This window comes from Xenopus laevis, chromosome 9_10L, assembly GCF_017654675.1.
Source record: "Xenopus laevis strain J_2021 chromosome 9_10L, Xenopus_laevis_v10.1, whole genome shotgun sequence".
NCBI lineage: Eukaryota > Metazoa > Chordata > Amphibia > Anura > Pipidae > Xenopus > Xenopus laevis.
Window position 1 is genome coordinate 120,894,377 of NC_054387.1, and position 71,865 is coordinate 120,966,241.

Consider the following 71,865-nt stretch of genomic DNA (forward strand, 5'->3'; position numbering starts at 1 on the left):
TAAAGCTTTATGAATCATATCCTTAGCCAGCCACTGACTAGGTTGAGCTGAGCCATTAGTGCAGCTATAAAGTGAGCCTGGGAACTCAGACTCCTCTATTGTATACACTGAAGAAAAGAACTGATTTAGCACATTTGCCTTTTCTGTATCTGATACAACCATCCTGGTACCATTATTTAATTTGTAAAAGTAATTGCTACTGAAAGACAAATATGTCTGTCCCTTTCTAGTCTCTGCACTGGTGGTTTTGACTTCTAAAACAATGTAGAAAGAGGCAGCTCATTAACAGATTCGGAGAAGAACTGACTTCTGAGACATTGTTTCAAGAGAACGGGCAGGTTTGAAATTTCCCAGTGCTGATAGGGTTGCCATCTTTTCTGGAAAGAAATACCAACTTCCTATCAATTTATTTTTATTCCCTATTAATAACATGGGGATCCAGCATCATTTTAACTGCTAAGGCCGGTAAAGTACTGACCAGGTGACAACCATATCTGCCAATGTGGCATGTCAGTCAGCGTAAGATACATCTGCCGATAAAGAAAAGAAGAATGTCCTCAGCTCCTTTCCCCTTCCTGCAGTTACAATCATTCAGGCAGACCATTCCTGGAACTGCGAGGGTTGCCAATAGTGATCTGCGGGCTGGCCCGATACCCGCTGGTTTGGGCCGACCTCAGCAAACCCTTTGCGGGTCCTAGGTTCAGTTTGAGCTCTTCTTCCTGCTCTCCCTGCCCGCGACCTTACACTGCCATCTTCCTGCTTCCGGCACTCTTTTTTATACCTACTCGCTCGCTGCGCCCCCTTTGTGACATCATCGGCGAGGCAGGGTGGCACGGGTCTATATACAGAGGGGGGGACGAGGGAGTTTTTCTCGACGCGCACATCACTAGTTACCAACTCTTCTGGGAACATACAGGCCTGGACAGTGAAGAAGCAGGAGCAGTGACATAAGGGATGGGGCAGGGCCACAAGAGGGGTGTGATGGTTACATAAATGGGCAGGTTGGGTGAGGATGTGGTTCAAGTAGGCGGGTGTCAAGTTCTCTGATTTTCCAACAACCCATTTTATTTAATAAAACACTGGAAATATAGATATGGAATCTAAATGGCTGCAGCTCCTTTATTAATCAACATGTTAATTACCAGCATATTTTTCCTTTTTTAAAGCAACAGTGAACAGATAAACATATTGGGAAAGCCTATACATTTTCCGAGACAGGGACCCCTTGCCCAAAGAGCTACCAGCTCCTCCTCACTTACCGCAATGGTGCTATCAACACCTCTCAAGCATTTCATCCCATTGTGACATTAAAATCTAAACTGGTCCACCTCAGTTTAGGGGAATGTGGTTTTTTTTAGGATAATAGACCCTCAAAGCCAGGGGCATAGCTATGTGTTACTGGGCTCCACAGCAAATTCGATTTAGGGTCCCAAAACGTATTCTACCAAGATATATTGATATTGTTCATAAATAAGGGCCTTACTGCAGGATCTGCTTTAGGGTTGCCACTTGTCCGTTTTTCATCCTGACAGCCTGTTTTTCGGGAGGGCTGTCCAAGTGAAAACTGTCTGTCTGGATTTCCAAATGAGGAAATCCAGACAGGGCTCTAGAATGAATGGCAATCACCACATTATAACCCCGGCCCTAACATCACAGGCACACCCCCAGACCGACAAATGCCCCACTCTCTGTCACATGCCCCCCAACATCCCCTGGCATCATCGGACCTGCCCCCCCCACCCGGTCTGCCACTTGGAACAAGATGGCAACCAAAGTCTGCTTCCTCTGTAGTTACGACCCTGCTCAAAGTCAAGCGAGGGAGGGTGGGACACTGTTTACTCTAAAATGATCTGGAAAACTACTGAAACTTATTCATTACAGTTAACAGACCAGGGGATGGGTTTGTGACCAATCTGTGCCTTAGCCCACCTCACTACTGGCAGCTACACTGACCCCAGCTATTTCCTTTTCTCTTCTAATTTCCTAGCACAGTCAAATGCCCCCTATACTATTACTGTATTTCACGTGGCTCTGGGGGGGGGCGTGGCCTGTATCTAGCAGGATAGAGAGGTAGCTGGGAGAAGGGACTGGTCCTAGATTAGGTCCAAGGATTTTCTGATTTACTGGAAAATTTATTTTTTACTGGTCTTGGTTGGTATTTTACTGGCTATCCAGGTGGCAGCCTTTCTTCCTAAAATTTTCCCTATTAATAACATTGGTATAAAGCATAATTTACAACTAGGGTTGACACCTTTTTTGAGAAAAAATACCAACCTCTTCCCACTAGGGTTGCCATCTGGCTGTTATTTTACTGGCCTAGCCGGTAAAAATGATGGTTGATCCCAATGTTATTAAAAGGGAAAAAATAAATATATAGGTAGGCCGGTATTTTTTTTCAGAAAAGGTGGCAACCCTACTTACCACCAGCCTGGTAAAATACCTACAAGGTGGCAACCACAGTAGCTGCTTAGAAAGCAGCGTAGCGACCAGCACAGATTATCATGGGATGATGAACCCAAGCTACCTATTTAAGATATGCAAAGAAACAGTTGTAACTATTTAAGATATGCAAAGAAACCATTGTAACTATTTAAGATAAGCAAAGAAACAATTGTAACTATTTAAGATAAGCAAAGAAACAATTGTAACTACTTAAGATATGCAAAGAAACAGTTGTAACTATTTAAGATATGCAAAGAAACCATTGTAACTATTTAAGATAAGCAAAGAAACCATTGTAACTATTTAAGATATGCAAAGAAACAATTGTAACTATTTAAGATAAGCAAAGAAACAATTGTAACTATTTAAGATATGCAAAGAAACAGTTGTAACTATTTAAGATATGCAAAGAAACCATTGTAACTATTTAAGATAAGCAAAGAAACAATTGTAACTATTTAAGATAAGCAAAGAAACAATTGTAACTACTTAAGATATGCAAAGAAACAGTTGTAACTATTTAAGATATGCAAAGAAACCATTGTAACTATTTAAGATAAGCAAAGAAACCATTGTAACTATTTAAGATATGCAAACAAACCGTTGTAACTATTTAAGATAAGCAAAGAAACCATTGTAACTATTTAAGATATGCAAACAAACCGTTGTAACTATTTAAGATATGCAAAGAAACCATTGTAACTATTTAAGATAAGCAAAGAAACCATTGTAACTATTTAAGATATGCAAACAAACCGTTGTAACTATTTAAGATATGCAAAGAAACAGTTGTAACTATTTAAGATAGCCAAAGAAACAGTTGTAACTATTTAAGATACGCAATGAAACAATTGTAACTTTTTAAGATAAGCAAAGAAACAATTGTAACAATTTAAGATATGCAAAGAGACAGTTCTATCCATTTAATATATCCACCGAAACAGTTGTAACAATTTAAGATAAGCAGGTCTCTTGGGGAAACTGTGAATTGCAGCTTAAAGGGCAATTCACTTTCATTAGCAAAATTGTAATAACACATAAAACATTGCACTAAATCTCCCAGAAATGTGTTGCGACCTTCATAATCTGCCACATTTTGTAAAATGAACATGGTAATTAGGGGGTGTGGTCATAAAACGGGCGTGGTCAAAAAGGCAGCCCAACGTTGTGTGCCTCTTTCCACTTTTTGACAGTTGAGAGAGGTATCTGCCCCCAAATAGCCAGCTACTATTCATGGGTGTAGCAACATGGCGACGCTACAGGTGGTTTTCTTTCGTCATTACACAGCGCCGGAACTTGAGCATCCGCAGCAGCAGGAAGCACATGGGTTGTCGCTGTCCGCGTGAGTTGTAATCGAATGGGACCGAAAGTTACGCGAAAGGAATAGACGAACATGGCGGCTCCCTTAATAAAGTTCAAGACCAAGTAAGCACAGTACTTATATACTCCTGTTGTGGCCACAGTACAGCGATATAAATGCAACACGTCCAGCCAGTAAAGCTGTCGGTGCGATTCTCAGAAAGGAACTGTATTGGAACAGAGTTGTCCTCCCCATCCCCCATGTCATTAGGCTCCGCAGGAATTAGAATAAAAAAAAAAATCAGGCTTGTATCATTATTATCATATCATTATTATCTCTCTAATGACACTTCGTTGCCTGTCATCTCTGCGGCAGATTAAAGGGGAACTTGACCTATCTATGAACGTGTATCACTATCATGTTAAGTTCTAATTCAAAAATATTTTCTATCATTAGTGGGGAGTCTATGTAACTGATTCCTGTGGCCATGTGGGTATAGTAATGTACCATTTTAATGCGATATTTAATAAACTTTCAATGTTTAACTGTAATTGGGGCCTTGGGACATTTATCTTAGATGTATATTTATAGTACAATGTTCTAATTCTAAACAAAATTTCAGTTGGTCTTTGTTTATTTTGTATTTATTTTGTTATGAAATCTTTCTGTTCTGCCTGTGCTGTTAGGTCTATGATCAGAACTAGGGCAGGTAATGGGTATGTGTCCAGGGGGCAGTTGGAGGAAAGGGCTGTTCCAAGCAAAGCTATTGCTGGACAGACCAGGGGAAGTGAGAGAGAAAGTAAGTGGTCCAGCAAGACCTCATATCGCTCGCTTCTGATCGCTGATCAATAGATACGAGTCGTGCTATTATCTAATCCGACTTTATTTAATATCAAAGGTACAACGGTGCGTTTCGTGCCTGCAAACCTAGGCACTACTTCAGCTAGCAGGCACGAAACGCATTCGCTTTTACACACTGATGTACCTTTGATATTAAATAAAGCCGGATTAGATAATAGCAAGATAATAGATGCTGGGTGAGCTCCGCCATCTCCACTCCGCATTCTGTTGGATTCAAGGAAAGTGAGTGGTAGCTGGGGGGCAGGGGGAGTATCAATGGAGGTGGGGGGTTCTGAGCAGGGCCACTCCTACCATGTGGCAAGGTGAGAACCTTGCCTCAGGCAGCAGTGAGTGGCCGGTTACAAGGGGCAGCAAAAAGCCACCTCCTGTAGCTTTTAAGAGCGAATTTACGTTTTTTAAACCGGAAATTTGTCTCTGCTAGTGCAGAAAGCTCTGTAGCACTGATTGCGCTAGCGATGCAGCCCTGTTTGACCCTCTCCAACAATAAACTTTTAAGAGTGGAGTAGTAGAGGGAGGCGGCATCGGGTTTTTATTCCATAGGTGGCAGCAGCCCGCGGATAGCCCCTGGAGCTGAGGGGGTTGTGGGTGCAAACGGGCAGGAGGGGGGTTTGTGGCTTGCCAGGGTTGCCATCTGGCCGATAAAAATGATGGTTGATCCCAATGTTATTATTTGGGAAAAAAGATAAATGTATAGGAAGGCCGGTATTTTTTCCATAAAAGGTGGCAACCCTATTGCCTGTCCAAGTAGTATTACCTTGCTTGGTGCACCTCAATCATTGCTTCACTAATCCTGTCACCCAAAAAACAGGTTGATGGGGCAACTTAACTTTTATTACACTTCTCATTTCCAGTCCTCTGCTATGTATGTTCTTCCGCACACCACTTACTTGAATAACCAGGGTGCATTCACTTCCTAGGCTGCACCCAAGCCCAATCCTTATCCAGCGACTTTGTATGGAAGAAGCACACCTGAACGCCGGCAATAGCCTTCTCTTTGAAAAGCCAATTGCTGGCGAACAGGTGTGCTTCTTCCATACAAAGTTGTAGGGTAAGTATCCCCCAGCAACCAGACAAGTTCGAAATCACTGCAAAACAAAAGCATCAATTATGTCAAAAACATTAGGAAAAATATAAAAATGAAAGTCACCTGTAAATTGTCTTTGAATTCTGCTGCCTGCACAGGGCTAAAAGTTACTGCCCCTTTTAATTGGGTCCCTTGCCAACGTTCTTACTGGTAACGTGTTATATATAACGATAGTGGATAATACTCATGATTCCAATAAACAAGCAGAGTGGTGCTGAGGGGGCAGGTAGACTTGGAGAGCATCACATATTCTGATCTATGTGTCGTTTTCCTGACATTTTGCAGCTATGCCGTGACAAGGAAAATCGAAGCTTTCTACAAAGGAGGAAAAGTTCAGGTAATTCTAAAAATATTAAGAAGTTTAATTGGTTTAGCTGAGCCTGTAGCATCTGGCAGATTGAAGCAGCTCATTGTCTTGGTATTGGCTTCTCTATAAAGAAGTGATTGTCACTATAAAGTGGCAGGAGACTCTTCCTAACCCCAGTTTTGGGAATACAGCAGAACCCCCCTTTTTACATTTTTCAGGGGACCAGAAAAAATTTTTGTAAAATCCAGGAAAATGTAACATCAGGGAAATGTATTATGCATAATAAATAGGTGGATCCACAAAACAACAATGTAAAATGAGGGAAAACTTAAAATCAGAGGATGTAAAATGGGGTTTCTACTGTATAGCTTTACAGGGCAGGCACCTCCTTCCTCTTGTCTCATTGACACTTAGCTCATTTTTATGACATTTTCCCTTTCCTATATTTCTTTTCCTTCTGGAAGACAAATGCCTGGTTGCTAGGGGCAGTGAGGACAGCAACTATATATTACGCTTGATTCTGCCGACGCTTGGCAGCCTGATGGTTAAAATTGCCTGGCTTTGTTATATTTCTGCAGATAAGCAGCGATGGGACGTATATTCTTTGTACATGCGGGAATAAGCTCAATATACTGGATATCGCCACCGGGGCTGTCGCTTACACCATCGAGCAGGTAAATGATCTTTACTAATGCACCAATGGCTGGTTTGATAAAGGGGAAGTTAAGCTACAGGTGTGTATTTATGTATCAGCTGTTTAATGCATCTCTCTTTTTCTCTAGGATGACCAGGAAGATATAACCTCATTTGCGCTCAGCCCCGATGATGAGGTATAAAGATATCATTTGCTTATTATGTCCCCCAATTGTATCTGCACATGTTTAATAAGGACATACATGTAAACATTTGTCTATAGCTTTAGATATACAAACAGAATTAGCATGATAGGGGAAGATATTTTTTCTCTGGAGAATGTGCTTTGTGCAAGTGAAGGGTATAATGATTCTTCGCTTCATCAGAGGAAGCTTTGGCCCTTTAACAGAAGAAAGAAATCCAAATAAATGTAAATATCAAGTTCATTATTTTGTAGATTTTGGTGACGGCCAGTCGGGCATTGTTGCTAAAGCAGTGGGACTGGAGGCAGGGACAATGCTCTCGCACCTGGAAAGCCATTCACACCGCTCCGGTCTCCACAATGACCTTCGACCCCACTTCCACATTATTGGCCACAGGTAAGATATCGACACTCAGTCTGTGGGTATGCTATGACTGTTTAAAGGGCAAGTCAACCCCAAAATAAAAATTTGTATAATAAAAGAAAAAAATATTCTAAGCAACTTTACAATATACATTCATTACAAATTTTATGTGCTTTTAATATCAAACAAAGACAGGTCTGTTAATCAACTGCCTTGTCTTACATTGTATCAACAGTCTTAGACAGCAGGGCAGATAATAGAAAGGGACAGACAAACACTGCTTTCAATAGCAATGAATATGCAACTAACTTAAAAACTATAGACAATTTGTAATGAATGTACAAGGTTGCTTAGAATAATGTTTTCTTTTATTAAGCCCTTTAATTTTTTTCTTGTTTATATTTTTTTTTTATATAGATTTGCCTTCTTTACAGCTTCGAAATGGGGGATCACTGACCCCATCTAAACTTTTCAGTCCCACTTCTATTCATATTACAGTCTCTTATTCAAATCAATGCATGGTCGCTAGGGGAATTTGGAATTGAAATTGCAAACAGGGGAGCTGCTGAATGAAAAAGCAAAATAACTCAAAAACCACAAATAGTAATAAATGAAAACAAATTACAAATTGTTTCAGAATATCATTCTCTGCTTTGTACTAAAAGTTAACTTTTAAAGGTGAACTTCAAAATTTAATTAGGGAGCAAATTTTGTGGAGCCATGCTAAGCTGTTTTTGGAAGTCGATTACCGGACGAGTAACTGGCAGCTCCCATATCCTTTTCATGTGTATACATAAACCTATGCAGAATAAATGTCCTCATTATTGCCCTTTAAACCTGTATAAAATACAAGGGTAGAGCTGTTTCATCGGGGTTCCCATGTTGACTCTCTTTTTTGCACTCACAGGAGGCTGCGACAGCACCATAAAGATCTGGGATGTCATCAAGCAGTACTGTACCCACAACCTGAAGGGTTCCTCGGGGGTCGTCCAGTAAGAAAAATTCACTTTACTGCTGATTTTGGAATAAAATAGTCCCTTTTTTGTTTGCTCGGAAGAGTGCATTTCCTGCTACTCCTGTAACTATCATGGCCCTTTCCTGCGAATGTTCTTTAGTCAGACCCTGAATTTATGTCCCCTGATGTTACGTTTTCCCAGATTTTACATTCTTTTTTTTTCCCCCTGCAGCTTGGTGCAGTTTCATCCCGATATGTCACGACTGCAGCTTTTCTCATCCTCCATGGACTACAAGATTCGCCTTTGGGACCTGAAAAGCAGCAAGTGCCTCTGCATACTGGAGACCCACTTCAGCGCCGTGACCTCTCTTTGCTTTTCCACTGATGGAAACACAATGATCAGGTGAGAGGCATTTATGCTAGAAATGTGTTTAGTGAGGACCACTCTAAGTATGACACAAGTACAACGTATTCGATCATCAGATCTGATTCAGCCATTGCTTTTGAGGGAATATGGAAAATATTGCATGCAACAAGGTGTGTTTTGAGGGCAACTCTCTCTATTTTAACCTGGGCTTGTGTTCTGTTTATTTGTAGCTCTGGACGGGATAAAATTTGCACCGTGTGGGATCTGAAGACCAACAGCCCAAAGAGGACCGTGCCTGTGTATGAGGTGAGCTATGCATTTTAATGATTAGTTTTAGGACCTGACCAAATGCCCTAGAGAACGTTTGGACAGATGCTGAATTTGCGATCTTGCGTGAGATTCAGTCCCTTCATTATTTGCTGACTAATACATATATATATATCAACTTCTTGCCCATGTAGAGTGTAGAGGCTGTGGTCCTTCTCCCAGATTCTCCTGATGTGATTGGTCGAGAAAATGCCTCCCAGTCTCTGCTGTTCCTCACCGCTGGCAGTAAAGGTGAGCCAATCTCTAAATATCCTGACATTCACGGGGATGGCCATATAGCACTGATGTACAGTATGTATAACTTTACTTGTAAAGCGCTGTTAATGAGCCGCAGCTCTATACAATACATAAAAGTACAATAAATATAAACGTATACCCAGGGAAGACAAATCTCATAATGAATATATACAGAGCTCATATCAGAACAAAGAGTTTATGTGGTAAGAGACACTGTGGGATGGAGGTCCCTGCCCTGTAGAGCTTACAGTCTAAGTGGATGGGAGGGTAACATACAGGTACAAATTGGAGATGAAAAAGTGCACAAGGTAAGACATAGTCAGTAGGGACAGGACTAGGCTAATGTTCTAGTGCTCCAAAAGGTAGACTCTTAGTTTTTTCTTGAAGAGATTAAGAGAGGATTCCTTATAGAGGAATTCAGGGATGGAATTCCAGAGAGAAGGAGCAGCAAGACAGAAGGGTTTGAGACGAGAGGTGGCAGTGGATGTGGATGGTGTGAAGAGAAGGTGACTCTGAGAAGAGCGGAGAAGACAATCAGGAACATATAGTGAGACAAGAGAAGAAATGATGTGAGGAGCAGAGGCGTGAAGGGCTTTGAATGTTAGCAGAAGGATCCTGGTAGCAGAGTTTAAGATTGATTGGAGGGGAGAGAGATGGGAGTCAGGAAGACCAGTTAGGAGGAGATTGCAATAGTCTTAACGGGAAGTTTGACTACAGTATAATATTGGCAGGTACAAATTGCATGGTTCTCTCAGTATGGTAGATAACAAGTAGTTTCAGTAGTAGTAAGTTTGGGTTGCCTACTTTAGTGTGTTAGGGGTAAAGAAGAGTTTGTAGGTAGATAGGTAAGTATATCTACCCCTCTTAAAGCACATAGTCTGTCCTTCTTCTGTCTAAGCACCAGCAATATATTAATCCCCCTATGCTAGATAGCAGCAAGATGTTTCTGGTCTGCGCCATTGTCATTGGATTATCTTTTTGCCTCTGTAATTACATTTGGGACGCCCTATTTGAAGAGCAGTTTTTATCGCACTTTAACATCATTTCATGGAAATCATTTTGTTTTTAATTTGTAGGCAAGTTACTGCTTTCGTTATAAAGAACCTAACCACGCAGCTTATATTGTGAGCGAGCTTCAAGGGTTTCCATTGTTTTCTACCGTTGGAGGGGAGAGAGATGGGAGTCAGGAAGACCAGTTAGGAGGAGATTGCAATAGTCTAAACAGGATAAGATAAGGGCATAGATCAGTGTTTTGGCTGTGCATATCTTGACTGTATTGAGGAGGAAGAAGCGACAAGTTTTGTCAGTATTATTAATATGATTAGAGAAGGAGAGGGACTGGTCAAAGATTACCCCAAGCATACATGTTTTGATGTGATTCCCTTCACCCGGGCAAATCTTATATTCCTCAGTCTGTTATCTGTGCAGGCATACTGCGAGTGTGGGACGCTGCTACTGCCGTCTGTGTCTATGGCCAGACTCTGCCTCACATCACCGAGGGCAACTCCACAGAGGAGGAGGCTAATGAGCACAGCCTGACCCACTGCCTGCTCATCCCTGATCTGAGCCAGGTGGCCACAGTCACTGCCGAACACAACATCCTCATGTACGATCTTCAGAACCTCCAGCTGAAGAAGCAGGTAGGTCTCCAGCACTCGTCTCCCCCTTAGGGCTTCTAGGTGCTTATAGCATTCAGTGTTATAGGGTCATTGTAACATAGTAAGTAAGGTTGAAAAAAGACACGTCCATCAAGTTCAACCTTTTAGGTTTTTTTTATCTGCCTAACTTCTAGTTGTGCGATGGCAGTGTGCCTTAAAGGAGAACTAAAGCCTAAAAATGAATATGACTAAAAATGCCATGTTTTATATAGTGAACTTGTTGCACGAGGCTAAAGTTTCAGTTTTCAATAGCAGCAATGATCCAGCACTTGTCACAGGGGGTCACCATCTTGGAAAGTGTCTGTGACACTCACATGCTCAGTGGGCTCTGATTGGCTGTTGAGAAGCTAAGCTTAGGGCTCGTCACTAATTATCCAGCAGAAAATGAGCTTCCCCTGTAATATAAGCTGATGCTACAGGTTTGCTGATTATTAAATTCTGATGCTAATTGCACTGGTTTCTGTGCTGCCATGTAGTAATTATGTGTATTAATTACTAATCAGCCTTATATTGTGACATTTCTATTCTATGTGTACTGTATATTGTGAGCGGGTCCCTAAGCTCAGTAAGTGACAGCAGCACAGAGCATGTGCAGTGAATCAGCAGAAAAGAAGATGGGGAGCTACTGGGGCATCTTTGGAGACACAGATCTTTACTGCTAAAGGGCTGTGGTTGCCTTGGGCTGGTACAGAAACCCAAAACATAATGTAAAACATTTCTAGCTACTTCTTTAGTTAGGCTTTAGTTCTCCTTTAACATAGTCTTTTTTAAAGGGGACATCAACTTTGACTCTAAGCCGTCTTGCAGATGGGCGCAATCTAAGCACATGCAGAAGCCGTTCCTGTTTATTAGTGTATTTGTAACAACATACAGAGAATGTGTCATGGATGTAGTGCTAATTCTTACCCGTTTCTCTTCCAGTTCGCCGGATATAACGATGAGGTTCTAGATGTGAAGTTCCTGGGTCCTTCCGACTCTCATATTGTGGTGGCCACCAACAGCCCCCAACTGAAAGTGTTTGATTTGGAAACCTCAAATTGCCAGATACTCTACGGGCATACAGGTAAGTTCATGGCTCGTATCGGCTTTTGGGAAGTGGGGCGCTCCAGAATGTGCTTACACCTTCTAGCTGAGAGCACAGGGCTGGGCTTCTCCACCAGGTGGCAGTGTTTTACTATGTGCCTGCAGCATATTCAGTACAGTAATGTCGTGTAATGTAAAATCATATTCCCAACCCTTTGTTTCAGAGACTGTCCTTGCCTTGGATGTTTTTAAGAAAGGCCTTCTCTTCGCCAGTTGTGCTAAGGTATGACATGACCTAAACATTCCATCCCTTCCTGAACCTGAAAATGTTTTAATATACAGTTTGTTACTTTACTACTTTCATAATTAGTTGCCCTTTTTATTTTGCCTTTTTTTTTTTTTTTGCTCATTTATGTCCCCACCCCCTATATAGATTCTGAATTTTAGTAGTTTATTTCCTGTAGTAATCTATTCTTGTGGTCTCATTGCAGGACAGGACCATAAGAGTTTGGCGAATGAAAAAAGCCTCAGGGAAGGTCTCATGCGTTGCACAGGGCAGCGGTCATACCAACGGAGTGGGAACAATCTCATGTTCAAGGTAACAGTAGGCCCAGATTAATGCAGCATGGCACTGTGGGTAATTTTTAGCTTGTGCTAGTCACTTCCAAGTACATATTGCCTCTGGAGATGGCGATGTCTATATACAGTCATTTATAATGGCATTACCCAGCAATCTCTTTCTACCATTACAGAATGAAGGAGACTTTTCTAGTAAGTGGCAGCCAAGACTACACCATTAAACTCTGGAAGCTCCCAGAATCCCTAGTTAACAAACAGGGCAAAGGCAGTGCAGGAGATCTGGAGAGATTGCAGGCCTGCGCCACTGAGAAGGCACATGATAAGGTAAGTCACAGGCAAACTCCAACTCTTGTATATAGTACGTACAGAGAAATGCCAACATGGCTATCACCCTGTACTAAGCACAATTCAGCAGGAACAGCCCCCTTAGTTTGCTCATAGTCTGTACAGAGAGATACCATAAAGCTATAGGTATCCCCCTGTACTAAGCACAATTCAGCAGGAACAGCCCCCTTAGTTAGCTCATAGTCTGTACAGAGAGATACCATAAAACTATAGGTATCCCCCCCTGTACTAAGCACAATTCAGCTGGAACAATCCCTAAGTTTACTCATAGTCTGTACAGAGAGATCCCATAAAACTATGGCAGCATAGGTATTCCCCTGTATTTAGCAGGAACAACCCCCTTAGTTTGCTCATAGTCAGTACAGAGAGATACCATAAAACTATGGCAGCATAGGTATTCCCTGTACTAAGCACAATCCGCAGGAACAGTCCCCTAAATTTTCTCATAGTCTGTACAGCGAGATCCCATAAAACTATGGCAGCATAGGAATTCCTCTGTACTAAGCACAATTCTGCAGGAACAGCCCCCTAAGTTTGCTCATAGCCTGTACAGAGAGATCCCATAAACCTACAGCAGCATAGGTATTCCCCTGTACTAAGCACAATTCTGCAGGAACAGTCCCCTAAGTTTGCTCATAGTCTGTACAGAGAGATACCATAAAACTATGGCGCCATAGGTATTCCCCTGTACTAAGCACAATTCAGCAGGAACAGCCCCCTAAGTTTGCTCATAGTCTGTACAGAGAAATCCCATAAAACTATGATGGCATATATATGACCCTGTATTAAGCACAATTCACTGTAAGTGTGCTCATAGCCTGTACCCATGTATTGCAGCCTTCATTTAATGACCATGACATGCCAAACCACACTAGATAGCACACAATTTTAAAAGAAAAGAATCTGATTTAATTATTTTTTTTCTTTTCACTTGTCAGGATATAAACAGCGTCACTGTCTCACCCAATGACAAGCTGATCGCTTCCGGATCTCAGGACAAGACAGCCAAACTGTGGTCGGCCACGGACCTCTCTCTCCTGGGAGTCTTTCGGGGCCACAAGAGGGGCATTTGGTGCGTGCAGTTCTCAAGCGTCGACCAAGTCCTGGCCACCACATCTGCTGATGGGACACTGAAATTGTGGGGATTGCAGGACTTCAGTTGCCTGAAGGTAATGGTCGCCAGTCTCTCGATTCATCACACTGTGGTACGGCCATGTTGTTAGCAGGGTTTAAATGTAGGGGCGTAGGTCATGGAGTTTATTTCTTTTCTTGTAGACGTTTGAGGGTCACGATGCTTCAGTTCTGAAGGTGTCGTTTGTTAGTCGTGGGGCTCAGCTTCTCACAAGGTAAGTCTAGCGCTCCCTTTTGTGCCCATTAGGCCGTACTGGCTTAATTCTGTACCAGTTACCATCACTTTCTCTGTGCTCTTCTCTGCAGTGGCTCCGACGGCCTGCTGAAACTCTGGACCATAAAATCCAATGAGTGTGTGAAGACACTGGACACCCACGAAGACAAAGTCTGGGGTCTTCACTGCAACAGGGAGGATGATGCTCTGGTCACTGGATCTGCTGACTCTACCATTATCCTATGGAAGGTTAGTGAATGGGACCATACGTTGCTGTGAGACAATGAGAATACTATGGGGACATGGACGCATGTTTCTCACCTTGATTTCCGAATGAGGACGCTTATTTAAGATGATTTTCCTAAATCTTTTTGGCCATAAATGCAGCCTGGGATTTGTAGATTCTCCCCTGGGGCCTGGATACTAAATCCTTCTGTTTAAGATATTTATTTGACTTTCACATAAACAAGAAAAAGAAGAATTCCTACCATACTTACCGTAATTCTCTTTTCCTGGCCACTCTCCATATTAGCATTAAATACGGGGGATTCCCCGTCCCTGCCCCCTGACCAGATAGTCCCTCCCTCCTAAACCTTTAAAAGGTACCCCTGGAGCACACTCACCTTGTCTAATAAAAAGCATCTGTACTCACAAAAAGGGGTGGGAAATGCTAATATGGAGAGTGGCCAGGAAAAGAGAATTACGGTAAGTATGGTAGGAATTCTTCTTTTTCCTGGCCACTCCATATTAGCATTACATACGGATGTATATAGCCATGTCCCTTATGCTAAGGGGTGGGAAAAAAATGAGAAGTAAAATCTCCACTAATAAGCAAAGGGTTTTATTGAGTCGTAAAGGCCAAGTGAGCTCCAGTAGCAAAGGAATGATTGCTCGAGGAGGACATATCCAGCCTGTAATGTTTCACAAAGGTTCGTGCCGAAGCCCAGGAGGCCACCTCACAGATGTGTGGGGTAGGAACATCTGCCAATGCTGCCCAGGATGTTGACACAGCCCTAGTAGAGTGGGCCCTTAAGCCCTCCGGAGCTAGCTTGCCCTGTATTTCATAGGCCTTGGAAATACACAAGGAAATCCATCTACTGATAGTAGAAGAGGCAGCGGCCTGCCCCTTTCTACTCCCAGCTGGAATAACAAAAAGAGTATTTGACTTTCTGAAGGCAGCTGAAACTTCCAGATAACGTCTTAGGCAGATGACCGGGTCTATCTTCCTTAATTCCTCTGAGTTTTCCAAATTCTCCGGAAAAATGGGAAGAGTCACCTCTTTTCTCAGATGAAATGTGGAGACTACCTTCGGCAAGAAGGATCTTGCAGGTTTTAAGGAAACCCTGTCATGAAAAAAGGAGATATGTCCTTGGGCACAAGAGAGGGCTTGCAACTCTCCTATTCTACAAGCTGAGGCGATGGCCAGCAAGAATAGAGTCTTAAGAGTGAGTAGCCATGTTGATATTGATTCCAAGGGATCAAACGGTGTTGTTGATAGAGATTTTAGGACTAAAGGAAGACTCCATGCCGGAGGAGATTTGGTGACAGGAGGTCGTATCCTTAAGACTGCCTTGAAAAATCTTTGTACTGTCGGGTCTGTAGACCAAGTGGTCCAGATAGAGCTGACAGAGCTGAGGCATGTACCCTAAGGGTCCTATATTGTAGGCCCTTGTCCAGACCTGACTGTAGGAATCCTAAGACTTGAGGAAGGGAGATGTTATCCGAGACATATTCACTGTGTGAGCGCCAGAGCATAAATCTTTCCCATATCCTGTAGTATGTGCGAGATGTTGAAGACTTCCTTGCTTTGAGTAAGGTGTCTACCACCTCCTTGGGGAGGCCTAGTGTAGCCAATCTCTTGCGCTCAACCTCCAAGCCTGTAGGGATAGGGCTGCTGGGTTCGGATGCAGAATAGGGCCTTGGCTGAGCAAATCCTTCCTCATTGGTAGTGGCCAAGGAGGAGTTGTTGTCAACTTTAAGAGCAGGGGATACCAAGGCCTGCGTGGCCAGTTTGGTGCGATCAGAATCAGATCTCCTCTCTCCTGAATGAGCTTTTGAAGAACTCTCAGTATTAGAGGGAATGGAGGAAATGCATACGCCAGTTTGAAGGACCATGTCTGAAGTAGAGCATCTGATCCTGCTGCTGTCTGGCAGTATCTCCTCGAGAAGAACCTCGGGACTTTTGCATTGAGGTGAGAGGCTAGGAGGTCGCACTCTGGTAGACCCCAATTTCTCACTATGCTCTGAAAAACCTCCATGTTCAATGCCCATTCGTGGCTTGAGATGCTGTTTCGGCTCAGGAAGTCTGCCTCCTGATTCTTTACCCCTGGGAGGTGTTCCGCCGTCAGAGCAGACAAGTTGCTCTCTGCCCACTGGATTATAGGCTGAACCTCCTGAAAAAGAGATCTGCTCCTTGTTCCTCCCTGCTTCTTGATATAGGCCACCGCACTTGTGTTGTCCGTGAGGATCTTCACTGATGATCCCTTTAGGACTCTGGCGAAAGAGAATAGAGCTAGTTTTGCCGCTCGTATCTCTAAGATATTCGAGGGGACGTTGGTTTGGAGAGACGGCCAAAGCCCCTGTGCCCATTCTGGTCCCAGCCGGGCTCCCCAACCCCGGGATGATGCGTCCGTGGTCAGAATCTTCCATTGAGGTTGTGACAGTCGAAACCCTCTCGCTAGGTTTCTCTCTGAAGTCCACCAGTGTAGGGAATTCTTGAATGATTGGGAGAGGTAAATCCATTGCTCCCAGTCCTTCTGTTCCCTGTTCCATTGCTCTAGAAATAAGGCCTGGGCTGGACGCATGTGCCACCTTGCCCATCTTGTTACTGGTATGGTAGAAGTCATGGATCCCAACAAAGACATTAGATCCCGGGCCGACAGCCTGTCCTTCGAAAGAGTCTCTGAGGCTAAGTTGACCAGACTCGAGATCTTTTGGGGAGGAAGTGAGACTAAATCCTCCAAAGTGTTGAACCAGGCTCCTAGATAGACCAGGGACTGGGATGGGACTAGTTGGCTCTTCTCCCAATTTATAATCCATCCGTGGGATCTCAGATAGGAAAGGACTCGATCTCTGTCCTTGATCAGAGTTTTCTCCTCTTTGGCTGATATTAGGATATCGTCCAGGTAGTGCCAGATCGATATTCCCTCCAATCTTAGTTGGGCAATGAGGGTGACCAGAATCTTGGAGAAAACTCTCGGGGCCGTGGACAGGCCGAACGGAAGGCATCTGAACTGGAAATGTCTTCCCCCAATGGCGAAGCGAAGGAAGCACTGATGGGAATTTGCAATGGGAATATGTAGGTAGGCATCTCTCAGATCGATGGAGAGGAGCCAGTCTCCTGGAAGGACCGCTGAAATGATGGAAAAGATGGATTCCATCTTGAACTTCTGGATCCTCAAGTGTCTGTTTACCACCTTGAGGTCTAGAATAGGCCTCCATCCTCCCGAGATCTTCCTTACTAGGAACAGTGTTGAATAATATCCCTTGTTCCTTTGTTCCTGTGGGACTGGTAATATGGCATCCTCCTTTAAAAGCCACTGCAGATAGTGGTCTATGGCTTTTCTTTTTTCCCCATCTTTTGGAAATGTTGAAGTTACAAACTGATTCCCCGTAGGAACCCTGAGGAATTCGAGACGGTATCCTCTCGACAGGATATCCAACACCCATTGGTCTGTGATGGAAGATCGCCATTGTTCTTGAAAAAGCTGTAGTCTGGCCCCTACTCCAATGGTATCCGACGGATAGTCAGGAGGATTTCTTGCTAGGTTGTGCCTGTCTGGATCTATCGTTTCCCTGAAAAGAGGTCTGTCCTCTTTTCCACTGAAAAGGTCTGAACCCCTCTGCAGAAGACCTGTTTTGCTGGTGTCCGCCCCTGAATCTTCCTGAGCCGCGAAAAAAGGGAGATTTGAAGTGCACGGGTTTTTTATTTTTCTTTTCCTGAGGCAAGAATTGGCTTTTTCCCCCCGAGGCCTTGGTTATGACATCATCTAGCCTGGGGCCAAAGAGTCGTCCCCCTTCAAAGGGTAAGGTGCAAAGACTCATCTTTGAAGAAACGTCAGCTGACCAGGTTCTGAGCCAGAGGGCTCTTCGTGCTGCAACCGCAAGGGACATAGATCGGGCTGCAAGTCTAGTCAGGTCTATTGCCACTTCAGAGATGTATCCGGTCGCCAACTTGAGTTCTGCAAGGCTAGAAGAAATTTCTTGTTTGTCGGCGCCCTCCGAAAGGGCTTTGTCAATGCCTTCTATCCAAAAGGACATGGCTTTGGCCACCGAAATGAGGGCCACTGCTGGCTTACATGTCGCTCCAGCCACCTGAAAGCTCTTCCTGAGGTCTGATTCTGCCTTTCGATCCATAGGATCTCTCAATGCTGAACTGTCATCTATTGGTAGGGTAGTCTTCTTTGCCAAATGGATAACAGCCGGGTCTACGGCAGGGGCAGCGATCCAATCCTTGACATCTGATTCCTTAAAAGGATAAAGTTTTGAAAATCTCGTACCCTGAGATAGAAATGACACTTTTTGGCTGACTTTTTCCACTCCGTTTTTATGAGGTCCGAGACCTCTTGGAAGAGAGGAAAAGTCTGACGGCTCTTAGAGGGGTTTGGGAGCACCTTGAGAGAGACTGTACCCTCTGGATCCTCTTCTGCTCCCAGGGTCAATTTAACTGCCTTAATGAGAGGAGAGACCAAGGATAAGTCAAAGGAGCCGCTGGACCCGTCAGAGTCCTCATCTGAATCGATGTAAGAATTTGAAAATCTCTCTTGTTGCGATTCCTCCTCAGAGGAGGCTTCCGCTGTGTCCCAGACTGTACCCCTGGACGGAGAGTTCTCCTGGCTATCTTCCCAATCCTCCGTAACTCTAGTTGAAGGAGGAAAGGCTGAACTGCAGAAATCCTTCCAGCAGGTGCTGCAGAATTTTTTGCCCGGAAGAGGAGGGTTGAAACATCCCATGCATTCTGGATGGTGAGAGGAGACAGCAGTGGCTTTGCGTTTCTTAGAAGTCCCTTCTTCAGGCAAGCTGAGGAAGAGAGAGAGAGAGGACAGCCTAATTAGAAAAGGAGAGAGAGAGACAAGTAAGATAGAAACAACCCAAAGGAGGGACCTACCTAGCTTGGGGGGCAGAGGCATTGGAGGCTGAGGAGTCCATGAAGCCAGAAGGACAAGGCCTAGCAGGAAAAAAGAGCATGAAAAAATGCACTTGCCTAAGGGCTAAGGATGCCACCCTAATTGAATCTTACCTGTAAGGCTGAGGGAAGAAGGAAGCACGAACCTTCCCTTGGAAGGCAGAGGGTGGAAGTGAGCAGCACGAGCGCTGCCTTGTCGGGGCCTTTTATACTGCCGGTGTGGCAGCAGCCCTCTACAATCCGCCCCTCAAAAACATGGCCGCCTGGAGAGAGTGCGCCAAGCACAACATGGCCGCCGCCTGCGCGAGGATGCGCACAGGGAGAGCGCGCTAGGCGCTAATGAGGAGGCGATTCAACAGTAGAGACCGCATTGGCCTCTGAAACCCCCTGTGTGCCGGAGCGGTCGCCTCCTCCCCATATTAAGGAAAAAGTCGGCAATATGCCAACCTCAAGATGGCCGCTGGACAGGAAGTTGGCTGGTCGGAAGGAGCGCAATGCGCCTGCAAGCATAGCCAGCCTCTTGGAAATATCCCGCGTCGTAAGCAGCAACCATCCCTGGGCCGGGGATTGATCTCTATAATAGTACTAAGAGAAAAGGAAAAGGAACTCCTCGTGACACAGGCAACTTTGAAGAGTTACCTCCATGTCACACCTCTCTCAGCAGGAAAGGCAGGGTCGTGTTGTGGTAAGGATGTCCCTCCTGCTCAGGCCTTACACACAGACGTTCACAACGAATGGGGGGAAGGCATAGCACTCTGCCCAAATTCACCTGTGAAGCTCGAGGGCTTAGGGAATGATACCCAACCAGGAGAAAACCCTCAGGTCAGAAGAAGAGTGAGGACAGAAAGAAAAAAGACAAGGTCAGTGTGCTCCAGGGGTACCTTTTAAAGGTTTAGGAGGGAGGGACTATCTGGTCAGGGGGCGGGGACGGGGAATCCCCCGTATGTAATGCTAATATGGAGTGGCCAGGAAAAATCAGTATGACAGCATATATCATGCTCAGAGAATGTACTGAATCCTATGGACAAGAACAGTTTCACTGTTCACTATAGAAGCAAATAAATAGTACTGGTCATTTGTATTATGCTGAGCCACTAAGCAAGAACCCATTCATTCACAGGATGTCACAGAGACGGAGCTGGCTGAAGAGCAGGCAAAGGAAGAGGAGGGCATCCTAAAGTAAGTTTTATGGCTAGGGCAAGAGGGGGCAGAAATCAGCCTACCCAAAATCCCGCTAGCCGAATCTTCTTGTCTGCTCGCGTCTGGAAGCCTTGTGTCGGCTCTGGCGCAAACCGACTCTGCGTATTTCCGCGAAGAAACGCAAGACTTTGCATTTCGAGCCTCAAACTCAGGGGGCTGTTCCTGCTGAATTGTGCTTAGTACAGGGGAATACCTATGCTGCCATAGTTTTATGGGATCTCTCTGTACAGACTATGAGCAAACTTAGGGGGTTGTTCCTGCAGAATTGTGCTTAGTACAGGGGAATACCTATACTGCCTTAGTTTTATGGTATCTCTCTGTCCAGACTATGAGCAAACTTAGGGGACTGTTCCTGCAGAATTGTGCTTAGTACAGGGAATACCTATGCTGCCATAGTTTTATGGTATCTCTCTGTCCAGACTATGAGCAAACTTAGGGGACTGTTCCTGCAGAATTGTGCTTAGTACAGGGAATACCTATGCTGCCATAGTTTTATGGTATCTCTCTGTCCAGACTATGAGCAAACTTAGGGGGCTGTTCCTGCAAAATTGTGCTTAGTACAGGGGAATACCTATGCTGCCATAGTTTTATGGGATCTCTCTGTACAGACTATGAGCAAATGTAAGGGGCTGTTCCTGCAGAATCGTGCTTAGTACAGGGGAATACCTATGCTGCCGTAGTTTTATGGTAGCATAAAAGAGAGATGTAGCCATTATCAGTGAGTCTGATTGAACCTTTCCATCTCATCTAACAACTGGTCTGTGTGTTTCACATGAAAGGCAACAAGAGCTGTCAAATTTGCTGCATGAGAAGCGATTCCTGAAAGCGCTGGGACTGGCCATCTCATTAGATCAACCTTACACTGTGCTCACCGTCATCAAAGGTAAGTGTCCAACGGGTAGTGGTTAATCTGTTTCTGCTGATGTTTGCTTAGTTCCGCCAATAACAACTGGACAAAACCATCCTGCAAGTATGGGAATCCCCCTCTGCGCTTGTCCATGCACAATACACTAAGGCAACACATGTACAGTATATACAGGGCAGTATGGCAGTACATGTGTATGTTTCCATGCTGTGAGACACCAGTAGCAGAAGCCTTTTCAGCTTTCATTTGTTTTTCCAGCGATCCTCCAGGAACCACAAGGCATCGATGACTTGGAAAAACACATTGTGAGGTTGCGCCCGGATCAGAAAGGTAAGAGAGAGGTTCTAGAGTTTGTTGCATATTTTGCCACGTGCCTGGGACCCACCTCATTTCTGTGAATCTGTGTCTGTGCCCTGCCCTGAAACCGGGGTGCTAGTGAGGATTGCTCAGAGCTGGAGCACAGCCAGGGATTGCATCAGGCATCTCTATGGAGCAACACATGCAGTCTGTATGCTGGGGCAGGAACACTAATCTCCAATTAAAGCCATGTTGTGCAATGAATGCATAAAAAAAAAAATGTATCTCCCACATACCCAACACACCCCAACTTTGACAGCGGTTCCCATGTTTAAACTGGTGCTGCCCCTGTGCCTTGCAGTAGATTGGGTGATGTTGCAAGACTGTGATACGATAGAGGAACTGTAGTGATCCATCAGCCAATCACATCATTACGGCACCTGACTGCCAGCCCAGCATGCACTGGGACACTCAAAGTCATAAAACATAGACCTGTAGTCCTTGTTATCCAATCAGATGTTTGCTTTGAATTAGTGCGTAATTAAAAGTAACTGGGCTCCACAGCAAAATCATTTCATTGCCCCTCCCCCCGGGGTCGGCTGGAAAGATGTGATTAATTGTTCCCTTACCAGCAAAGTCTCTGTGTCTTGTAACCGTCTCCTCCTTGGCCTGCAGAGTCCATACTGCGCTACTGCTGTGTCTGGAACACAAACTCACGCAACTGCCACGAGTCACAGTCCGTGCTGAACATCCTTCTTACCCACGAGCCCCCAGAGAGCCTCCTGCAGTTCACTGGGATCCGAGGGTCCCTGGAAGCCCTCATACCTTACACAGGTGAGTACAACATAGTCAGTGGCAGCCTTAGGGCAGACTGAATAGAGAGGGGGCACAAATCACAAATTGGACCACTAGTGGGCTGCATAGGAGGAGGGTGGGTGTTGTAGTTCCACAACCACTGGACAGGCACATCTTGCATACCCCTGCAACTAGCTAGCTGCAATTATTTACCCTTTTATGATGTTTCTATAATTGGCTGTTGGTAGCTGGACCAGACTGTCAATCTGCAAGTTCTGGCAAATGTCAGAAGGGCTGCTGTAAGATGCCATAGACAGTCACTATTTATTGGTCCTGTGGGGGGGGGGGCTGTTTGGATCTCTGAGTACTTGAAATGCCATGGCCCACTTTGACTCTCAGTCCTAACCTGGTGAAGGCTCTGTTTTTCTTATCTAAAAACGATTACCGAGACGTCCTACACTACTCCCAGCATCCTCAACCAACCATGTGTTATTTTGAAGGGCCATAACACACTAAACAAGTTTTATGGTATCTCTCTGTACAGACTATGAGCAAACTTAGGGGGCTGTTCCTGCAGAATTGTGCTTAGTACAGGGAATACCTATGCTGCCATAGTTTTATGCAATTTCTCTGTACAGACTATGAGCAAACTTAGGGGGCTGTTCCTGCAGAATTGTACTTAGTACAGGGGAATACCTATGCTGCCATAGTTTTATGGAATCTCTCTGTATAGACTATGAGCAAACTTAGGGGCTGTTCCTGCAGAATTGTGCTTAGTACAGCATAGGCTGCCATAGTTTTATGGGATCTCTCTGTACAGACTATGAGCAAACTTATTGGGCTGTGCCTGCAGAATTGTGCTTAGTACAGGGGAATACCTATGCTGCCATAGTTTTATGGAATCTCTCTGTACAGACTATGAGCAAACTTAGGGGACTGTTCCTGCAGAATTGTGCTTAGTACAGAGGAATACCTATGCTGCCATAGTTTTATGGGATCTCTCTGTACAGACTATGAGCAAACTTATTGGGCTGTGCCTGCAGAATTGTGCTTAGTACAGGGAATACCTATGCTGCCATAGTTTTATGGGATCTCTCTGTACAGACTATGAGCAAACTTAGGGGACTGTTCCTGCAGAATTGTGCTTAGTACAGCATAGGCTGCCATAGTTTTATGGGATCTCTCTGTACAGACTATGAGCAAACTTATTGGGCTGTGCCTGCAGAATTGTGCTTAGTACAGGGGAATACCTATGCTGCCATAGTTTTATGGAATCTCTCTGTACAGACTATGAGCAAACTTAGGGGACTGTGCCTGCAGAATTGTGCTTAGTACAGGGGAATACCTATGCTGCCATAGTTTTATGGAATCTCTCTGTACAGACTATGAGCAAACTTAGGGGACTGTTCCTGCAGAATTGTGCTTAGTACAGAGGAATACCTATGCTGCCATAGTTTTATGGGATCTCTCTGTACAGACTATGAGCAAACTTATTGGGCTGTGCCTGCAGAATTGTGCTTAGTACAGGGAATACCTATGCTGCCATAGTTTTATGGGATCTCTCTGTACAGACTATGAGCAAACTTAGGGGACTGTTCCTGCAGAATTGTGCTTAGTACAGCATAGGCTGCCATAGTTTTATGGGATCTCTCTGTACAGACTATGAGCAAACTTATTGGGCTGTGCCTGCAGAATTGTGCTTAGTACAGGGGAATACCTATGCTGCCATAGTTTTATGGAATCTCTCTGTACAGACTATGAGCAAACTTAGGGGACTGTTCCTGCAGAATTGTGCTTAGTACAGAGGAATACCTATGCTGCCATAGTTTTATGGGATCTCTCTGTACAGACTATGAGCAAACTTATTGGGCTGTGCCTGCAGAATTGTGCTTAGTACAGGGAATACCTATGCTGCCATAGTTTTATGGGATCTCTCTGTACAGACTATGAGCAAACTGAGGGGGCTGTTCCTGCAAAATTGTGTTCACAAAGACTTTATTATGATGGAGCATTAATATTCTCGTTCTCTTGATGCAGAGAGGCACATGCAGCGGATGGGCAGGCTGCTCCAGGCGTCCATGTTTGTTGACTTTATGTGGCAGCAAATGCGACTGACGGATTTGCCAGCAGAAGACAAGGCACCTGAGTCTATTGCTACAAAGTCTGCTCCTGTTGCTGGGAAGCACAAAATCTCCTCCGTTCAGGGCTGAGCCCCCTTGGATCCCCCAACACACTGTATAAAATATAACCGTCGCCCCCTACATTACCAACATCAGAAGGAACACTCAGCCGCTGGGTCACATGCCAGAGGACTAGGATCCTGGGCAGCCTGTTGAGACGTTCTGGGTTGGTTCCCGTATGTACAGCCTGCAGCTAACCTGTTGGAGATCACAGTGTGAGGACTGTCAGTAGAAAGATGTATATGGTTATTCCTGCAGTTGCCATGGAGACAACCAAGCCCTGCATTATGGAACGAGCCTCTGGCTACTCGTATAAAGTGAGGACTCCATAAACTGCGATTGCCTTTCTCCAGACTGTACCACCCTGCCTTGCCTTCAGCTTACCTGTGCAATATGAGTGGTACATCTATTATTTTTTTTTAGGGATTTAATAAAATGTTCCCTAATTTAATTTGGTCTTTTATTGTTACTTCCACACGGGCCGCTCTTGTGTTCCAACTGCCTAAGCCGATACAGCACTGCAGATTAATTTGGGATACCAGTGTATAATCACCCTATGACTCTACAAATACAACCCAATACAAGTGTAGAGTCTGTTTATATGGCAGCTCCAGTGCCCCCCAACTTACTCTTTTGCAGCCATCCATTGGCTGGGGGTTCCTGAAACTTAAGGTGGCCATAGACATAGACGATCTCGCCAAACGAGTGGATCCCTCCCCCCGATATGCCCACATTGAAGTGCTCTATATTGGTTGATCCTAGGGCCCAACGATCAGATCATAATGGATCCGATACAGGTGGTCGGATCGCGGCCACGATCCGACAGGATTTTTTAACCTGCCCGATCTAGATCTGGCGACTTTTGGCCAGATATTGATTGGGTAGCCCGTCAGATTGGCCCCACATACGGGCCAATAAGCTGCCAACTCGGTCTGTTGGCAGCTTTTATCGGCCCATGTATGGGGGCCTTTAGGGCTGTTAGCAGCAAGAAGCAGCAGATTAGCCAATCGCCTGTTGTTTGCTAACAACATGGCCACTCCCGCTCCCAGTAAGAAACCAATATCAATCATTAACGAATACTTTCTCTGCAGCATAATATAATGTATTTAAAATAAAGGCCCTGTGCTATGAGTCATAAAAGGCAAACATGTCTTATTTCTAAATTATGTTCTTAAACCTGTTTATTTCCTTAATATCGTTACCAATGGACCTGGGACACTTGAAGGGGTGTGGAACCAGTGATAAGAACCTAAGGGGGTGTTTGAAAATATGCCCGTCGTGCTTTCATTGATAGTTACGCTCACATGCAGCAGTTCTGTCATGCTTTACTGTCGACGTCCTAACTATCTTCATAACAGAACATTTAGACCACAGTGGTCAGAGTGTATTTGAAACTTATTGTTTGTGTCCCCAGCAGCTCCCCATCTTGGATCTTGTTAGGCATCTTCCCCAGGTCTTCCCTGCTGGCATGATACAGATGCCCTAACCTAAACTTTAGTTCCCCTTTAAAGAAGTGCAAAAAGTATCTTTAAGGCATTTACTTTCTATTCCTAGAGATAATGCATCAACAAATATCTGCTATTTTGTCGTGTGTGTGTGTAAGTGATATAAATAAATAAATAACAAATCCGTGGATAGCACCTGCTTTCCATTTAGCTACCCCTGTGCACGGAGATCCAATGTAAACAAAAAATAGAACAAAAACAGCACCAAGGGTCTTAATGTGATGAAAAATCGATATGTTGTTACATAGAATGTAAAACCGACGTTTCTGTCCCCATTGGGACCTTTATCAAGGTGAATAATACATACAAAAGTCTTATTTAAATCGCCTCCGCCCACATGGTAAGGAGGTACTTGTGACATCATGTGCATAAATTATTTTAACCCATTGTATGGCTATACAGCAATAAAATACATTAAAATGTCCCACTTGTGTTAAAAATATGTAAAATGGTGTTTAGGCATCACCGTGTATAAAGTGCTTCTATATGTGCTTATAACAGGCTCATCGTTTTAAAAACAAGCATCGCCTTATTCCTCGTGGTATATCAAGTTACAAAAACCCCTAGTCCAACTAACTTTTTAAATTATTCACATATTGCGCAAAAAATCAACAGATATTGACACATACATCATAGCATATTTCAGATTACTGATGCATTTTTCTATTGCCAATTGTGAGCTGCAAAAGGACTATATCTCTCCTGTCCTATAAAAGCCGTATATAATGAGCAAGCATTGCAATTGAGGGGCGTTGTCATCTATTGGTTAGAAAGCAGTTCAGTTGAAGTGAGGTGTTAAGACCTCTTGGGGCCACACATCCCAATTCATATGTCCAAAACGCCTCTTTGTGAAGTAACATTTGGTCCATATCTCCACCTCTACATGGGGTTATAACACAGTCAATCGGCATGCACTTAAGTGAAGAGATAGGATGCCTCGCATTCAACCAATGTTGTGCAATCGGTTGTTTTGATACATCTTGTTTGACTTTCTTCCGATCATAATTTGCATCCAGTGCCGCCCGTTTTGTTGAGCGGTGCATTCTTATCCTTTCCCTCAATTCCCGGGTAGTCTTGCCACAATATAGCAGCCCACATGGGCACTTAATTATATACACCACGTACTGCAAGCGGCACGTTAGTCTGTGTTTAATACAATATGATCTCCCATTGTGTGGATGGTGAAACTTGTCCCCCAGTATCAATGTATTGCACATAACACAAATATTGCATTTAAATACTCCACTTTTCAACATAACCCTCCAGTTGATTGGACAGATTTACTTGCCGGATCCGCTGGTGTGAGAAACTCCTTCGCATTTCTGTTCCGTTTGTATCTAAATTTAATTTTTTTCTTTACCAGTTTAGACATTTCTGGATCCGTGCTCAGCAGAGGCCAATACTGTAAAAGAGACGTTTTTATTAAAGGAGTACAAGGCCCATATGTATTAATGTAAAACAAGTCATCCTGGTTTTTTGGTTGAAAATCACGATTTTCTCTTAGCAATGTTGTCCTATACAAATTTAGGGCCCGTTCTTTGGCCTCATTGATAATGTGTGTAGGATATCCCCTTTCATTAAATGTTGTTGACATTATCTCAAGACTATTCTTTCGTTTCTCAGGTTCGTAATTCTAACCACACGCAACATTTGGGATCTTGGTAACAAGTTTGAGATGTTTTGGGTGACTGCTCCTATAATGGAGTAGTGTATTTCTATCTGTTGCCTTCTGAAATATCTTAAGGTGGCCATACACGGGCCGATAAAAGCTGCCGACATACCGTGTCGACAGCTTATTGGGCCGTGTATGGGGCCCCCCGAAGGGCTTCACCGATCGAGATCTGGCCGAAAGTCGGGCAGATCTCGATCGGATGGGACAAAAAATCCCGTTGGATCGCGGCCGCATCTATTCGTTGATGCGGTCCCGTGATCCGACCGCCTGTTAAGGCATCGCTAGGATCCGATTGTTGGGCCCTAGTGCCCACGATCGGATCAGCCCAATATTGCCCACCTCAAGGTGGGCATATCGGAGGGAGATCCGCTCGTTTGGCGACATTGCCAAATGAGCGGATCTCTCAGTGTATGGCCACCTTTAGTTTGTAGTGTGTTGTTTACTTTATCTTTATATACCGTGACATCCAGGTAATTGATAGCCTCTGAGTCATTGTTAGTTTGACTGGCTAAGGCAATGTATTCAACTCTTCTGTAAATTTAGTCAGATCTTCCAACGTGCCAAACCAAACAAAGAACAGATCGTCAATGTAGCGCCTATAGTACCCCCCAAATTGCCGAAACAGAGGGTGATTCAGTATGTGTTCCTATTTGTACATAAACGTATTAGGATAAGTGGGCACTACATTTGATCCCATTGCTGTTCCTGATACCTGTATATAAAATTGATCCTCAAATTTAAAATAGTTTTTATACAGGATAAATTCAAGGAGAGATATTATAAATTCTATAGGGGGACCACTGTATTGACGGGAGTTCTCTCACTGCCTCCAATCATTGGGTATGGGGAATGCATGTGTACAAACTTTGTACATCCATAGTTACGAAATAAAAATCCCAATTATTAAATTGCATGCTGTTAACCACTTGTAAAAAAATCATTAGTGTCTCTCAGATATGTGCTCAAGCCCCGCAACATGGGTTGTAATACTGCATCCACATATTTAGCTATATGTTCTCCCAGCGATTCCCTTGCTGAAATTATTGGCCTCCCGGGTGGGTGTGTAAGATTTTTGTGTATGTACCTTCGGCAAAGTATACAAAACTGGCCTTACCGGCTGTGCCACATACAGTCTCTGAGTTCCTCCGTGATCCAGCGATGAGTCACTGCTTGCTCGAAATTTTTTTTGATCTGCAATTGAAATTTTTGAGTTGGATCAAACAACAATTGTCGATAACATGTAGTGTCCGAAAGTTCTTGTAAAATTTCATGTCTATAGTATTGATAATCTAACACAGGGATCCCCAACCTTTTCAACCCTGTGAGCAACATTGAGAAGTAAAAGGAGTTGGGGAGCAACACTAGCATGAAAAATATTCTTGGGCTGCCATATAAGTGTTGTGATTTGTCATTTGGTAGCCCCTCTGTGGATTGTCAACCTACATAGAGGCTCTATTTGGCAGTGCACCTGGTTTTTATACAACCAAAACTTGCCTCCAAGCCTGAAATTCATAAATAAGCACCTGCTTTGAGGCCACTGGGAGCAACATCCAAGGGGTTGGAGAGCAACATGTTGCTCACGAGCTACTGGTTGGGGATCACTGATCTAACACAACTACTGCTCCACCCTTATCCGCAGATTTATAATAATATCCCAGTTATAACTTAAGGTTTTCTCTATATATTACAGGGATCCCCAACCTTTTGAACCCGTGAGCAACATTCAGAAGTAAAAGGAGTTGGGGAGCAACACTAACATGAAAAATATTCTTGGGGTGCCAAATAAGGGCTCTGATTGGCCATTTAGTAGCCGCTATGTGGATTGTCAACCTACATTGAGGCTTTGTTTGACAGTACATCTGGTTTTTATACAAGTAAAACTTGCCTCCAAGTCTTGAATTCAAAAATAAGCCCCTGCTTTGAGGACACTGGGAGCAACATCCAAGGGGTTGGAGAGTAACATGTTGCTCACGAGCTACTGGTTGGGGACCACTAATATATTACTTTATAATGTATTGTGGATTTGCTCACTAACCACTTGGGTGAAAGCTTTAAGGCAAATATTACTAGAAACCGGATCAAAGTCACTTTTCAGTTTGAATTTATTGTGTACAGGGTCCTGTTTAATTTCCTCCTTTGTGTTGTTATTTATTGCAAAGTGTTCTTTAAGTCCGGCAAGTAAATCTGTCCAATCAACTGGAGGGGGTATGTTGAAAAGTGGAGTATTTAAATGCAATATTTGTGTTATGTGCAATACATTGATACTGGGGGATGTTTCACCATCCACACAATGGGAGATCATATTGTATTAAGCACAGACTAACGCGCCACTTGCAGTACGTGGTGTATATAATTAAGTGCCCATGTGGGCTGCTATATTGTGGCAAGACTACCCGGGAATTGAGGGAAAGGATAAGAATGCATCGCTCAACAATACGGGCTGCACTGGATGCAAATTATGATCGGAAGAAACTCAAACAAGATGTATCAAAACAACCGATTGCACAACATTGGTTGAATGTGAGGCATCCTATCTCTTCACTTAAGTGCATGCCGATTGACTGTGTTATAACCCCACGTAGAGGTGGAGATATGGACCAAATGTTACTTCACAAAGAGGCGTTTTGGACATATGAATTGGGATGTGTGGCCCCAAGAGGTCTTAACACCTCACTTCAACTGAACTGCTTTCTAACCAATAGATGACAACGCCCCTCGATTGCAATGCTTGCTCATTATATACGGCTTTTATACGACAGGAGAGAGATAGTCATTTTGCAGCTCACAATTGGCAATAGAAAAATGCATCAGTAATCTGAAATATGCTATGATATGTGTCAATATCTGTTGATTATTTGCGCAATATGTGAATAATTTAAAAAGTTAGTTGGACTAGGGGTTTTTGTAACTTGATATTCCACGAGGAATAAGGCGATGCTTGTTTTTAAAACGATGAGCCTGTTATAAGCACATATAGAAGCACTTTATACACGGTGATGCCTAAACACCATTTTGCATATTTTTAACACAAGCAGGTCATTTTAATGTATTTTATTGCTGTATAGCCATACAATGGGTTAAAATAATTTATGCACATGATGTCACAAGTACCTCCTTACCATGTGGGCGGAGGCGATTTAAATAAGACTTTTGTATGTATTATTCACCTTGATAAAGGTCCCAATGGGGACCGAAACGTCGGTTTTACATACTATGTAACAATATCAATCAATTTTTCATCACAATTTTTGTTGTATTTTTTATATATATGTCCTATTTAATGTTTTCCCTTTCATTTACCATACTATATCCCAATAATCGAGAGCCACAGATATCCATAATAACGTCTTTATTAAAACATTTGCATATATCCAACAAAACAAATATATATTATGCATTTAAAAACATCACAGTAAGGCAAATATAAAAAAGGCAATTTGGCATTACTTAAAGGGACAGTATAATGACCTCTGCCAGTTCCTTTGAAAAGCATGGAAAACATTACATTTTTTTTTTTTTTTTTTATAGTTTGGTCACACAAGGTACTGCTTCATCGGAGCAATCAGAGCAATCATCGCTGCCTCCAACATAAAATTTAACAGAAATATGCCTGCAGGTTTTCCTGAATATTTACAGACATATATATATTAAACATGAAGATTTTTTTGTACCTAAGGTTTATTTTTAGATAAATTCATTTTCTTTTTGTCAATACAATATTTAACCTGTTTCTGAATCACTCAAGTGTTCCAAGCCTAAGAACTTCTGCCCAGGAGACCAGTTCTATAAATAAAGGCCGATGTGTGGGTCAGAATAAATAACATAAATAAAAAGTACACTGTATGGACAAGTATATGGACACCGCTTCTAATGATTGGAATTGGCTATTTAACCCATTGTTAAAGCCACTGCATCATTGACAATTTTGTGCTTCCTAATTTGTTGCAACAGTTTGGGGAGGATCTTTCCTATTTCAGCACAACAAAGTCCCCATGCCCAAAGTGAGGTCCATACAGAATGGAGGTGCTGAGATAGGAGTGAAAGAACTTGACTGGTCTGCACAGACCTCAACCCAACTGAACCCCTGTGAGATGAATTGGAACCCTGACTATTAGCCGGGCCTGATCCCCTATATTAGTGTCCAATCTCTATGATTGAAGACAAATCCCACCAGCAATGGTTCGACATGTAGTGGGAAGAACAGAAGCTTATAGAGGTTACAGCAACGCAAGAAGGAGCAACTTCATTTTAATACCCATGTCTGGGATTTTTGGACTGGCTGGTGTCCACATACTTTTGATCATATCTTATAAAAATCTACTTGGATGGAACAGAGTTATCTGTGAGTCCACTAGTTTTCTGTAGGGCTTTTTTTGTCACAGTGGTGCATCTTTGGAGTATCTCGTGAGGCTTTGGACGCTGGGGCATTAATGGAGGATGTGATGTATAACTGGTAGCGGGTGGCTCTGATGTGGTTATAGCATAGTAAGAAGGTGGGCTGTTTTGTTGTTGTTGGGCTTGCAGGTCCTTGAAATCAAGCTCTATGGAGTTCTGCTTTGGTTTGTCCTTCCTGTCTGTGCTGAGTGTTTGGGAGCTTCCCCCTCCGAGACCCTTTGATGCTTGGGAGCTTCCCCCTCCGAGACCCTTTGATGCATTTCCTAATCCATTGGCAAGAGATGGGGATGCTGTCTGCATGCTTGATGGAAGCCCATAGAGAGACCGAGATTTTCTTCTATCCAGTATTAGTGGGGTTCTTGTTGCCGGGCCTCCATTGCTGCCTGATGTGCCTGATGACTCTTGTGGATTTCTGTCCTGTGTAACCCTATTCAAGGAAAGATTGCTGGCTGCCTTGAACAAGTTTGGAGTGGACGTAAATCTTCCTTGGCTGGTCATGATTTCTAGCTGCTGGTAACTGCGATACGGCTTGAGATACATGGATGGGACGTACCCAGCTTTTCCATTATATCTGGTAATAAAACATGCAAGCAGTGGTTAACAAAACAATAAAATAGATTTATTTGTTCAACACTGTTATTTTAGACTAGAGAAATTACCTTCTCTGCCTACATATACAGTATATTGAAATTTGGCTGCAGCCAGGATTTAACCTTCAGTCTACTGTCTGTATTTAATGGAGCTGGCCTATAGGTCAAGTGAATAGCCTTTGTGAGAGCCAATGCTAGTAATTGTATGGCTTTTCCTTGTGACCCTGGATCATGGCTTGACTGAGATCGCATTTGCCAGAATCTATAGATAGACAATCTGGGCCAGCCTTGGATACGTCCTGAAGTACTTGGTGCTCCTATAATGGCTTTGAGTCCCATGGGGCTAAAGTGCTCTATAAATAATTCTTCTTCCCTTCTATTGCCATTCTTCTGCATTGTGGCTTTCTGGGCAGTAACTTCAGAACATTTACTATAGTGTTAATGCGCTGGCCCAGGGTAGAGCAAGAAATCTCTAGGAATTTGTGAAATTCCATATTAAATATGTTCTCACCTGACCAACCACCAGCCATTGTTTGACTTCTCTATGACCTCCACAAGGACACCGACAGTTATAGAAACCTCATCAGAGTTCATACTTCCATAAGCTCTAGCTGCATAATAAAGGATTCCTGGAAGAATATAAAAAACAGGACATGTAACAAATGCAACCCCAGGAACAACACAACAGTCCCATGTCTGTGGTCTTTCCAAAAATTCAAGACTTACCTTCATCTTCTGAAGCTGCTCCTGAGTCTGTGTCCTCATTGTTATCAAGGTCTTTGAGATATGGTGCTGGAAACCAAGCCAAGTGTTTCTCTTCATTCTCCACCAGCCACCAGCCTAGGCATAATAGTGGAGATATCAAACAAAGGAACTATAGTGGCTTCCCCTTTCTTACATATCAAAGTGATATTAATGCTATGCTAAGGGGCTTGTGATCTTGCCACATGGTCATGAATGAACCATGGCCTCCTTACCTGAGTTCTCCTTGATTAAGACCCCTAAAAGCTCATGGCGCTTCACTTTGAAAGGACGATTCTTTGTGTCTTTGGTCTCGTAGTCTTCCATGCATATGTACTGCTGGGATACAATGGGATGTATGGCTGGGGCTTTAGGCAACTGCTTCTGTTGTTCTTTCTGATCTTTGGCATCGGAGGTCATAATCACTACGCTGGAGCAGGTAGAGAGAGAAAGAGAAAGAATAGCTTAGCATCAACAACCTACACAGGATAGGTAGATGCTTGCACTTAAACTCAGGCCTCTGTGAATTACCGTTTCCTTACCTTGTACCCCAAGTCTTGCTGACCTACTTAAAGCCTTCATTATATGTTGGAGGCCAGTAACATCTACTGACACTAATAGGGTAATGTTATAACAGTTTGTACCAGGTCTAGTAACCCTTAGCAACTAAAGTAACATTTACTGGTCACCAGTTTGTGGAATGGACCAATAGAAGGATCTCAACAGAAAGATAATAACACAATAATAGAAATAATACAGATTTAGCCTTTGCTCTATTAATAATATATTTTTATACCGACCAAGCCAATAGACTAATAGCCAGATGGCAACCATAGACTTCATAGGACCAGATTTAATTTGCAGATCTTGCTATTCACAAAGAGGGAAGTACTACGTTCTCAGGAAGGAGCAAAGCAAGTTGTTATAATGAGCAATCATGCAGTACTGTATTGTGCATTGTTAGATGACAGGCAAATTGATCTTAATTATTTCCTGTTCTGATCACAGACTTAAATACTGATGGGTGTATATTTGCCAACTGACCTGTTTTCTGGGAAATCTGGATTTAGATCTTTAGTCGTAGGAGTGAAAAACTTCATGACCAAGTTGCCTTGAGAGATTTTCCCGTCCGTTCTCAGAAGTTCCTGGGAATATTTCTCCAGGAGCCGAAGTCTATCAATGAAACGATTCGTGCTCCTGTTTTTTCTGAAGATCGGGACATCTTGAGAGGAAAAAACATTTATGTGACAAGGGTTTTCATATCTTGGTCCTGTCAAACTTTACAGTGTCAGTCCTAAGCTCCTGTTATTTTACATTAGTGGTTCCAAGTTGTGGAGGCGCCAAGTTCTTAAGTCATTGAGGAGGACTTGGTGAACTGGGGCTTATGCAACAGATTTGAGTTTATATGTTGGAGGATGGGGGGTTGGGGTCATACGCTGAGGTCCATCAAATCCGAATATTCCATGTTATCACGTTTCATGTGTCCTTGAAGTTCCTGCTGTAATGACCACACACTTATCTATCAGTGTGGTTGAAATATAGGCAATGGCACTTAAACATGGTAGTTTTTATATATGCCCAATTCTGCCATTAATTGAAATGGAAACATCCGTTTGAACTATGGACTCAACACAGACACCCTTTTCCCGCAGCAATGGATATTGATAGTGCCAAATAGTAGCATTTTTTTTAAATAGGTCCATGTTGAAAATAAGGATCTGCTGGTGGAAGTTCTCCTAAACTGGGGTCTCCTAGGGTCGTTGCCTACTTGGAGATGCTGTGGTACTCTGACCAACCCTGAAACCACCAGAGAAGAATTGTCTCCACCTTCAAACCACATTCTAACTCCTGTGTTAACAATTATTTTGCAGGGTGAGATGAAACAGAATCCTTGAGGCACAATCAGTTAGATCCTTACCTTTTAGTTTTGGAAGAGCACTATCGGACTTCCGGAATAATCCAGATTCAAGGGGGAACTTCTTTTTGAGTTCTCTCTATAAGAAGAAAAGATGCCAAAAAATAATAATACGTTTCTAGGGTCCAGGGGATGACCATTCAGTGAAATGGTGGGGCAATGTTAAACATTTTGCTTGTTGACAACTAGCTGGCTGCTGACCTGAGTGCCATTTATGTTTGTAAATGAAAGTAGGGATTTCTTAAACTTACATTCAGCTTCTTGAAATCTTCATGTGATCGGTAAATTAAGATCTCATTGTGGTCCGACCACAAGATGGAGAACATATTATGCTAGAAGGATACAAATAGTTAGAGTTACCAACAACATTTGATCATAATTGTGCAGAGCAAACATAGATGCAGAAATTATGTTACTTCCAGAAAACCTGAATTCAATATCCTTAACAGTGGGCCTCCTAGGGCTCAACAGAGAATCTGATGTTGAGGGCAAACCCTCAATTCTTAGGGCTGATAGGAATTGTCTTAGCCTAGACTGGGACCCACTAGGACCTTGGAGCACTGGCCAGTCCAACCATGAGAACCCTACACTATCCCCAATATGTTTAAGCTGTGTACCCTTAAATAGGTCTAAATATCCTTAAATCCTAAATTGCAGCTATGTGAAATAAAGGGGAATGGAGTACTGGACTTTCCCTACTCATTTACAGAAAACCCTACCGGTAGCACTGCAGTTCAGAAGTGATTCCGAAACTGGAGACCCATTTTAATGAACAGTACCAAGGTTATGTAAAGCAAACCTTGGCCATGGAACACAGTGCCATATTAAAAACTTAATGAAACAATAAGAAGAAACTATCAATCAGATATTATTTGCAGCATTTATCTGAAGAGCTTGCATTCTTTAGAAGGCCGGTGACTGTTTTTGTAGAGAAGAGGGCAGCAGAAAGACATGAGAGTTGCCACCTCAGCTTTTGGTCCTCTGATTTAAGCTCCCACCACCCAGGTCAAACATGATTTCTACTCCCACTGGTTTAGAATAGAGTGCAAGCTCTTTCACCACCACAAGTCGTATCAGTCCATTAAGAATATATCCAAGGCTACCTTGAGACGTCCATGCTGTAGAACCCCAAGAGCCGTGGCTTCCATGGGATGCCGGGCTGTTCCACTCATATGTGCTTCTAGCATGTTGAAGGGCGGTTGTCTTTTCTCTATGTGAGTGAGAGCTGCTTTTTTATGGAGCACCAGGCACATGTGACATCAGAGCTGGAACACCCAGTCTTGCAAGACTCCTACCAAAGAAAGAGAAAGAGAGAGAGATGGGAATTTGGCTCAGGGTTTTCCCGCCTTATCATTAAAATATTTATTTCCTCCTTTAGTCCTGACACTCCCCTAAAATATGTGCTATTGTTTCCTTTAGATGTGAGTCTGTGACCTTTGTACTGAACAATTGTATCATTAGGGTGCAATAGCAAAAAAATACGTTTTCCTGCTCTGTTTCCTACCTGCGAGGATATGGTGCATACTTCCCATTGCAAACAGGTGAACGTGCATTCCAGTGACTAAAGCTGGTGTACGTGTTGGAAATAGAGCAGCCCTGTGACAGGTGAGACAATAAATGAAGCCCCAAATACAAGGGCTGTTGTAGGTTTGCACAGAGAGGGTTTTGTCATTGTAACCAAAAAGGCAGGGGTTACTGGACTTTTTTGGAAGACCAATTTTTGTTCAGGGCCCCTTATCTTACAAAAAGGTTACAAATAAAAAAACAAACACTGGGGTAACAATCACCCTGCTATAGTTCCAGGGGTACCCAGGGCACAAAAAAGCACTCACCCCAAATCTCACACTAACTGGCCTTCAGACTGGGTCCCCTTAGCTCATAACAAGGTTACAGATATATAGAAACATTGGGGTAACAGTGACCCTGTTATAGTTCCAGGGGTACCCAGGGCACAAATAAGCACTCACCCCAAATCTCCCCCTAACTGACCTTCAGGCTGGGCCCCCTTAGCTCATAACAAGGTTACAGATATATAGAAACATTGGACCCCTTCTTTTTCTTTGAATAAACATTGTAAATCTGATCCTGTTTTGATCTCAAACTTAATTTTACGGTTCATGGCGGCTACAAAGAAGGCCATATTTCTGTTCTGGATTTCAGAGTCTACCCCCTCCTTAAAAGAAATTTTAGTATATCTAAACCAGTTATGCTGGCAAGAGGCCATAAAAATTAAATTTGAAGAACCACACATTAATACTACGTTTTCTAATGATTGGTCCCTTTATTTCGATCAAATAGACTCTAAATACAAATCTAATATTCAAGAGCTATTATTGATTTAACTATCCTAATGTCTGGGCAACATAATTAACTCAGTGTCAAAAAAAAAAAAAAAAAATTTGTGTTTCTTTAATTCCACCATGGTATAGGTTTGTTTTAGTTATGTGTTGCTTTTGTTAGTTTAAACAGTAGATCTGGTAACTAAACATTATTATATACGTCATATGTACTCTTATTTGAGGCAAGTATAATCCTCATGTTTTCACAATTGTATTATTTTTGTAGTGGAAACAGCACGTTAAATGCATCCAAATAGTTTAATCATACTCAATTTACGCTGTGTTAAAGTAATTCTGTATATTTTTGAAAACCCAATAAAAATGTTGAAAAAGTAGAAACATTGGGGTAACAGTGACCCTGCTATAGTTCCAGTGGTAGTCAGGGTACAAATAAACACTCACCCCAAATCTCACCCTAACTGGCCTTCAGGCTGGGCCCCCGACAGCTCACAACAAAGTTACAGATATATAGAAACATTGGGATAACAGTCACCCTGCTATAGTTCCAGGGGTTCTCAGGCCACAAATAAGCACTCACCCCAAATCTCACCCTAGCTGGCCTTCAGCCTAGGCGCACTTAGCTCATAACAAGTTTACATATATATAGAAACATTGGGGTAACAGTCACCCTGCTATAGTTCCAGGGGTACCCAGGGTACAAATAAGCACTCACCCAAAATCTCCCCCTAACTGGTCTTCAGGTTAGGCCCACTTAGCTCATAACAAGGTTACAGATATATAGAAACATTGGGGTAACAATTATCCTGCTATAGTTCCAGGGGTACCCAGGACACAAATAAGCACTCACCCCAAATCTCACCCTAATTGGCCTTCAGGCTGGGCCCCCTTAGCGCATAACAAGGTTACAGATCTATAGAAACATTAATCTAGGAGTCATTCCAGGGGCGATCCGCCAATGAGGCGAGCTGAGGCGCTCGCCTCAGGCGGCATCGCCAGCTAGGTTTCCAGGGGCGGCAAAAAGCCGCTCCTGGTGCCTTTAAGAGCCGAATTTCCGGTTTTTGAACCGGAAATTCGGCTTTACTAGGGCGAGAGAGCGCAATTGCGCTCTCCGCACTAGCGTTGCTGCCTCCCCCCCGGAAATCGAATCGGGCTGGGGGGGCGGCATTACTGGAGCCGCCTCAGGCGGCAATGCATACAGAAACGGCGCTGAGTAATTCAACCATAGTTCCAACAATATATAGAACAGGAAAAAAAAAGTGCTGAGCTCCAGCTCCCGCTCTTAATCATACTAAGGTTCAAACATGCATTCTCCCCAAATGTCACCCTAACTAACTCCACCCCCTCCCCAGTATAGATTGCACTGTGTCCCTGAGCCACAGATATATGGACAAGACTCTTGCTTGTGTAGGAGCAGCAGTTGTATTGGAGATTCATATCATGTCTATATGTCTACAGCAGCTTTATGATATTGGCAGATTTTAGTCTTGGAGTTTTATTGTCTTTTCATTTGGAGTCTGATAAGATCAAAAATTAAAAACACATCAACAAATATACCTGTCTCCTGAAGTTTATACTATTGGGGGTATAAAATACACTGTATGTCTGTCTAAGATTCTCCAGGAATCCGCACAGAAGCCTTGGAAACACAAATCCAGATGTGGGTGCTAAATTATACGGGGTAATCATATGGGGGACAGCCTGCATACATGAGTGGTAGTGTGAGAGAAGAGTGGATGATTGAGACAGGGCAGATATGGTGAAAACAGGAGAGAAATGAGTAACATTTATAAGAAAAAATAAGGGGAGTATTACCCAGTGTTTGATAGTTCATTGGATCCGGTTGTAGCGCCTCCATGCTTGGGTAATTGATGAGTCTAGCTCCATAGTGCACAATTGAGAGCAGCAGCATCAGACTTGCCAGTCTGTAAAAAGCTGCAGAATAGGACAGAAGTATATAATTAAAGGATAATCATAATGATAAAATGAAACACATACCTAATTATGTAAATCCTAGCTTATATAGACAATGGCCATACTATATGGCAAATTATGGAAGTGCACTAATATTCCATTTCCCTCCATGATAGAGGTGTTGGGGGAGGGGGCAGTGAGCTTTCCCTACTGTACAAAACTGGGGAGTTGGCACTTAATTGATGCTGCTGCGTGTTAATATGGTTTGTACTGATATTATACTGTTATGTGTTTTTGGGCATTACATGAGAAGTTAGCACTGTATTTATAATGTTGTATATTCTGGGGGCAGTACATGTGAAGCTGGTACAGTATTTATACTGTTGTGTGTTCTGAGGGCATTGCATTGCAGCTGGCATCATATTACATGTGACGTTGTCACAGTATTTATGCTGTTGGGTGTTCTGGGGGCATTACATGTGAAGCTGGTATCTCATTCTGGGGCATTACAGGTGAAGTTGGCACCGTATTTATAATAATGGGTGTTCAAGGGGCATTACACGTGACACTGGCACTATTTTTATACTGTTGGGTGTTCTGGATGGCATTCAATGTAAAGTTAGCACTGTATTTATACTGCTATGTGTTCTGGGGGCATTACATCTGAGGTTGGCACTGAATTTATACTGTTGGGTGTTCTAGGTGGCATAAAATGTAAAGATACAACTGTATTTATATTGCTATGTGTTCTGGGGGCATTACACGTAAAGCTGGCTCAATATTTATACTGTTGGGTGTTCTGGGTAGCATTAAATATAAAGTTAGCACTGTATTTATACTGCTATGTGTTCTGGGGGCATTACACGTAAAACTGGCACAATATTTATAGTGTTGAGTGTTCTGGATGGCATTCAATGTAAAGTTAGCACTGTATTTATACTGCTATGTGTTCTGTGGGCATTACACGTAAAACTGGCACAATATTTATAGTGTTGGGTGTTCTGGATGGCATTCAATGTAAAGTTAGCACTGTATTTATACTGCTATGTGTTCTGGAGGCATTAACTCTGAAGTTGGCACTGAATGTATACTGCTATGTGTTCTAGACATTAAACACGAAACCCAAAAGTCAGAGCAGCAACACTGTAACATTTACAAATATCCAATTTATAAGGTCGCATTAAAAAACACTAACACTATGTAGCACCATAAGGACCTGGTACATTTTGGTAAGATATGAGATACCATACTATATAGTCATGCAGTTTTTTAGATACTGAGCTGATGGTATATTCATCCTCTGGGGAGAGTAGATCTAAGGTTTATAGCAATCCCATGTCAGGCAACACAATCCTTCATGTTAGGAGTTGCCACAGTGGACATACCATTACAAATATATCGTATGGGCAGACACAGGTGAAATGTGGTGAGGAGGAAATCTTACTAGTATGTCAGTCAAGCCCCTATGAGAGCATGGAAGAGAAACCTTGAGATGTAGGTGCGCTGCACCCATTTACACAGGCCCCTGAGGGAACCCTAGAGGTTCCTCTGCATCGATAGGCTCAACTCACAACAGGAAGGTATTGTCTTCACAGCAAGTTCTGCTTTAAATCGAATATTAAAGGCAAGGTTTTTAGAAACAGGACGTACAGGAATTGCAAATACTTAATGCATGATTTTATGTCTAAGGATGGAATTGTCTGAAACGCGTCAGGCCTTTATGATGCTACCTGGCATTGATGCTGCTAATCCACAATAAATAAGATGTTTGTAAATGTTCCAAGGTTTTAGCTGCTTTGACTGTTGGGTTTATGTGTAAGGAGGGTCCAGGATCGGACTGGGCCGGCTATATGTTCTGCTTGATAATGTTGTGTTGCTTTGTAAACAAGAGCCACAGAGAGACATATGAACCCTGGAAATGTAAATCATTTGTATTATTGTTTTATGTTGGGTAATACATAGGCCTCGGGACTATATTGCAGCCCTGGGGAAATCTCCATGAAGTAATTGTCTTAACACAAGGAAAAAAAATATTCAGTGATGACCTTGAGTGGGTGTGGCCAATGTATGCAGGCAGTTTTGTGCGCCTTAGTATGTGGTTATGATTCGCCAGTTTTACATAATACCAACTGAATAAACTCATGTCAATTAAAGGGTCTTTTTTTTCCTAAAATTAATTTTTAGCATGTATAGAATCTTCTATTTCTTAGCAACCATAGCAACAATTTTACCATTTTTTTTGTGTTGCTGTTATTTCCCTTCCTCTTCTGCTTTTTTTATAGCTTGGGGGTCACTGACCCCGGCAACCAAAAAAAAACGACTGCTCTGTAAAGCTACAATTTAATTGTTATTAGGGATTCAGTTCGGGATTCAGCCAGAATTCGGATTCGGCCAAACCCTTCTGCCCAGCAGAACCGAATCCTAATTTGCATATTCAAATCAGGGGTGGGGAGGGACATCGCGTGACTTTTTGTCACAAAACAAGGAAGTAAAAATGTTTTACCCTTCCCACCCCTCATTTGCAGATGCAAATTATTATTCAGACCGAATCTTTCACTGTATTATTTTTTAATAATTTAATACTTTTTTAAGTATCTTCCTATTCACGCTCTCTCCTTTTCATCTTCTAGTCCCTCGTTCAAACCATTGCCTCGTTGCTAGGGTAAGCTGGACCCTAGCAACCAGAGAGCTGCTGCAATTCCAAACTAGAGAGCTGCTGAACGACACACTAAACCATTAAAAAATCCCCATAAAAGAGAGACCATCTTCGGATTGTTTCAGAATATTACGATCTGCATCGTATTAGAAGTAAATTTTAAATAAATGGACACAATGTATTCTATACACTGGGGTGCACACGTCCTAGTGAGCTGTGAGTGTAGCAATTGGGCAGATTGGACGTGCCCCAAGGTTGGGTTGATCTGTAAACACTGCAATTTGCAGACACCAAACATTCATTAACAGCATTGCACAATGGACAGGTATTTATATCCTGCTTTCAGTATCCTCACCTGGGGTTCAGTGCCAAATAAAATGGATATTCCCATGTTACTGACGTGACACACCAAACCAGGCACACCAAAGGGCACAAATATATACTTATTTATATACAAGTATGGGACCTGTTATCCAGAATGCTCTTTCTGTAATTTGGATCTTCATACCTTAAGTCTTCTAGAAAATCCTGTAAACATTAAACCCAATCGGCTGGTTTTGCTTCCAATAAAGGTTAATTATATCTTAGTTTGGAACAAGTACAAGCTACTGTTTTATTATTACAGAGAAAAAGGGAATCCTTTTTAAAAATGTGGATTGCTTAGATAAAATGAGAGTCTACGGGAGACGGCCTTTCCGTAATTCAGAGCTTTCTGGATAACAGGTTTCCGGATAACGAATCCCATAGCTGTATATAGTTTGGGCTAAGCCATAATCAGAGTTACCTGTACTTCTGAAATGTCCATTTCCTATGACGGTGTGGCTGGGTGTAGTAAGGCAAGAATGTGTTAGGGGAAGAAACTAAGGATAAGTGTTTATACAAAGGCAAGTAATATTTCCCCTTTTTTGCCTTGGAAGGCCATACAAGGAAGTTCTAATGACGGATCAATCAGCAGGAATTACTGGATGAATCCTCATGCTCGTATATGTGTGACATCAACACATTCCAAGAACCTGTCCGGCTAGTGACATCATTCTGTAAGGGAATGACAGTTTTGGATGATGGAAATGATTGCCTTCCCTGTAGGCATGTGCAGCATTTTACTTTACTTAAAGGGGTTGTTTGTCTTTAAATTAACTTTTAGTATGATGTAGAGAGCGATATTCTGAGACAATTTGCAATTGGTTTTCATATGTAATTATTTGTGGTTTTTGAGTTATTTAGCTTTTTATTCAGCAACTCTCCATTTTGCAATATTAGCAATCCAGTTGCTATGGTCCAAATTTCTCTAGCAACCATGCACTGATTTAAATAAGAGACTGGAATATGCAGTGGCGTAACTAGATATTACTGGACTCCATAGCAGATTCATTTGAGGGCCCCCAACATATCAAGAGGTTGCCTTGTATTACCAGTATATAGGGCCTCATGGGGCCCCCTACACCTCCTGGGCCCCCCTGCAGCTGCAGGGTCTGCTTCCTCTGTAGTTACTCCCCTGGGAATATGAATAGGAGAGGCCTGGATAGAAAGAGAAGTGATAGAAAGTAGTAATAACAATACATTTGTAGCCTTACAGAGCATTTGTTTTTAAGATGGGGTCGGTGACCCCCATTTAAAAGCTGGAAAGAGTCAGAAGAAAAAGGCACAGCATTAAAAAAATAAGAAATAATGAAGACCAAATGAAAAGTTGCTTAGAATTGGCCATTCTATAACATACTAAAAGTCAACTGAAAGGCAAACCAGCCCTTTAACTCTCCGGGTCAGCCTTTAGTGGTGCCTGATCTCAGATACATAATACAGGGCCAATTATTTATATACATGTTCTTATAACATATGTCACCTTAAACCCATTGTTCAGCTGCTACTGCTGAAGCTTTCCTGTCCAGGATTTGGAGCAGATTTTGCTAGATCTGGCAGGGGATTGTGCACCCTTCTGTGTTGCCTTGCACTAGTACAACAAATCCACCACGCTGGAACACAAGGGCCCCATAGCTGGTGCTCACAGTTGTATTGATTGGGGGTCCAAGTAGGAAGGATTGCCCTGGTTGTGCAGCTCGGAGGACAGAGAGAGCAAGGGAAAGGGCAAATAACACAACACAAATATAGGCTAGGTGAAGAATGTAGGCCAAGAGGGTGATTATATCATTGTTATCCAACGTGCAGCCATAAAAAGGTGCCTATCTGGGTATCTCTACACTTCATGTAAAAACAAATGAGTGGTGTCCCAGATAAAACAAGCTGTTTTGCCGACTCCTGTGGTTACGCTCGCTGCACATTAGGCACTTAGTTATTATAACAAGGGATGAGATAATGAATTTGCCATCAACTGCTTTCTCTTTCATTTGTGCCGTCGCTCTCTCTGTCTCTTTGGGCCTTCGCCAGCCTTGAGCAAAGTCCTGCTGTTTTGCATATGATGATAATAAAGATAAAGGGAACTGCACCCACTGACAGCATCCCGGAAGGAGACAATGACTCAGGAATGTACATAGAGATCCAGTTGTTATCAATCCATGCAAGGTTAGTCTCCATCTACCTACACCCTACCTTCTTTCTTTTAGAAGGTTCCATGGCTGGATACATTCCCAGTCTGCCCATATCACCACACAATTCCCAGTATGTCCAGGTATCATCTATCTATCTATGTATTATCTATCTATCTATCTATCTATCTATCTATCTATCTATCTATCTATCTATCTATCTATCTATCTATCTATCTTGTATCTATTAATCTGTCATTTATGTAATTATATGTCCATCTCTCTCTATTATTATCTATCTGTCAGCTATCTATCTATCTATCTATCTATCTATCTATCTATCTATCTATCTATCTATCTATCTATCTATCTATCATCTCTCTCTCTCTCTCTCTCTCTCTCTCTCTCTCTCTCTCTCTCTCTCTCTATCTCTCATCATCTATCTATCATCTGTCATCTATATGTCTCTCTCTCTCTCTCTCTCCATTATCTATGTATCTAGCTAGCTATACAAACACATGTAGAGCCATTCAACATTTTCAGTAGATAATGAGAAAGTGCACTTTTTATTGGATATACAATATTTATTTAAGGACAAGCATGAGATGTGGACCTAGCATTAAATAAACCATATTATCCTGGGTGTGTTATTTCTTGGAAGTAATGAGAGTAATTAAATGGGTTTCTTATGACACTGGCGTATTGACAAGTGCTTATATAAGTTCATAAAAGCAGGAATTTCTTTCATTTTAAAATGGCAATCAGGCATGAGCGAGCCTTTCACTGATAACAGCCTACTAGTTATTTTTAGCATTCAGCAGTCGGCATGTTTAGTATCTGTTAATCAATGTTTGCTTTTTAATGCACAAGAGCCATGGATGCCCTGATACTCAGAGTTCCCTGTATAACTCAGCCTGCAGCCTTGTGCCTTTATATGGTCACAGAACCCCTCAGTGACTTCTAATATCCTTATCATTTACAGTAGGGGGTACATTATCCCTTAGTGACTTCTAATATCCTTATCATTTACAATAAGGGGTACATTATCCCTTATAATACATGAGTGATACTCAGAGTTCCCTGTATAACTCAGCCTGCAGCCTTGTGCCTTTATATGGTCACAGAACCCCTCAGTGACTTCTAATATCCTTATCATTTACAGTAGGGGGTACATTATCCCTTAGTGACTTCTAATATCCTTATCATTTACAATAAGGGGTACATTATCCCTTATAATACATGAGTGATACTCAGAGTTCCCTGTATAACTCAGCCTGCAGCCTTGTGCCTTTATATGGTCACAGAACCCCTCAGTGACTTCTAATATCATTATCATTTACAGTAGGGGGTACATTATCCCTTAGTGACTTCTAATATCCTTATCATTTACAATAAGGGGTACATTATCCCTTATAATACATGAGTGATACTCAGAGTTCCCTGTATAACTCAGCCTGCAGCCTTGTGCCTTTATATTGTCACAGAACCCCTCAGTGAATTCTAATATCCTTATCATTTACAGTAGGGGGTACATTATCCCTTATAATACATGAGTGATACTCAGAGTTCCCTGTATAACTCAGCCTGCAGTCTTGTGTCTTTATATGGTCACAGAACCCCTCAGTGACTTCTAATATCCTTGTATTTTACAATAGGGGGTACAGTACTCCTCTATATAATGACAATATGAAATGACAATGGCACAGGAGTTAGCGTTGATACCTTTGCAGTGCTGGGCTGACCTTTGTGGGGTTGCAAACTTTAATTATAATTATAATAGCCGAAACCATTCTGTTTTCATAATTGCTTCTTATTACTTGTAGCAGCATCCAGTATTCACTCAGGTATCAGTGATCCAAACTGTGTCAAAGATTTAAGATGTAGATTAGTTACAGTGTTATGCGTCCCAGTGGGGGACGTCAGGGAGCAGCACCCCGGGTCTCAGAGAAGGAGCGGGTCTGGGTTGGCGGGGTCCACCTGTTTCTGGGGAAATTCAGAGTGTTTTGCCAGTTTGATGGCAGCAAAAATATTCTCAGTTGCCCATGCACTTCGTGCTAATAATCTGGGCCCAAACTGCGCTGTCGCCTGTCGGCCATAGTGGAGGTCAGGAGAGAGACGGTCCCTGCAATGCATGTGTTTCCAATGAACATCATTGAGTTGTCTGAACCCAAGAAATTGATGTCCGTTCATTAATAATAATCGGATCTAAACAAATAGTCATTAAAGTCATCTATTAACCCAGATCAGAGTTTGTCAGGGCACCAAGTTCATTCCTTAATGGTTACTGGAAATTGGTGCCTTTGCTGAGTCTGCACATTACTCATACCTCCCAACATTTTGGAAGTAAAAAGAGGGACAACATTTTTTTTTCCGCACGTAGCACAGCAATTTTTTTGACCACACCCCTTTCTATGGCCACACCCCTAATGACCATGTTTGTTTTACAAAATTTGGCAGGTTATGAAAGTTTGAAAATATTGCTCCTTATCTAAACTGTGTTTTTGTGTCTCAAAATTGTTACAAAGTATCTTATTTGCACCTGTTACCTGATCTGGGCTTTCTGCTAAAAGCCAATTAAGTGAGAAACTTTGTTTCTTTTTCTGGCTGTTCAGTGCAGAGAAAAGAGGGACTTTCCAGTACAAATGAGGGACTGCGGGTTGAGCTGTCAAAAGAGGGACTGTCCCTCCGAAAAAGGGACAGTTGGGAGGTATGCATTACTCCTGACTTGCACACGGCATAACAATCACTGCTGTTCTTATTGGGGGCAAATAAAGGGGGTGCAGATAATAAGAAGGGTGCAGGCTGTTTGTGCAGAGGCAAGCAATAGGGCAGCCCCCATTGTTTGTGTGTGTTAAATTTTTACCTGCCCAACATATTTATATACAGAATATGTAGAGGAATGTTCTGGCAGAAAAATATAGTTATACTTATTATATATATCTGCTGGGTATATTTAGCATTACAGCAAATGCAATGTCCCAGTTTTTACACAAACATGTAAAGGACAATGCCCAGTTTACAGATATTTACTATGGGAAGGCACAAGTACTGGAGCATTAAGGGGCTGCAAAATTCCATTCTTTACAGCAATGTCAAACTGGACATTAAAGGGCACCTATCAGAGGTGTGGACTAATAGAGACTGCACTCCAGTTGGGGGAAGCAATATAGTGTTAGAGAAAAAAGACTCACAAGTCCATACCGTGGCCACTCTTTCGTTGTGTCCAATCCCAATGGTGTGCTGGTTCCCTCTTACTGGTCTCCAATCCAGTGGACATCATATGTAGGGGGTTTAGCGGGCGAGAAAGTCATTCCACACACATAGGGTAAAAAAATCACTGTCCAGCTTTATTGAAAAAATTAAAACAACAAACAGGCATCCTTTGCAGATGTACTCCTACCCTATGACATGTTAGATCACCTGACGCGTTTCATGCCCCCTTCAGGCACTTCATCAGAGGTGAGGTCACAGGATATCCTGTGTCTTATATACCTGTGTTCATTAAAAAAATCTCAGATATAAAACAAAGCAAACAAAAGAATATATGTTTTGTTTGTTACAAGTCATATAAGTCACAGCCAATATTATCATTATGTAATATAAATCATTACATCTGCACATTTTTGGGTTGTTATACACACATTATGGCTGAAAAAAGCATGTTACTTCCCAGTCATTTCCCAGTCAATAATGACTGGGAAGTAACATGCTTTTTTCAGCCATAATGTGTGTATAACAACCCAAAAATGTGCAGATGTAATGATTTATGAGTGAATAACATCGCTGTTAAGGAAGTGCAAAACCAATATGTCTTTTATATTACATTATGATAATATTGGCTGTGACTTATATGACTTGTAACAAACAAAACATAGTGTTGCCCAAATAATGCCCATAGTGAGTGCAGCTGGAGGAAGCAGTGTGGGTGACGTGTATTGGTTTATTGAGCAAACCGGGAATATTATTCACAAACTTACAGTTCCAATATGGCTGCACAAATCTTTGCCCTGGTGCAAACAACATAGTGCTTACAACAATAAGCCCAAACATTCATTTCATTTCTGACACACTGAATATGTCTTGCACCTGCGGGACACCCATGGGACATGAACATGAACCACCCCTTTCATTTAAGGTCACTCATTGTGGGCAGAATTCAGGCACTATCCTCTGCACTCCATAATGGAAGAGTGGGTGAGAAATGATTCCTCTAGTATCTCTGGCACATCCAGTATAGAGCAGAGCTTGGTACAGCAGAGCATGGGAACATGAGTCGCCCCAGGGCAAAGGCAAAAAGCACATGCTTCTCAACAGTTTCTTGCTGAAAAACAGTAAGCAAAACGCTTTTGTCAAGAATCCGGGCATGTACTCATCAATTCAAATTGAATGCGCTGCTAATGAGTCCTGATGCACGGCACTTATCCAGGCAAAACATTCAGTGTTGCTTTTGGCAGAAGCGTTGAGCAAAGCCCTGGAAGCTCGTGTTCTGACTCAGATTTTATCCCTCAAATCAATGTTCAGTTCTGAGACTCCCCAATGTTAATTGTCAGTTTATTGTAGCATTTCTCTCCCCTGTACCTGCTTTAAATGCCTATTGTACTGACTTGATTTTTAGGGTTTGTCAATAGCTCCCTAAGAAACCAAATGCCCAACAGGTGGCACTGCTCCATACCTCCCAACATTTTGGAAGTAAAAAGAGGGACAAAAAATGTTTTTCCGCACGTAGCGCAGCAATTTTTTGGCCACACCCCCTAATTACCATGTTTGTTTTACAAAATTTGGCAGGTTATGAAAGTTTGAAAATATTTCTCCTTATCTAAACTGTGTTTTTGTGTCTCAAAATTGTTACAAAATGGAAAATTCTATCATACTTACCGTAATTTTCCTTTCCTGGACTGAAGCATGGCAGTAGGCACTAATGGGTTAACTCCCTCGCACAGCGGAAGTACAGGAACCAATAAACCTAATTCCCAACCCCCTTACCCCATCTCTTTCCCTGTCCGAGCTCAGGTACTGAAGGGGTGGGTCGTGCCTACTGCCATGCTTCAGTCCAGGAAAGGAAAATTACGGTAAGTATGATAGAATTTTCCATTTTCCTGTCCTTCCGCATGGCAGTAGGCACTAATGGGAATTAACTAAGCAGTACAGACTTTGGGCGGGAAAATCATTTATTAAATTGAACTGAAGAGAGGACTTTAAGCCCGAAACCAGCTTTGTTTACGGAACAAACATCAAGCTTATAACAACGAACAAAAGTAGATATAGAGGACCATGCAGCTGCACTGCAAATTTCTTCCGGCGTAGCTTGAGCCTCGAACGCCCAGGACGCAGCCACCGCTCTAGTGGAGTGAGCCTTAACATGGGGAGCCTGCATAGCTTTGAGTAAATACGCCTTCTTGATACAAGCTTTTATCCAGCTTGCAATCACACGCTTAGAAGCTTGATGGCCCATAGAAGATCCTTTAAATAGCAAAAAGAGACTATCACACCTCTTGAATGCCTCGGTTCTTCGCAAGTATATTGACAAACACCTCACCAAATCCAGTTTATGCCAGTTTACTTCTTCTTCCGTAGCGGGGTTAGGGAAGAAAGCCGGCAGCACAATCTCCTTACTAGCATGAAAGGAGGATACCACTTTCGGGAGGAATTTCTCTGGTAGCCTTAACGTTACTTTATCATGTAACATTTTCAGATATGGTTCTTTCCTCAGCAATGCTTGTATCTCCCCCACTCTCCGTGCTGACGTTACCGCTATCAAGAAAGCAGTCTTCATTGACAGGAGGTCCAAGCTAATTGACTCCAGAGGCTCAAATGGTTCCGTCATGAGAGACTGAAGAACCAAATTCAAATCCCATGATGGCAAAATTGGTCTCACTTGCGGTTTCAGATGTTTGACTCCTTGAATAAAGCGGGTCACTAATGGATACTCCGCCCATTTGACTTTCGTCAATGCTGACAAGGCTGACACTTGCACTTTCAGGGTAGCCAAGCTGAGATTCTTCTCTAAGCCTGACTGCAGAAAATTTACTACTGCCGACTCGGTTGGTGATGTAAATGAATCTCCTGACAATGTACACCATTCCCTGAATCTTTCCCAAATTCTATGGTAGGTATTCTCTGTTGATGGCTTTCTAGCTGCCAACAGTGTGTCAATAGTCATTTCTGCGAGCCCAAGCTCTGTCAGCTCTTTCCGCTCAAAAGCCACCCCGTCAAAGCCCATTTTTGTGGGTTTGGGTGGAATATTTTGCCTTGGCATAGCGAACCCTGGTGATAGGGTAGCTTGACTGGATTGTCCAATGCCATTTCCCACAACCGGGCAAACCAAGGCCTTCTCGGCCACCATGGCACTACTGCTATAACTGTAGCTTTGTCTTTCTGAATTTTGTTCAATACCCTTGATATGATCGGGATCGGCGGAAAAATGTATGCCAGTTTGAACATCCACTTCAGACTGAAAGCATCCTGACACAATGCTTGCCTCTCCGGGTACCAGGAGCAGAACAGTCTCACCTTCCTGTTCCTGGATGTAGCCATGAGGTCTATCTGAGGGAGGCCCCAACGATTCACCAACGTTTGGAAACTCCCCTGCGACAACTCCCACTCCCCTGGGTGGAGTGTCCTCCGACTCAACAGATCTGCCAGAATATTCTGACGACCAGGAATATAAGTTGCTGACAAGTCGAGGAGATTGTTCTCTGCCCATTCGAAAATCTCCAAAGTCAGACTCAACAATTTCCTGCTGTGAGTCCCTCCTTGTTTCTTTATATATTTTACCGTTGTTATATTGTCTGACTGAATGAGGACTGCTGTCCCTTTGAGCTGACTTTTGAAGCTCACTAGCGCCTGCAACACCGCTTTCAGTTCCCTGAAGTTCGAGGACCACGTTACTGCCTCCGGTGGCCATATGCCTTGTGCTGATACACATGCCGTATGAGCCCCCCATCCAAGGCTGCTGGCATCCGTCGTGACCATCTGCCACGATGAGCAATCTATTGGCTTGCCCTGAGAAAGATTGAACGGATTTAGCCACCACTCCAGGCTCTTCACTGTTTGTCGTGACAGAATAATGATTTGAGACTGAGTAACTCTTTTCCACTGTTGAAGAAACCCGAACTGGAGCTGTCGAAGATGAATCATTGCCCACCTGACGGCATCCTTCGTAGCTACCAGTTTCCCTATTATCTCTTGACAGATCAGAGCCGTGGTATAAGGAAATTTGATAACACTCTGCACTCTTCGAATAATGTCTTCCACTTTGCCTGGGGGAAGATATAGTCGCGACTGCTTGGTATCCACTAGAACCCCCAAGAACTCCATCCGTTGTGACGGGACCAGTTGTGACTTTTGGAAATTTATTAACCATCCATGTTCCTCTAGAACCGTAATGGTCACCTGGACCTGCTGGTTCAGCAGTTGTTCGTTTGAGGCCTTTATCAGCAGGTCGTCCAAATAGGTGAAGATCTGTATGCCCTGCAGGCGTAGGGCGGCTATGACTGGAGCCAGAACTTTTGAAAAGGTTCTCGGTGAAGACGCTAGCCCAAAGGGAAGTGCTCGGTATTGAAAATGCTCCCCCCTTACCGAGAACCTGAGGAATCTCTGGTGACTTAAGAGAATAGGGACATGAAGATATGCATCTCGCAAATCTATCTTTGCTAGCCAATCGTTTACCCGTAGGTTCTGCGAAATAATACTCAATGTCTCCATTTTGAATGACTTTACCTTCAGGAACGAATTTAATCCTCTGAGATCTAAGATAGCTCGGAACTCCCCCGACGCCTTTTTCCTGAGGAAGATCGGAGAATAGATACCTTGTCCCTTCTGGCTTTCCGGCACTGTTAAAATTACTTCCTTTTCCAACAGATCTAATAAAATGTGATTCATTGCTCGATGAGCTTCCAGCGTTTTCGGAACCTTTGATTCCACAAAAAAACTTCTGTTTGGTTTTTTTCGAAAACTCCAAGTGGTAACCTAAGGATACCACTTCCCGGACCCAACTGTCCATCGTAGTTTTCCCCCAGACTGCCTGGAATTGAAGTAGTCTTCCCCCTACTGGCGGCAGCTGGGCCTGAACACCGTCAGAACGATTTAGGCTTTCCCTGCTTGAACTCTTTTTTGAGCTGATTTTGCCCGCGATTTCTCCAAAAGGGCTGCCTATCAAATTGCTTTCCAGGCCTATAGGTCTTGGCATCCTTAAACGGCATTCTGTCCGCCCAGCCTGCACGGACTGGCTGACGTCTCACACGCCTTTCTTGCGGCAAAAAGGAGCTCTTGCCCGCCGAAGCCTTAGAAATAATACTGTCAAGTTTTGGCCCAAACAGCAACTCCCCCTCGAAAGGGAGCGCACACAGATTGAACTTGGAAGGGGTATCTGCTTGCCAATGTTTTAGCCACAGCATCCTCCTAGCTGCCACTGCATACCCCATATTTCTGGCTGCCAATTTCAGCACCTCCAATGATGCGTCCGTGATGAAATCAATAGCCACCTTTATATCACCCACTAGGTGACCCACCTTGTCTTTGTCTCCAGCAAGCTGCAGCTCAGTTTCTATCTCTTGCAGCCAGATTTTGGATGCCTTTGCCACACACGTGACTGCTACCGCTGGCTTGCAGAGTAGCCCCGAAACTGAATAGGCCTTCCTCAGCACTGTATCCTGTCTCCTTTCTACAGGATCCTTCAAGGAAACCCCCTCATCCACTGGCAATGTGGTCTTACGAGCCACCCTTGTGATGGCAGCATCCACTTTGGGGGGGTTGGTCCACCGACTCACATCCCCCTCCGCATACGGGTACATCTTCTTCATGTGTCTAGGTTCTGAGTACTTTTTATCTGGTACTGCCCACTCTTCCTTAATAATATCTTTCAGTACATCGTGGACTGGAAATACCAGATCTTTCTTTCCTGATGATTTAAACATTCTGTCCTGCTTTTTCTCTTGTTCAGTGTCCTCTAGTTCCAATACTTTCCGGACAGCTTTTACTAGAGGTTCTATTAGATCCAAATCAAACGAGGAATCTTCATCCAATACAATTAGCTCCTCTTCCTCCTCTGAAGTAGCCGAAAGGCTACACCTTGCTGCCCCCTGCTGACGTGCTTCACACTCCGCAGGCACCTTAGGATCACGGCTCTCTTTCCCCATTACTGGGGCACTGGGACCCACTTTCTGTATCACATTAGCTGTCACAGTTCCTACTAGGTCCTCCAGTGATTTAGACATAGACTCCTTAAACCAGTCTCTCATAGCACTCCATTGATCATCTGCTCTTTTGCCAGACATAGATTCCCAGCACATTAGGCATACTTTTTTGTTATGCATCGCTGGATTATCACATATTGAACACTCTTTTTCCACCGCCTTCCTTGAATGATGACTCCTCCTTCTAGGTGACCTACAAAGAAACGAGTTTGTTACCATCACATAGGAGTCACCACACATCTCTCTGATACACTTACCCCCTAGAGGATGACCGGGATCTCCGGCTCCTAGAACTCATGCTCTGAAAAAAGAGGAGTAAATATAAGTAGCTGTACAGTTCACCTAGGTCCCCAACCGGTAGGCCTGCAACACTGCTTACATTCAGGCTCTCCCAACCAGCAAACGGCTCCTGCTGCATGTACTGCAAACAAAACCTGCTCCTGCTGTACAACAGGTAATGGGCGCTTTAAGAGCCAAGGGCGCCTAGAGATGACATCATCAAGAGTCTACACAGTGTCTTACCGCGGGATCCGACTTACTGCACTCAGAACGCCTTACTGCACACCCCGCGTCTTACCGCGTTCTAAAAGCCCAGCTACCAGGCTCCACCGGCTATATGTGAACCGGTCGCTTCGGTGAGGCAGAGAGGAACCACACCGGCACAGGGGAATCCTTCCTGATGCGAGGACAGGAAAAAAAGAGATGGGGTAAGGGGGTTGGGAATTAGGTTTATTGGTTCCTGTACTTCCGCTGTGCGAGGGAGTTAACCCATTAGTGCCTACTGCCATGCGGAAGGACAGGAAAGTATCTTATTTGCACCTGTTACCTGATCTGGGCTCTCTGCTAAAAGCCAATTAAGTGAGAAACTTTGTTTCTTTTTCTGGCTGTTCAGTGCAGAGAAAAGAGGGACTTTTCAGTACAAATGAGGGACTGCGGGTTGAGATGTCAAAAGAGGGACCGTCCCTCCAAAAAAGGGACAGTTGGGAGGTATGCTGCTCTCTTGTGCCCTAGTGTTTTAAGCAGCTCCTATTCCCTAAAAATAGTTTCCCCCATCAGAGTTGTGAGCTAACAGAGCCTGCACTATAGATGGGGAATAGCCCCCAACTCTGTGCTCCGGCACCCCTCCCTGGAGTATGTGGGTGCCCAGGAAACAACAAACTATCTCCACACTTCCACTTTTATACCAGGAAAAATATATATTTCTAAATGCATCTGTATATATATTAAAATGTGTAAATTAAACAGGGGCAAAATGCTCATTGTGTCAATATGAACCCTCAAAACAGAGTCATGTAGAATTGCTCAAAGCATTTGCAATTTACATTTTTTATCTACATTTCAAGGAAGTAGCAGTTTTTACAGATACTGTATTGAAATTATAAACAGCTCCACCTACGGGTCAGTTCTGCCGACTGGCCTGACCGTCGGGAGAGATTTTCAGAAGTAAATTCTAGACCAGAAAATGTCACATGACTTTACCGTTTTCTTTTGTTATCAGAGCATTATCATAAACAATCAAATTAACAAGGTCAATTGCAGAAGTGCTTATTAGAAGGCTTTGAGCAATTTTACACTGTTTTAGGGTTTATGTTTCCTTTAAGAGGATTGATTGGAATTGTGATTGACATTTGAACAATTGGCACCTTTGCATAGACTATTTGCAAGGACTGGCGGGCAGAGGAGTGGTGATGTCATAGGGGTGGGGTGATTCCAAAGGTGATGTCACCATTGACATACAGGGCATTAGGGTGCCACTAGAAAGGTGGCAACCCTAGTTGTGACATCATACAGGTGGAGACTCAGAGCTGTCAACTCCCCAGATTTTGCACTCTGTCCCCTGGTCTCCATTAACTCTTGCACATTCCCAAAATTTCTGACGATTTTCAGCAATATGCAGGCAAAGATTGGTTGAGCGTGGTTTCTGTGGCTTCAGGAAAGGTTGTGTCCATGCACATGATGTCACATCTGCTGATGTCACCAACCCAGAAAAAGTTTGGCAAATGCCCCGGTGCCAGCGTTTCACAAGTTGACAGCTTTGGGCAGGTCCGGATTAAGTATTAAAATAGGCCCTGGCATTTCCGGTACACAGAGGCCCAATCAGCCCACTCAGTGGCCCAAACAGCCCCACCAGCCCACTAAATATTGACTTTCTATGGGAACTTATAGCAGCCCCTCTGGCATTTGCCAGAGCCCACAGATTGCCAGTCCGGGCCTGGCTTTGGGACTGGAGAGTAGGTGATAGTAGGCCATTGTGAATTGGCAATCTGTGAATTTATTGGACCTGTTTGGGCCTCTGTGTGCTTGAAATGCCAGGGCCTATTCTGAATCCCAGTAGGGACCTGGAGCTGGCAATATTTAGACCAGGGCCTGAACACTTAAATAGGTGGGAGTGGGGCAGAAAGATGGGCAATTACAAATTTATTGTCAAGTGCATTAGTAAGTTGTTACAAATAAATGTTTAAAAGTGGTATTGGCTTGTCATTGCTACACCATGCATACAATACCAGCCAGGTGGCAACTCTAATAATTAAAAATAATAAAGCATAAAAAAGCATGTGAATACAACTAAATTAAATAAGGTTACCACCAAACTGGCCATGGCCACTCATTTTTCAGACACAGAAGAACCTGGATGCCAATGTAAGAAACAAGAGTTTTTATTTCCAGAAACTGTGGTTGCCATAACTTAAGTGCAATAATAAATGTCACAGAAACTGTGTCAATTCAGAAGCTGAAAAAGTTCATATTTGGCACCCACATGAGATGTATCCATTAAAACTAAATAGGAGCCACTTAATACCAGATACAACAAACAACACCGGCCGCAGTAGCACCCTCAGATGACTCCCCTACTAATATGGCGGACGCTGGAAGGTATTTTTCCCCAACCAACATGGATGCCTTGTAAGTTCGGCCCCTTCTCTCAGATCGTGTATCCCTCCGCCCTTTCAGCCTGTAGATGGCCTGACCCTGAAACCTGCTTGTGTCAATTTGCCGCGGAGCTCAGAGTGTTTAGGAGGCTGTGAGGTTGGACGAGTTCCTGGAGCGCAGCACCATGTCCTTCTGCTCGTTCTTCGGCGGAGAAGTCTATAAGGATCACTTCAAGTCCGGTAATTCCCTAGGACCTATTGTTAGAATGGGGTGCCCACTAAGTACTGTAAATAACCGTGTATACGCGCATGCTAGCAACTCTCCATATAATCAGCTTCAGCCTTGTGTTTCCTTACATGGCAATAGATCTGTTGGGACTATTAATGTTATTATTATAATAGAGGTGAGATCCTGGTTGTGTAACAGTATGAGCTGCTACACGCTGACTGGGCAGCAGGGGGCTCTCATGTGTCTCCCAGCAGAAGGTGTTGGGATTTGTAGTTTTGCAGGTTGCACATCTCTCATTTATTTCATGTGCTGCTAAATACAGACCCCTGATTTGTTCCATTGCTGGGGGCAGTGGTAACAAGAGCTGGGTGACAGTTTAGATGCACAACTGGGAATCTGAAAGTGACGGCCCTCGTACAGCTCCAGCGCTTGTGTAGTGTAACACACAGACTATAGCACTATCCCTGTGCTGCTTGTGTAACACACAGACTATAGCACTATCCCTGTGCTGCTTGTGTAACACACAGACTATAGCACTATCCCTGTGCTGCTTGTGTAACACACAGACTTTATAGCAATATCCCTGTGCTGCTTGTGTAACACACAGACTATAGCACTATCCCTGTGCTGCTTGTGTAACACACAGACTATAGCACTATCCCTGTGCTGCTCGTGTAACACACAGACTATAGCACTATCCCTGTGCTGCTTTTGTAACACAGACTATAGCACTATCCCTGTGCTGCTTGTGTAACACACAGACTATAGCACTATCCCTGTGCTGCTTGTGTAACACACAGACTATAGCACTATCCCTGTGCTGCTTTTGTAACACAGACTATAGCACTATCCCTGTGCTGCTTGTGTAACACACAGACTTTGTAGCAATATCCCTGTGCTGCTCGTGTAACACACAGATTTTGTAGCAATATCCCTGTGCTTCTTTTGTGACACAGACTTTGTAGCACTATCTCTATGCTGCTTGTGTGACACAGACTTTATAGCAATATCCCTGTGCTGCTCGTGTAACACAGACTTTGTAGCAATATCCCTGTGCTGCTTGTGTAACACAGAGACTTTGTAGCAATATCCCTGTGCTGCTTGTGTAACACACAGACTTTGTAGCAATATCCCTGTGCTGCTTGTGTAACGCACAGACTTTGTAGCAATATCCCTGTTCTCTGGGGACCCAAAAACAATTTGGAATCCGCTTTGTGGTTTCGACGCAGCCATGCACCTTGTATGAATTATTTCCCTTTATAGCTACAAGTGTCACATTATTAAAGAAGACCGGAATCCTATTATATTGTCCCTATAGTCCCCCGTATCTTAGCCAGAAATTCAGACTTTTGCAGCAAGGTGAGAAGCTTTACATCGGGTACTGGAGGCAGGGTGTCCTCTTTTGTAAGATTGGGTTGAGTTTCCCTTTAAAACCCTAGGCGTCTTAATCATGAAATGCCACCACAGCTTTTTTAATTTTTTTTTAAATTTGATATTGAGGAATCTATGGAGAAAAAAAAAATTAATAAAAAATAAAAGAATGCATTTTACTTGATCCAAACTAAAATATAATTAATCCTCATTAGAAGCAGAATTATTGGGTTTATTTAATGTTGTCATGATTTTCTAGTAGACTTAAGGTATGGAGATCCGAGGAAACTTCGGGCGACTTTGGAAAATGAAACGTTCTGAGTGCCATCCGGCCGGTGATTTACATTCTAGTCGGCGGGAAGGCAGTTCAGGGAGATTAGTCGCCCCCGAGGAAGAGGAGATTTGTCACCGGGCAACTGATCTCCCCGAATCTGAGTGTGTGTCTCTGCCCTAACCGTCCACTTGCTAATTTGCTTGAGCTGATTGGCACCATGTTTTAGCAGCTTGATCCCCCCCCCCAGAGATGCGTTGGTGTCACCTTTGCATATTCTCACTGATAAACCATTTATGATTTTCATCCGTGTCAGACTGGGGATCACTGATCAGGACCAGTGGGGGACATCAGGGAGCAGCACCCGGGGTCTCAGACAAGGAGCGGGTCTGGGTTTGTGGGGCCCATCTGTTTTTTTTTTTTTGTTTTTCCAGTGTCCCACAGGCCCAATCCTGATTTTAAGCATACACGGCTATGGTCTGGAAAGGGTAGGCTTATTTGTGCCAGTCTAGAACAATTTTTTTTTAAAGCATGGGCAATTCAGAGTGTTTTGCCAGCTTGACGGCAGCAACGATGTTCTCTGTTGCCCATGCACTAAGTGCTAATCACTTGGGGCCACACTGTGCCTTTGTGGGTCTCATACTTATAACTTTTTAGCTGACATAGGCTATGATTAAGTGTCGGTTAGACGCGAAACGAGTAAGGCTTGAGATGGCTATTCAATAAAGCCTTTTCCATCTTTAAAAATATTTTGGTCTGATCGGTGTGTGTTTTCCAGCGTGCCTTAAACCTCTATTTGTTTCTATACGCTCCCTTGAGCTGAGAATTTGGACCTGGAAAACACACATTGGTGTGTTTTCTACAAGAATAGATAGTCATGCTTACATTTTTTCTTTTTGGGATCATACACGTATAACTGACAAGCTCGAAACTGTATGGGTGGCGTTGTGCTATGAATTAGCCCATTTGCCAGTGCCCTAAAGGACTGACACGAAGCCCACCTGCTGCTGTTTGGCAGCATTAGTTGATGCTGAGGAGGGAGTTTAAAGGAACAGTTCAGTGTGAAAATAAAAACTATAGTTAGATAGCCAAAAATGTAATATATAAAGACTGGAGTGACTGGATGTCTAATAAAACAGCCAGAATCCAACTTCCTGCTTTTCAGCTCTATAACTCAGAGCTAGTCAGCGACTTGAAGGGGGGGCCACATGGTATATTTCTGTTCCTCAGCATTCAGCTCAGATTCAAAAGCAACAGATATGACCCATGTGGCCCCCCCTCAAGTCACTGATTGGTTACTGCCTGGTAACCAGGGTAACCAGTGAGTGTAAACCAAGAGAGCTGAAAAGCAGGAAGTAGTGTTCAGACTGACATGTTATACATCAAATCACTCCAGTCTTTATACATTACATTTTTGGCTAACTAAGTATATTAGAAACATTATTTATTTTGCACAGCCTATCTATTTACCCAGTTTTTATTTTTACACTGAACAATTCCTTTAAGTTGAAAAGTGGGGAGGGTGCATATTAGGATTTCATGCTGCGCTGTCGGCCATAGTGGAGGGCAGGAGAGAGACAGTCCCTGCTATTCACGTGATTCAAATGAACATCATTCAGTTGTCTGAACCCAAAGAATTGACGTCTGTTCATTAATAATTGAATTTTCCCTGGATCTAATTAATAAACTGATCGAAGGAACAAATAGTCATTAAAGTCAACTATTAACACAGGGTCAGAGTTTGTCAGGGCGCCAAGTTCATTCTTTAATGGTTACTGGAAGGTGGAGCCTTTGCTGAGTCTGCACATTACTCCTGACTTGCACACGGCATAACAATTACTGCTGCAGATAATAAGGAAGGGTGTAGGCTGTTTGTGCAGACGCAAGCAATAGGGCAGCACCCAATGTGTTTTATTATGCTATGCAGAGTGGAGTTGACAGCTTTTATAATGCTGTGATTTTATAATGAGAGAGATGTGGCTTTTTTTCACCTTTAAAGGAGACCTATAGGATAAAGGAAAAAAAAACCTAATTTGGTAGGTAATGATGTAAACTATATGATGTTGCTTTTACTTTTGGGTGTAAATTATTATCTTTAAAAATGCCCTCTTTATTTGAGCTCCCCATAGATGTTCTCTGTAGTGCTGCACTACCACAAAAAATCTTCAGGTTGTGACCTCACACTGCCGGCTTCCGTTCCCTGAATTTATAAACTCGCGCCTGCCCCGCCCCTTTCGTGACATCGGATTGGTTTTATAAATAAGAGGGGATGGAGCGGGCCGAGTTTGGTTTGGCAGGGGGCGGGTTAGGGTCGGGTGCGGCTTAAGGGAAACTCGACCTGCACATCACTAGTTCTCTGGTCTGTGTTTGAAATGAGGGGTGGGCGTGTCTTAACGGTCCCTGCCAGAAGTACAGAAGGAGGAGGACAGCCAATCACAGCCCTGCAGTCACAGGGCTTCAGTTCCCTATCAGGTCAGCCTGGCTGCTGATTGGTTCCTTTCCTTCAGTGCAGTGAGCTGAGTGCCGCCGGCTCCCACTGCGCAGCCTGGGAAAGGAGGCAGCAGGAAGTGGAACAGATGGGCGGGACTAGTAGGTTTTTTTGCAGAAATTTCAATAAAGTAACCAGAAACACAACTTTTTAAAGAACATTCCTTCTATATCTAAAATAGTTTAATGCACTGGCACATTCTTTTTGCATTAAATATTTCCTTTAATATGGGCCTCAATATATAGTATAACAATAATCTGCTGTCCTTTTCGGCAGGTATATACGTGTGCTCACAATGCGGCTACGAGCTGTTTTCCAGTCGGAGCAAGTACCAGCACTCCTCCCCGTGGCCGGCTTTCACAGAGACCGTCCATAAAGACAGCATCTCCAAATATTTGGAGCGACCGAACGCCTACAAGGTAACTCACTGGCTTTGGCAATGTTATTTCCCTATTGCAATCCCAGCCGTTTTATATTAAAGGAGAAGGAAAGTTAAAATCACTGTGGCGTGCCAAATATTACCTCCTTTGGCTTTATACTCTAATCCGCATGCACACCCGTGCGAAGAAAGGAAACTAGAAAGAGGATTGATCAGTGGTGATCCCTGAAAACTAGTGCAGTTTTCTACTATTAGGAGTAACAGGAGCACTGGGCCAGGGTAAGTGGTTACAATCAATGGGGGTGCCTAATATTTGGCATTTTAACTTTCCTTCTCCTCAGTGCTTTCAGTGGAAATCTGCACAGGTGGTTGTGGGTATTTCTCCCATGCCCTATATACAGGGCCACCATTATAAATACGGGCCCATGTACAACAAAATTCTGTGGGTCCTGCCCTCCCCATCTCCCATTCCCCACCCCAGATCCCACGCCACAGTTAAAAGACCACACAGACATCAGCGCTAACAACGTTAAATCCCCCCCACACATAAGTTATAAAAAGCCATTGATGGTCAGGGCCCCAATATAAGTTAAAAAAAAATCTGTGGAACCAGGGCCTCCCATAAGTGTTTTTTTTTGTTTAGAAATTGGTGACCAGGGCCCTCCTGTAAGTTAAAAAAAAACAAAACATTGGCACCAGGGCCCCCATAAAAGTTTTTTTTTGTTTTTTTTTAAATCATTGGTGGTCAGGGCCCCCCCCATAAATTTAAAAATAAAGAGTTGGCGCCAGGGCCCCCCTTACAAGTTACAAAAAAAATTGGGGCCCCAGAGAATATTTGAAATACGTTGTTGGGTAGGGCTTTAAAAAAACAAAACAAAAAAACACACATTGGTGTTCAGTTGAACTGAATTCGTGGCTTCAGGACTTCAGCTCCTTTCATGACTTTGGATCTTTTTGTGGCTTCAGGACTTCTACACTTTTTGTGACTTCGGCTTTTTGGCGGTTCAGGACTTCCGAAGAGGCAGCAGTGCTTCGCGCTGTCAAGGGGGGCCCCTTTAGGCCTAAGCAGGAGTACCCAAAATGTGAATGCTATAACTTTTCTATCCTTTTTCTAACAGGTGTCTTGTGGGAAGTGCGGTAATGGACTGGGCCATGAGTTTATAAACGATGGACCTAAGAAGGGTCAGTCCCGCTTCTGAATATTCAGCAGCTCGCTGACATTCGTCCCCAAAGGTACATGTGGCTCAGCTTCTTATTATCCACCAGAACCTGCATGTTATGTGCTGTTTGTCTACTATACAAATCACCCTGCTATAGTTCCAGGGGTACCCAGGGCACAAATAAGCACTCACCCCAAATCTCCCCCTAACTGACCTTCAGGCTGGGCCCCCTTAGCTCATAATAAGGTTACAGATATATAGAAACATTGGGGTAACAGTCACCCTGCTATAGTTCCAGGGGTACCCAGGGCACAAATAATCACTCACCCCAAATCTCCCCCTAACTGGCCTTCAGGCTGGGCCCCCTTAGCTCATAACAAGGTTACAGATATATAGAAACATTGGGGTAACAGTCACCCTGCTATAATTCCAGGGGTACCCAGGGTATAAATAAGCACTCACCTCAAATCTCACCGTAACTGACCTTCAGACTGAGCCCCCTTAGCTTATAACAAGTTTACAGATATATAGAAACATTGGGGTAACAGTCATCCTGCTATAGTTCCAGGGGTACCCAGGGTACAAACAAGGTTACAGATATATAGAAACATGATTGCTATAATAAGTCAGACCAATACACCTTTATTCAATATAAATCCTATGGTGTTTCCTTTTGCTGCAGCTCACAAGTGTAACTGGCTCAGCACATTGGCATTTTTTTACCCCTTATCTTTCTGTTTGACCCTCTACTGTTCATCCTCTAATCTCTCATTAAAACCTCTGCCTGGTTGCTAGGATCTGTGACCCTAGCAACAAGACGGCTGCTACCTTTGCAAACTGAAGAGCTGGGAAAAGTTCAGATCCTCAAAAACTGATCTCCCCGTCCATAGTGCTGGGAGTTGTCGTCAAAAAAAATGAAGAGAAGAGCTGCAATTGTTCCTCAGTTGCTGAAATGTTCTCTTTTCTTTTCTGCAGACAAAGTCGATGGGGACGTACAGCGAGAATAAAGCCTGTGCCTACTTAGCAAGCCACCGGGAGGCGCTGTGCCTTTCCTAACTGTCCTGTACCGAATGATTCACTGCAGATAAACCCTTACTGGACGTCTGAGGTGATGAAGACTATGTGCTGGGGTTAGGCCTTGGTGCTGTGGGTTCCCATGATGCACGTTTGATGCCGTGGCAGCAGCTTCACCACACAACCTTAATTGTACCTTTTTGTCCTTAAAGGATAAGTAAACCTTTAAAATAAGTAAATGTAAAATTGATGAGGGGGCTATTCTAAGCACTTTAGCAATGTACATTTATACCTTCATATTAAGGGATACAGGTACTGTTGAAGGACCAGTAACATCGAGAAGAAAAAAGTCGCAAAGTCTTTATTAAGAAATAACTTGTTTATTTTCTTTTTATTCCATGTTATTAAGGGATACCTGTACGGTTAATATGAATGAATTTTGTTACAACAGCGCCACCTGCTGTTCAGTTTCCCACCAGTCTGACCAACAAGTAGTCAAGGAAGTTGTCAGGAGAAAGGCTGCTCTGATGTTCTTCTGCTTAGGAAAGATTTGAGAAATGTTTCTAATTTTTTTCCTAAGCAGAAGAACATCAGAGCAGCCTCTTTCTTTCTCCTGACAACTTCCTTGACTACTTGGTGGTCAGACTGGTGGGAGACTGACCAGCAGGTGGCGCTGTTGTAACAAAACTCATTCATATTAACAATATATGTATCCCTTATTATCTTGGAATAAAAATAAAATAAATAATGAATGTAAATTACAAAAGTGCACTCATCAATTTTACATTAAAGGAGAAGTCAACCCCTTCGGCGCTAAAATCACTCCCCCTCCCCTGCATAGGCCCCTAACTTTTTAGTCACCCCTCCGTGCAGGTCCTCTCTTGCCGAGTTCACGGGCACCATCTTCGTCCGATCGATCTTCTTTCTGTACTGATCGGCGTTTGGCGGCGCATGCAAAGTAGGAGGCATTTGCCGGTTGGATCTACTGCGCATGCGCCCGAATTTCACGAAGTTTCTTGTATTTCTTGTTTTGGAAACTTTGTTACTTTCGGCGCATGCACAGTAAAAGCAAATGCCTCCTACTGCACATGCGCCGCCAAATACAGGAAGAAGAGCGATCGGACGAAGATGGCGCCCGTGAACTCGGCAAGAGAGGACATGCATGGAGGGGTGACTTAACAAGTTAGGGGCATTTGCCTGGGGGGGGGAGAAGGGAGGGGGAGGGATTTTAGCGTCGAAGGGGTCGACTTCTCCTTTAACGAATTTTAACTTACTTAATTCTGTCCCTACGGGGGTGGAGTGAGTTGAATACACTGGGTATGTACCCCTGATCTGACGAGTTAAGCATCCTGTGCCCCTGCATCTGGCAGTTGCTAACTTGTGTCTATCTCTGATGCAGTTTAGGGCAGAGCAGCGTTGCTAGGGACGGGGCATGGGGTTGGGCAAAGTTAAAATAATCTACATGATAAATATCCCAGCCCATGAGGACTTTACCTGCCCCTTGAACCCTGATGTGACTCACTGACACTCGAACAGCTAATGATAGCCACCAGATCTCTGGTACACAGTGTTGTACTTTATTGTCACCCGAGAGCCCCTGCCAAGGACTATAGCATCAGGGGGTGCCTGTATAGAAAGCAAAGTGTCTGGCACTGCATATAAACCCATAATATGTAGCTGCCCGTTGGGCCTGCAGGTGATTGTGCAGTCCTTTCCACGGACAAAACATGCGGGCACCTCACTTTTTTGTAGCACATTGTTTGCTAATTCTGAATCGTGTGGTTTCTATCTGACCTCAGAATCTCTTAGTCGCACTGTGATTAGAAGGCAAATCTAGTAGCCCGTATGAAGGATGGTTACATAAAGGTTAAATTTAAGCATAAATGGTTAAATAAAACCGCAAGGGTCTGTTCTACGTACTGAATGTTCTTATAAGGTTGTCGCACACAAGGCAAATTCCCTGCAGGTGGAGACGCACCTGATACTATATAATAACATAGTGGGGCTCATTTATAAACACTGGGCAAATCTGCACCTAGGCAGTAACCCATGGCAACCGATCAGATGATTGCTTTCAGTGCTCAACCTGCAGCTGGCTAAAAAAAACTAATCATTGATTGGTGGCTCAGGGTTACTGTCCCAAGTACAGTACAGTTTGCCCAGTGTTTATAAATGAGCCCCAGTAAGTTAGGTTGAAAAAAGACACACGTCCATCAAGTTCAACCTTTTAACTCTATATATAACCTGCCTAACTGCCAGTTGATCCAGAGGAAGGCAAAAGAAAACTCATTTGAAGCCTCTCCAATTTGCCTCAGAGGAGGGAAAAATTCCTTCCTGACCAGGCTCAGATTTGTGGCAAGGGCACAAAGACCCGGGCCTAGAGCAGCAGAAATTCAGTGGCGGCATGCTGCCCAGCCGCATTAAAGTCAGTTGCGCATGCGCAATTTCGCATATTCAAGATATGTGTATATACGCACGCACAAGGGGAGGGGGAAGCAGAAGAGGAGGTGGACGGGGAGGGGAGAGAGACGCTGAGGGGGAAGCAGACGGGAAACAGAAGGAAAGGCGGACGAGGAGGGGAGAGAGAGATGCTGAGGGAGAAGGGGAGTGAGACACAGACCCATAAAGTGGATCACCGTACCAGAGGCCCCCCCTTTAGACTAGAGGAAAAGAACTTTCATTTGAAGCAACGTAGAGGGTTCTTCACAGTCAGGACAGTGAGGTTGTGGAATGCACTGCCGGGTGATGTTGTGATGCTGATTCAGTTAATGACTATAAGAATGGCTTGGATGATTTCTTGGACAGACATAATATCAAAGGCTATTGTGATACTAAGCTCTATAGTTAGTATAGATATGGGTATATAGAATTTAATTAAAAGTAGGGAGGGGTGTATGTATGGATGGTGGGGTTGAACTTGATGGACTTTGTCTTTTTTCAACCCAATTTAACTATGTAACAGACGGGAAGGGCAGAGAGACGTGGATGCGGAGAGGGAAGCAGAAGGGGAGGGGGACGTGGACAGAGGGGGAGATCAGCAGAGATTGCCTAGGGGTGCCCGTTTGTAAATTCAGGTCTGTTGCTGACTCCAAGATGAGGACCAGTCCCTGGATCAACTTGTACTATGAGGTATCTGCCATAACCCTGTATTCCCTCACTTACTAAACACCATCCAACCCCTTCTTAAAGCTATCTAATGTATCAGCCTGTACCACTGATTCAGGGAGACAATTCCACATCTTCACAGCTCTCACTGTAACAAACCCCTTCCCAGTGTTTAGCCACAACCTCTTTTTTTCTAATCGGAATGGGTGACCTCGTGTCAGCTGGAAAGACCTACTGGTAAATAAAGCATTAGAGAGATTATTATATGATCCCCTTATATATTTATACATAGTTATCATATCACCCCTTAAGTGCCTCTTCTCCAGCATAAATAACCCCACTGCCAAATCCCTGTTCTTGGTGGCTGATCGATGGTGGGACAGTGTTGTATAGAGCCCATCCCACTTTATCAACTGTAATGGCAGCAGAGAGGGTGGGTCAGTTGAGAAGTGGCAGTTGTGGGATTGGGGAAATTCCTGCATCACTAATGGGCCGACCTTAGGCTAACATGATCTATCCATGTGCAGAGAAGGGACAAGAAGCCTCAGGATCTTGCAGTGATGTAAACTCTGGGTTTCAGATAGGATCTCTGATCAATGTTGTCCAACTTCTCTGTTATAATGACAGATGGAATCTCAGCCAGAAAGCAAAGGGGGACTGCTGCTTTGTGAGATGCAGGAAAATGGCTTAATCATTTAATTGCATGGCCCTATATCATTTCCTCAATGTATTCAGGCACAAATACACATTATAAGTAAGGAATAATAAATCTCCTACCACTGGGGTAAATATCATTGCACAGGCATGCTCAGTACGACTTTTAGTCAGGATGCCCTAAAGGGGTTGTTCACCTTTGAGTTAACTTTTAGTAAGATGTAGAGCAGGGATCCCCAACCCTTTTTGACCCGTGAGCAACATTCAGAAGTAAAACGAGTTGGGGAGCAACACAAGCATGAAAAATGTTCTTGGAGTGCCAAATAAGGGCTGTGATTGGCCATTTTGTAGCCCCTATGTGGGCTGTCAACCTACATTGAGGTTCTGTTTGGCAGTACATCTGGTTTTTATACAACCAAAACTTGCCTCCAAGCCTGGAATTCAAAAATAAGCTCCTGCTTTGAGGACACTGAGAGCAACATCCAAGGGGTTGGAGAGCAACCTGTTGCTCATGAGCTACTGGTTGGCGATCACTGATGTAGAGGATGATATTCTGAGACAATTTGCAATTGGTTATTATTTTTTATTGTTTGTGGTTTTTAAGTTATTTAGCTTTTTATTCACCAGCTCTCCAGTTTGCAGTGTCCACAATCTGGTTGCTAGGGTCCAAATTACCCTCGATATACATTGATTTTAATGAGAATATGGAATATTAATAGGGGAGAGTTGGAACAGAAAGATGAGTAATAAAAAGTTGCAATAACAACAAATGTGTAGCTTTAGAAAGGATTTGTTTTAGAGGGGGTCAGTGACCCGCTTTTTGAAAGCTAGAAAGAGTCAGGAGAAGAAGGCAAATAATTCATAAACTATAAACAAAATAATGAAGACCAATTGAAAGTTGCTTAGAATTGGCCATTCTATAACATACTAAAACATACTGAAGGTGAACCATCCCTTTAATGTGCCCTTAATCATCATCATCGTTTTATATCTGCTCTCTAATAATGTCACAATATTCTCCTGCCCCTTGTCCAAGAAGGCTCCAAATGATTAAGCTCCATCTGTAGGGGGCGAATTTGACCCATTTCGTTTCGTCAAAAATTAGTCTTTTTATTTTGACGCACAATGACATACAAGTCTATGGGCGTCATTTTTTCGGCGAAACAAGGTGAAAGAATTCACCCATCCCTATCCATCTGCATATGCAGACGATATTAAAGCATATTAATGTAAAATTACATAGAATGCTCTGCTGATATCATCAATTTTTACACTTCAAATATAATGGGTTTGAGACAATAGCTCCGCCTTCTGTTAATTTCAGCCAAACAAACGCAGTCGGTAGAAAATTAAGGTACTGGGAAAAGGCTTTACGTTTAATGGTACAATATCAGTAGGGGGCACAAGACATTTCAGGGTCTTACTGTTGTTCTGCGCCTCTCTAGGGGGGGAAGGTGTAGCCCATTCTCACCTCTGCAGAGTATTAATTAGTCTTAATTACTGTACCTGTCGATTAATGAATGTTAGTTGTACTGTGTTTGTTATTAAATGATTTTTCACTTTTATGTGTATACTGTGACTTTGTCTTTTCTACACATTCTGCTGACCCGCACTGGTTCATTTTTATCTAAATTAGCCACCCCCCAGTGGTGTGCTCATGTTAAACAGCTACTCTCAGCAAGAGGGATCTCCAGGGTGACTGCATTACAGCTCCCATCATGCTTAAGCATGCGAGAGGATGCTGGGAGTTGTAGTCCAACATTTGGGTGACATCAAACCGCTATGGAAGGGTTATATTTCCTGTGGCTGTGGGTTGTGTGCTCCAGATAGAGATCTAAATGACTTTGCTCACTGCTGAGTGATTCAGATAATGATGATCATATCAAGTGGGAGCTGGAGTTCAACACATTAGAGGTTGAGGCTTCAAGCTTCTGCTCAATAAGACTCGCTAGTCCTTGAGGGCTACAGGCTCACATAAATGGCACATAAACATTCCTTAAATCTTTAATTGCACCTCCTAGCTCTTAAAGGCACAGCGCCCCCTAGTTTCCTGTACTTACAGATGCAAGAAAATTCACCAATGAGAATTCTACTGATTATAAACTTCATTATAAATACAAACGTATATAAAAAAACATTTTTTACTGTTGTACTCTGGTCCCTCAGGGGCCCACCCCATAGTGGCAGATCCATGATTAACCCCTACACTTCCCATTATCAATAATGCATATAACAGTAAAAAAATATCTATATATATATATATATATATATATATATAGATATATATATCTATATATCTATATATATATAGATAGATATATAGATATATATATATAGATATATATATTGATATATATATAGATATATATATATATATATATAGCATTGAAGAAGGGTCTGCACACACAGGACTTACAAATCAATTGTCATGTTTATTCAAGTAAGGGAAGATATATATATATACGCTTGCTATCGAAAGGGATGCACCGAATCCCGGATTTGGTTCGGGATTCTGCCTTTTTCACCAGGATTCGGATTCGACCGAACCATATCTGAATCCTAATTTGCATATGCAAATTAGGGGCAGGGAGGGAAATCGTGACTTTTTTCTCAATACAAGGAAGTAAAAAATTTTCCCCTTCCCACCCCTAATTTGCATATGCAAATTAGGATTCGCTTCGGTATTCGGCCAAATCTTTCGTGAAGGATTCAGAGGTTCGGCCGAATCCAAAATATTGGACACAGTGCATCCCTACTATCTGGTGTTCAAGAAATGTATTGAGAGCATTGGGTTGAACTGCATCCAATGTTTGAACCCAGTAAACCTCGCTACACAGAAGCTTCCTAACTCTATCACCCCCTCTACTAGGATCAGTCACCTGTTCAATAACCAGTGCACTTATAGGGTGGCTATTTTGTGCAAAGCGCAGGTTTTCATCACGTCAATCACAGGATTTCCCGATTGCATGGCATGCCGGATTTTGCGCATGGGGCACCAAATACGCTAGTCCGACTCTGAGCACTACCCAATAGGTATTGTTTTATTATTACAGAGAAAAAGGAAATCATTTTTAAACATTTGGATAAAATAGAGTCTATGGGAGATAGCCTTTCCGTATTTCAGAGCTTTCTGGATTACAGGTTTCCGGATAATGGATCCTATACCTATATCCAACAGGCAATAATTAGTTTTCCCACTTTTTTTGTTCACAAATATGATTCTTAATTCTCTTTGCCTTCCACTAGATGACGCTATTTCTCCACTCTGATCCACTCGCTGTATAAGTACAAACTTTTGCACCACCATTGCCTTCAAAATGATGTCTGTTCAGAATGCTCATTGTAAAATCCTATTAAACTGAAATATTATCCTAACATTCAGGCAAATACCTGGTTGCTAGGCCGAGTGAAGCTGGCAACCAGAGAGCAGTTTAAGCAGACAAATGTATATATTGAGAACAAAAATATTTATAAAGCAAATAACCAGGCCAGTACACTTATGGGACCTGTTAGCCAGAATGTACAGCACCTGGGGTTTTCTGGATAATGGATCTTTCCGTAATTTGGATTTTCATCTAAAAAAATCATTTAAACATTTAAACCCAATAGACTGGTTTTGCCTTCAATAAGGATTGATTATATCTTATTTGGGATCAAGTATAAGGAACTGTTTTATTACTGCAAGAGAAAATGGAAATCATTTTTAAAAATTGGAATTATTGGGATAAAATGGAGTCTATAGGAGAAAGCCTTCCCGTAATTTGGAGTTTTCCGGATAACGGGTTTCCAGATAACTGATCCCCTACCTGTATAAAAAGTAACACCAACTGCTTATTGTCTCTGTTATCTATGCTGTTCTTCTTTCACTAGGCTGAAAAGATTTTGGTGGCGGAGTTCCCCTTTAATGCATCATTGTACAGATATAGTTACAGGGAGCAGTAGAAAATAATACGGAAAAGGGAATTCTGCTGAAAATGAGAGATAAAGAAGAATTGCCATTATGCGGATAATTTCAGCATGACGTAAATGTATCGTTTGCGCCTCTGACGTCTGTCTCTGTATATAAACTGTCTGTTTATGGGACGGTGTTTGTTTAACCACATGGCTCTCGTTATATTGACCAGGAAATCTCTGTACTCACAGAACCTCCTTAAAGGAAGAATAAAGCTTAAACCTAAATAACCCTGAAGCTAAACGTCATGCTGCAAAAATCATAAATATACAACGGGAAAGCATCCCAAACAGTAGGAATAAAGATATATGGCAGCCCCCACTCCACTCATTTGGTACAGGGTTTCTGATAATTGAAAGCACAGCCAGGGGTGTATGTTTGCTCTGAGTTCTGTACAACTTTTTTTTTAACATTATAATCTGATGAGTTAAAGGATAAGTAAACCTTTAAAATAAGTGAATGTAAAATTAATGAGAGTGCTATTCTAAGCACTTTTATAATGTACATTCATTATTTATTATT

The 71,865-nt window shown here is 43.0% G+C and overlaps 4 protein-coding genes across 5 annotated transcripts; 2 read left to right on the forward strand and 2 right to left on the reverse strand.

Moving 5' to 3' along the window:
• Positions 1–3,827: 3,827 nt before the first annotated feature.
• On the forward strand, positions 3,828–24,942 carry tbl3.L (transducin (beta)-like 3 L homeolog). Its single transcript, NM_001086573.1, is given in 22 exon segments — positions 3,828–3,867; positions 5,973–6,024; positions 6,573–6,668; positions 6,777–6,824; positions 7,085–7,226; positions 8,101–8,185; positions 8,381–8,551; positions 8,746–8,821; positions 8,977–9,073; positions 10,508–10,719; positions 11,659–11,800; positions 11,985–12,043; positions 12,252–12,358; positions 12,513–12,663; positions 13,623–13,853; positions 13,960–14,030; positions 14,122–14,278; positions 20,275–20,333; positions 21,134–21,237; positions 21,478–21,549; positions 22,192–22,350; positions 24,349–24,942. Coding segments are annotated over 22 exon segments (2,496 nt in total). The 5' UTR covers positions 3,828–3,835; the 3' UTR covers positions 24,522–24,942.
• A 7,043-nt stretch (positions 24,943–31,985) lies between these two features.
• noxo1.L (NADPH oxidase organizer 1 L homeolog) lies at positions 31,986–36,612 on the reverse strand. The gene is made up of 8 exons (XM_018236597.2): positions 36,413–36,612; positions 35,561–35,641; positions 35,313–35,388; positions 34,439–34,616; positions 33,631–33,824; positions 33,380–33,493; positions 33,165–33,282; positions 31,986–32,634 (listed from the first exon to the last, which is right to left on the reverse strand). Exons 1-8 carry the CDS (start codon positions 36,560–36,562, stop codon positions 31,986–31,988), a joined length of 1,560 nt encoding a protein of 519 aa, XP_018092086.1. The 5' UTR covers positions 36,563–36,612.
• Positions 36,613–52,605: 15,993 nt separating this feature from the next.
• LOC121398118 lies at positions 52,606–54,619 on the reverse strand. 2 transcript variants are annotated; one of them, XM_041576708.1, is made up of 3 exons: positions 54,230–54,619; positions 54,108–54,151; positions 52,606–54,043 (listed from the first exon to the last, which is right to left on the reverse strand). In XM_041576708.1, exons 1-3 carry the CDS (start codon positions 54,266–54,268, stop codon positions 52,732–52,734), a joined length of 1,395 nt encoding a protein of 464 aa, XP_041432642.1. In that variant the 5' UTR covers positions 54,269–54,619; the 3' UTR covers positions 52,606–52,731. The 2 variants fall into 2 exon arrangements, with proteins under 2 accessions (XP_041432642.1, XP_041432641.1); XM_041576707.1 differs by having other exon boundaries at positions 54,108–54,618.
• A 2,210-nt stretch (positions 54,620–56,829) lies between these two features.
• Positions 56,830–64,061, forward strand: msrb1.L (methionine sulfoxide reductase B1 L homeolog). The gene is made up of 4 exons (NM_001346809.1): positions 56,830–56,960; positions 61,356–61,498; positions 62,577–62,691; positions 63,594–64,061. The coding sequence occupies exons 1-4, from the start codon at positions 56,906–56,908 to the stop codon at positions 63,623–63,625; spliced, it is 345 nt and encodes a 114-aa protein (NP_001333738.1). The 5' UTR covers positions 56,830–56,905; the 3' UTR covers positions 63,626–64,061.
• The last annotated feature ends 7,804 nt before the right edge of the window (positions 64,062–71,865 follow it).

Coding starts and splice junctions, on each gene's coding strand:
- noxo1.L (XM_018236597.2), bottom strand. CDS start 36,562: ATGTGCCTGGTGCTCCATAAAAAAGCAGCTCTCACTCACATAGAGAAA. Junction 34,617..35,312: donor TGCTCTTCCAAAACTAAAAG/GTAAGGATCTAA, acceptor TTTCCTCTCAAG/ATGTCCCGATCTTCAGAAAA. Junction 33,283..33,379: donor AGCAGCTTCAGAAGATGAAG/GTAAGTCTTGAA, acceptor ATATTCTTCCAG/GAATCCTTTATTATGCAGCT.
- LOC121398118 (XM_041576707.1), bottom strand. CDS start 54,268: ATGCAGCAGGAGCCGTTTGCTGGTTGGGAGAGCCTGAATGTAAGCAGT. Junction 54,044..54,107: donor TCCCGGTCATCCTCTAGGGG/GTAAGTGTATCA, acceptor GTTTCTTTGTAG/GTCACCTAGAAGGAGGAGTC.